The following is a 71,226-nucleotide window of genomic DNA, read 5'->3' on the forward strand; positions in this document are numbered from 1 at the left end:
TACAGCAACTAGACCGGTCAAACCACCCCTAGAAACTGGTCTAACCAGCTAGTCTAGCCTTGTTGGCATTGCTGTCACTTTTGGGCTCCAACAACTATAAAGATCCAAACCAATTGAAAATAATCCACACCCAAAGTTATACACCTTACATCTCACAAAGGACCCACTTACCAGATCAAAGGAGTGTGAAGCGGTGTGACAGGAAAGGAGGAGACGGAAAAAATGATAGTAGAAGGAAAATGATTGTGCCAATTCTCGCTGTTTTTTCCCACGGCATGCTCGGCCTTACCCGCGCTGGGTACCCACTACCCACCTCTAATCACGCCCGTCAATTTTAGCCACGTAGCTCTTTGGTTGGCAAAAGTCCCGCCCCCGCCTAACTTGCCAATTTTGCCATTGCCCACCTCAGCTCCGCCTCGCCCTCGGCCTCAAATGACGCATTCCCTTCCATGCTCACCCCACGAGCCGTCCCCATCCGCTCGGGTCTCCCCTCCCATCTTGCTTTCTCCCCGTCGGCGACGCCTTCTCCTCCCCGTACTCTATGGCGGCGGACCATGGATCCAGGAGGAGGCGGATGCCCTTCCCCGTCCTCGGCCTCTGCTTGCGTAGCGGCGACGCCAGGGGTTTGCATCATCGGCGGCGCGTGGCACTGTGGCTCGGCCAGATGCGCAAGGATGCAAGCCACGAGCTCTCACGATTAGCACTTCCGGCAGCGGCGGACCTGAAGGGCACAGAGACCTCCTTTTCCGCACGTTCCCGCACTGGATGGAGCCGTCATCATCGCCCCTGATGCCAGCGTCGAGGTTGACATGCGAGACGCCCATCGCGTGTTCGTTGAAATGCCCTCAAGGATCTAGGATGTCAAGACAGTAGTGGCGCACTCCTTGCAGCGTGGCTAAAGTATGTGGACGCGCCGCCGGCGGTGGCCTGCCTCAGCTCCTCCTCTACAGGGAGGAGGTTGATGCGGTGGAGACGGCGGTCCACACCACCATGATCAAGCCCACGTAGCCGGCTTCTCTAGCCGATGCATGGCTTTGAGCCTCTGAAGAAGCGACCCACCTCCGCAGTAATGACGATGGGGACGGCCGGTGGTGAGCCTCATGATGGTAGCCGCCTTTCCTTCTCCACTCCTCCTCTTCTGGCCATCCGTCTCTAGCTCAGGTTCTCGCTGGATGAGGCATCACTGCCACATGATTTTTGTGCACGATCAGATTGGTTTGGAGCTCAGTGCTAAGCAATCAAGCTCCCCTTGCCACCGAAGTTTTCTTCTCGGTGATGCCTCGACCCGGCCATGCAACCTGTAATCTCCACTGCTCAATGGTAAGCTCCATAATTCCTTTATTGGTATACTTAGTTTTGTTCCTGTACCACATCCAGTCCAGGTTAATTTGGACGGAATTCATTGTGTTAATTTGGACTGAACCATTATTTTGGCGCATATATATATTTTTCTTTTGTGATGATTAAATTCTGTGTCCCTCATTGTACACCAAGTTGTGCCTTTGTGACTCATATGTTCATATTATTAATATGGTATGACTGATCTTGCAAGAGGTTAAAATGCTCAAATTTGTAGGTTTGGTCTACCCTTCCAAATTTAATTCATTTCATTTCAAAAAATATTGTGCATATCTCTGTTTTTCAGTTTTTGATAACTGACAAATTAGTTGGTTCAGAATTTCTGGCTGTGGCATGATATTTCTCGTCTATATTTCAGTAGACAGGAATAATGTCATGGGTCCACTATTTAAGACCTTTCAAACTTGTTGCTATTAGATGTATTGGTAACCACTGCATTATCTGACTGATACAGCTTGATCAAGCTGTATGTGATGTCCTCATCTGGACTTGTTGACCATTGTAAAGGGGACTCACTACGGGAAAGCTAAAAACTGCCAAGTGTATTTTTTTTGCCTAGTGTTTTTTTGCGAGCACTCGGCAAACAAGCTCTTTGCTGAGTGCCAAGCTAAAAACACTCGGCAAAAAAAACACTCGGCAAATCAGGGCTTCGCCGAGTGTCAAATAAAAAACACTTGGCAAAGCCCCCTCTTTGCCGAGTGTCAAAAAAACACTCGGCAAAGAGGGGGGTTTGCCGAGTGTCAAAAAAAACACTCGGCAAAGAGGGGGTTTGCCTAGTGTTTTTTTGACACTCGGCAAAAAAATATTTTTTTTTCCTCTTTTCACCATGAAATTTTTTCTACTCCCCACATACAACATGTGGTACTCCATGCTAAAATTTGGTATATTTTTGGATTTATTTGCTATATTTATTTAATTAATTGCATTTCAAGGAAATTTTTGGTATAAGTCAAATTTGAACTGCAAGTGATTCAAATTATGGAACAAAATGAGTAGAAAAATGATGTTCATGTTATTCGGCCCAATTTGAGACCTGACCCATGAAATGACAAGAAATTTCGAACATCTTGTTCAGGAAACACGACCACGAACGTGTGGTAGTGGTATTTTTAAATTATAAAAAAAAACAAGCAAAGTCTGAAAATCATGAGATTTGTCATGATGTGATGATATCATAGGTGGAGGCTGTGGAAAAAAATTGAGAATGTTTTGCACATTTCATCACGTACGATGTTTACAAACCGAAGCATTTCAGAAGAAGAATAGTAACGTTGAGAAGGATTGCATAAGATTTGGAGTCAAAATGACGGTCGAGTTTTGATTTGACTACAAAACTTTTTGTATAGTCAATAGAGAATATATATTATTTCATGTAAATTTTTGACAATTTTTTAAAACTGTTAGATATTTTTTAATTTTTTTTTAAAATATCTTTGCCGAGTGTCCTAGGTCAAACACTCGGCAAAAAACCGTTCACCGAGTGTCACCCTAGGACACTCGGCGACCGTTTTTTTTCCAACCGCAAGCCTTATCCTCGCACCGCACCCGCCCCCTCAGATCTCCTCCGCCACTACTCCCTCACCTCTTCCTCTCGCCCCCCCCCCCCCCCCGCCCCCGGCGCCCCCCGCCCCGCCGCCCGGCGCCCAAAGCCCGGTCCCCGGCCCCGCCGCCACCCGGCACTGCCCCCTTCTTCCCCTCCGGATCTGGCCTCTCCTTCCTTCCCCGGCTCCCTCCCCTCCGACCGGATCCGCGCCCCCTTCTTCCCCTCCGGCGCGGATCCGGCGGCCCCCACCTCTCTCCCCTCCGGATCTGGCGCGGTAGCGGGCGGCAGCGGCGGGCGGCGGCGGGCGGCAGTGGCGGGCAGCAGCGGGCAGCAGCGTCGGGCGGCAGCGGCGTGGCAGCCGGTGGCGGTGTGGTGGCTGTGGCCGTGGCCGGCGGCCGACGGCCGGCGGCTGTTTCTGTTTTTTTTTCCAAAAATGTTTGCCGAGTGCTTTTTGACACTCGGCAAATCATTTGCCGAGTGCTCGATGTTCGACACTCAGCAACTCCACCGTTTGCCGTAGGAAAGTTCGCCGAGTGCCGTTCGCCGAGTGTTACACTCGGCGAACTCTTTGCCGAGAGTTTTTCGGCCTTTGCCGAGTGCCTCAGGCACTCGGCAACCTTGCTGTTTCCGGTAGTGACTGATGAATTTAGGAAAGAAGAAGAAAGAACCCGGAGAAAAACTACTGCAAACCGCATGATGCTAGCAAGTGTGAAAAGGTGTCTGACTTCCTCTGCACCCAATCTCTTTAGTTTCTGTGCTATGTTATCAACCAATCTTATTTCTTGATGATTAACACAAATGGATCTTACTCCAAGAACAAAAAACTAGGCTAGCTTCATGAGGGAAACATGTGTTGAAAACTGGGATAAACAGTGCAGTTACGTCCTTTGCTCTGTAGATGCTGCACGTGTGTGTGAATCCTGTTGGACAAATAGTTTTTATTATAGTTGCATGGACACTAATCTTGGCCATTTGTTCTTAGAGACGTACATTTAGTTGTCACTGGTGATTGTCATTGATGTTAGCTCTCTCTGGTTCTCCCAAGATGTATTTCATGAGCTTCCTAAGAGGTGAATATAGAGACCATGCGTAGTCGTGGATTTGTAGCATTTACCGCTTCGAATAATTGTATCCGTTAAAACCTGCAATTCAGCTCAAATGTTCAGGTGTTGATCATAATTTATTAGCTCATATACTGATGATGTGCTAACGCAAGCTTTGGGCTTATGAAGTAAGTATTTAGACAGGGAGCAGGTTGGACATGAAGTACTTGTGATACATTTATATCTGTTACATAAGAATGTTTTTGTTGTTTTTATGGCAGATAGAGGAGATTGGACAGTAAGCACCCCCAAAGATAAATCATTTTGTTCGCCTGAACACCCGTACGAATATTGCCTTGGCTTCAGCTTAACAACGACTGAAAGACAGCTATGGTTTTTGCTGCTGCTCGAGCCCATCGTTCATGTGCTCTAGCTGCATAGGCAAGTTTCCCGTTTGGGTCTCACACACTATGCCATGAAGACATTTCTGTTGTACTTGCTGCAAAACGTGGCGTGTCAAAACTAAGACATCTGCAACTGGGACATGTATTCATTGACATCAAGGATGATGAAACAGAGATTCAAGGACCTGTTTGGCTTGGAGCGGATCAGCATATCTTTTCTACAAATTTCTTGGATTCCCATTGTAAAGCATTCATGAGTTTGTCCTTTTCTTTCGATGAATTGAGCTGTGGAAGGAGCAATACTCACAAGCGAAAAGAATTATAAATGGACTATCTTTTAAATTGGGTCAGGAATGAATATTTTGCTATCCTCAACAAAATTTGTTAGCTTTTCTAATTTACTTATTATCGTGGGTTGGGTGTGTATTATCAACAAATAGCACGCGCGTGCCGCGCGGGCATTGTGACTAGTAACATAAGGATAAAAAGTAAAACAGACTGTTTTTCTTCTATTTTCATGCTGCTACTACTAGCTGATCAAGATATTAGACCAGTCTCAATGCACAGTTTCATTGCACTATTACTAAAACTGCAAACTTGATAATTGTGCCTGCTAGTTTCATGGAGATGAAACTACTTTTTTATTTCATGAAACTACGTCCTCTCTCTCCTCATAAAGATCTTACCAACTCAACAAAATTGCTCACGTGTGGTATAGAAATTAATGCTGATGAAACTCTCCATGAAACTCCTAGACCAGCCTTAAGCCATCAGTCATACCAAGATTCTAACCATGACGCGGTGTGATTCGGATTGTGTCCAAAGGCCATGACTCAGTATGGATGTTGAGTTAGCCATGGCAGCGTGTCAACAGGTTGTTGGGGCGTTGGCGTGCGCGCTGGGCCTGGGTGATGCCAGTCCAATCCCGGGAGTCGACCTGTCAGGCGGCGGCGCCCTACGTCGATGTCTCCCTTCTCCACCACCAGCCGCCGCACGTCCTCGTACCTCTTGTGCATCACGGCGTAGGCCTCGCCGAGCACCACCTCGGCGGCTCGGCTTGAGCCTCAGCCGTTGCAGCCTCGACAATGGGGAGGACACCCTGGAACGGGCCGGCGTTGGCGCCGTGGCTCTCGCGTGGCCGTCGTCGGCGTTCCTGTTGTCCCTTCCCTGGTCTTGGTGGTCTGCCTCGCCCGCGCCGTCACTACGGGAAAGCTACAAATTGCCGAGTGCCCCAGGCACTCGGCGAAACCCTAAAAACACTCGGCAACGTGTTTGCCGAGTGTAACACTCGGCGACGAGCACACGGCAAAGTTTTACTCGGCAAAGTTAACTTTGCCGAGTGTCTTTGGTCGGGCACTCGGCAAAGGGTGTGCCGAGTGGCACAAAACACTCGGCAAACAATATTTCCAGAAAAAATAAAAAAACATACCCCGGCCACCGGGGCAGCTCCAGCTGGCCGCCGCCGCCACGCCCAGGCCATCCACGGCCACGGCCACCACGCCGCCCGCTGCCGCCACGCCCGCTGCCGCCCGCCACCACGCCGCTGCCGCTCGCCGCTGCCGCCCGCTGCCGCCCGCCGCTACCGCCCACCACCACGCGCCAGATCCGGAGGGGAGAGAGGTGGGGGCTGCCGGATCCGCGCCGGAGGGGAAGAAGGGGGCGCGGATCCGACCGGAGGGGAGGGAGCCGGGGAAGGGGAAGAAGGGGGCGGCGGCGGCCAGATCCGAAGGGGGCGGCGGCGGGCGGGGTCGGGCGCCGGGCGGCGGGGCCGGGGGCCGGGCGGCGGGCGGCGGGGCGTCGGGCATCGGGCGGGGGGCGCCGGGCGGCGGGCCGGGGGGCGCCGGGCGGCGGGGCCGGGGGCGGGAGGGGAGGGGGCCGGGGAAGGGAGATGGCGTCCGCCGGAGGAGAGGGAGGGGAGGGGGCCGGGGGAGGGAGATGGCGTGCGGCGGCGGCGGCAGGAGGCGTGGGTCGGGAGGGGGCAGGGTGCGGCAGGAGGCGGCAGGAGGAGAAGATAGGGAGTGGGGGGAGGGCGCCGGGGGAGGTTAATTTGTTTCGTGGGCCGTCTGTTTGCCGAGTGTCCTATGTGGACACTCGGTAAACGGTTTATTTGCCGAGTGTCCACCATAGGACACTCGGCAAATTTTTTTTGAAAAAAATTTAAAAAATATCTAACCGTTTCAAAAAAGTACCAAATTTTCACACGAATCAATATATGTTCTCTATTGCCTATACAAAAATTTTTGTAGTTAAACCAAACTCGACCGTCACTTCGACTCTAAATCTTATCGAATCTTCTCAAAATTACTATTCTTCTTCTGAGATGATTCAGTTTGTAATCATTGTACATGATGAAATGTGCAAAACCTTCTCAATTTTTTTCCATAGCCTCCACGTATTATATCATCACATCATGACAAATCTCATGATTTTCAGACTTTGCTTGTTTTTTTTACAATTTAAAAATACTACTGCCACACGTTCATGGTCGTGTTTCTTGAACAAGATGTTCGAAATTTCTTTTCATTTCATGGGTCAGGTCTCAAATTGGGCCAAATAACATGAATATCATTTTTCTACTCATTTTGTTCCATAATTTGAATCACTTGCAGTTCAAATTTGACTTATACCAAAAATTTCCTTGAAATGCAATTAATTAAATAAATATAGCAAATAAATCCAAAAATATACCAAATTTTAACATGGAGTACCACATGTTGTATGTGGGGAGTAGAAAAAATTTCGTGGTGAAAAGAGGAAAAAAAATTATTTTTTGCCGAGTGTCAAAAAAAACACTCGGCAAACTCCCCTCTTTGCCGAGTGTTTTTTTTGACACTCGGCAAAGACTATTTGACACTCGGCAAAGTCCCGATTTGCTGAGTGTTTTTTTTTCGCCGAGTGTTTTTGGCTTGGCACTCGGCGAAGAGCTTGTTTGCCGAGTGTCCGAAAAAAAACACTCGGCAAAAAGAAAACAGTCGGCAAATTTAAAGTTTCCCGTAGTGCGTCGTGGGCTGTGGGCGCCGACGTCTCGAGCAGGAGCAACCTGGAAGAGCAGGCCACCGGAAATGGACGAAGGAAGGGCAAATCGGACGACAAGGTACCTGGTGGTCATTCGCGCCGGCGTCCGCCCATGGCGGCGAGCCATGTCGCTGGTCGCCTCCGATGGTCCAGGCCAGGTTCCTGAGCCAGCCCGGAGCGGCGAGGCGTGCAGCCTCGCCAGGGAGCACCGCGACGACGACGAGGTCAACTTCCTCGCCCACGGTCCCGGTCAACTTCCTCGCCAGGAGCGCTGATCCACGCCGCCGCGGTGTCCGCGTCGACCTCACGGCTTCCGTCGAGGAGGACCTCCGGGGCTTCAGGCCGCCCCAGCGCGGCGTACACGCGATGGACGACGGTGCGGAGCCCACTGGGGGGTCGGCGAGAGCGCAAGGTAGCGGCAGCGGGCAGCGCTTCGCTGGAGGAAATTAATAGGAGACGCCGGCGCCGCGCACGCGACTCCCACACGCCGCGTTGGGCGAGGTGTGGCGCGGGCTCACGGAGACGCCAAGCCCGTCCTCGTCCACGTATGCGAACGCGGCTCCGCAGCCGCACGAGGGCCCCGTCGCGGAGCAGGTCCATGGCAGCTGCCCGGCCGGTGGGGTTCTGGACGGGTGGCGGTGGTGGTGGCTGGTGGGCAGTTACTGCTCCGCCTGAAAGAGCTCCGCGGGCTCACTGACCTCAAGGCGCTGTTCACCACGCAAACAAGAACCATCTCCGTTTGGGGCGTCTCGCTCGACCCCCGGTCTCCGGCCGACGCCTCGCCTTCGGCAGACGGCGGAGCCACCGCCCGGGCCCGGTTGACGAGCGCGCGGCCGTGGTGCTCCTCAATTTCCTCCGCGTGCGGGGTTCCATCAGCGTCCGCGATGCGCATGCCATGCTAGATGTTGCAGTGCGCGCCGAGTTCAGCAGGGGCCAGGGAGCCAGGGACACGGTGTTGGACGAGGAGGAGCGCATCCAGGTCATGGAGCGCGGCGTGCGCGAGCTCAGTTTGCGTGCGGGTGGACCTCAGCGACACCGGTATGCAATCTGTTGATGATTTGGAACGTAGATCAGAGCTGGCACAGCTGATGTTACCATTGTGCACACAAAAAACACGTATATTTCATCGCTGGCCAAGCCGAATTCCAATCTCCATTCATTTTTGGTCGTCATTGCAACTTTCATCTAATATGCTACTACGAACAAGCACATGTGAAAATCGGTGATACCTGAGCTTCTCATCGTCGCCGGCGAGACGGCTGCTCAGTGGCCCCCGAAGCATCACCGGCCCCCACTCCTCCGCTGCCAGGTCGAACACCGCTATAGCGTCCGGCTCGGCATCGGCGAGCTGAGGTTATTTCCATTGTAGAGACGGCGCGATAAAAAGTAGGCAACTATCCTCCGATAACCACCCTGTCACTGGAGAGCGACGCGACATGCGCCGGAGGACTCGGCGTCACCCTCCACCTTCCGCCGTCGCCGTCGTTGCCGAGCGTGGTGATGTTGCAAACCTGCACGGAGGCGTGGTCGCCTTCCTCGCCGTGCACGGCGCGTATGTACATGTGGGAGTAGAACACCTTCAGCTCCCCGGTGGAGGGGATGTGCCCGAGTAAGAACGGGGAGGTGAGTGCGTCCGCACCGTGCAGGTGCTCGCCGCTGAGAGGCAAGGCGGTGACGACGACTTCGCCGGTGGCGAGGTTCAGCACGGTGCCAGCCGGGCTTCGGGGGAACATGCACCAGAACTGCCGCAGCCACAATTACTTGAGTCCTTTTTTTTCTCGTCTTTTTTCCACAAGGAATGAAGACATACTACTGGGAACATGCAAGTGCTTCAAATCTCTTTGTTTCATATGGGAAATCAGTTCCGACGATGGCCAATCTGCATGTTTTGCAAGTGCATGGGATGCCATTTGCCAGCTACCTGCATCAAGTTGACTACAAATGCACTTTGGTTAGTAAGAATATGAACGCAGACGTCCTCCTTAGTTCTCCTTGTCGTAAACTTTCTAAACATAACAGAACAGAAACATTCCAGCTGAATCCGTCAAACACAGGGTAACAGGCCAACAACACAAGAAAAAAAAACGCTTCTTTCGATCATACTATATCGCCAGCTGACATGCTGAAACCAGAGTAAAAACTGCTGACATGCAGTTTGGTTAGTAAGCGCGATAACTCTGCTTCAGATGGGAAATCATGGTCAGTCTTCATGTTTTCCAAACGTATGGGAAACCGCTTGCCAATGCCAGTTATTGACATCTTGCTTGACTACGGTTGGAGAGCATGCTTGGGTTAGTTCTAATTTTTGCCAAACCAAAATCAGGCATGCCAAGAGAATTTAACTATCAAATATTTCACTAATAAAAATTTGGCATACCAATATTTATAGCAAAAATTGTAACAAGTCACTAGAAACTTCTTAAAGCTTAAAGGTCACAAGGGGAAATTATATTGTTTGTCATATTTTAGCACCAAATCAAGTGGATACCTACATTTCTTACGCTAACTTTGGCGAGTCCTAATTTTGGCAAGCCATGATTTTGACTTGGCAAGAATTGGAACCCAACCAATCAGACTCGCAGTTTGGTCAAAAAGAGTGTAGAATGGCCCCTAAAAAATGTTCAAAGATTATATGTTGAACAAAAAAGAGTGGAAACAGAGTGCCAAACATAAAACTTGCTACAAAACAATGGTGAGAGGTGGGTCCCCTGTTCTGGTGCTTTCAAGAAAGCCGCAGAGAATTGGAAGCGTTACTAAACAAGCAAGATATAATATGAATTAGGAAAACAAATGGAGGGAAACACTCGAAAGGGTGACTACATCAAGAGATCTTTTTGTTTTCTTTTTCAATTTTCTTTTTCAAATTTCAATTATTTTTCAACCGTGATATACACCTTGGAAAAAAAGACCGTATAGTAGGAAGTTTCTACTAGATCCGGTTATCATTTGTCAAAAGTTTCAACAAGAACACTCGCCCTCTTCTTTAGTTGGCTATGCTCTCCCTAGAGCGATTAATTGGACAACACGTGAACATCAGATGGTGCATTATGCCTTGCAAAGTTTTCGCTGTTTAGGAAGAATATATTATGTGTTGACATGATTTATTTTGTGCATGATCTCTTTAAGATGAAGTTAAATTGAAGATATATTCTTTGTTTTCCTTAAAAAAATAGAATGGTGAACTTGGGGGGCTCGCCTGTGTTACGGGCTTAAAAAGAAAGGTCGTCACGGCCCACTTATTTGGATCCGCAATTCGTTTGCCTGAGCAACCCCAGATCCCCATCTGCCGCCGCAGCGGCGGCGGATCCAAACCCCAACCCCGGCGAACCCCTTCCACGGCGGCTCCGGCGCCAGAACCCATCGCAGTTACTCCGGTATGCAGCTAGCACCCTCCGCTAGCTCCTCCTCGAACTGCGATTCGTCTCCCCCTCCCTTGGCGATCTATTTTACACCCTCTCACTTGCCGAACAATTCATGTAGTTTCAGGGTGTACGTGTGGCATCGTCGAAGCCGTTCGCCGTGCCGGAGCGGAGAGGCGCATCTTCCCCGCTGGCTCGACGAATCCGTCTCGGAGTCGCGACCGAGCCATCCGTCTACTTAATCGGACGCGTGCAAGGGAGGGTTCAAGCAGCAGCCCCTGCCTGCATCTCGCACCGCGCCGAATTGCAGCGATGGGACCAGTCCTCCGTCGCCGGAAGAAGACAGCCCTAGCCCTCGACAACGACGGCGTGCTGCCCGCGGACGTGCTGTACGAGGTCCTGCTGCGCCTCCCGGCCGACGAGCTCTGCCGCCTCCGCCTCGTCTGCCGGTCGTGGCGGTCGCTCACCTCCGACCCGGGCTTCGCCAGGGCCCACGCGTCCCGCCACCCCCTCCTTGCCGGCGTCCATATCGCCTGCCGCACCGATGACGAGATACGCGTCGTCGACCTGTTCTCCGGCGACATCGTCAGACGGATCGTACCAACCGTGCATCCCCGCTACGGCATGAACTCGCAGCTCGATCTGGTCTGCGTCTCGGGGAGGCGCACCCATGAACCGAGCTCCGTGCTGAACCTGGCCACCGGCGAGGTCGTCGCCACCTTCCACCCCAAATCGCACTGGATAAACAAGGACATGATGTCCCCGTTCTTGCTCGGGCACATCCCCTCCACGGGAGAGCTCAAGGTGTTCTACACTCATTGGTGTGGCGAGGGAGGAGGCCATGGCGGCCTCGTGCAGACATGCTGCATCAAAACGCTCATCGGCGACGGCGGCAGCCGGAGGTGGAGGGTAACGTCAAGCCCGCTGGCGGTCCTGGGGTCAGATCTGCGGGACAGAGTGGTCATTGGAGGAGTTGCCTACATCTTGTTCAGCCAGAATTTCAACGAAACAAACGACCATAATGAAGACTTAGAGCCAGACGACATGGCCGTGTTCGACATGGCAGCGGAGGAGTGGAGACCGGCGCCGCTTCGGGGGCCACTGAGCAGCTGTCTCGCCGGCGACGATGAGAGGTGCGTGCACCATCAGCATAGGCACGAAATTCTTTTAGCTATGGTGGATGATTGCTTGGTGACTGTCCACAACAATGACTGCTATCAATACTGTTCAATGGATCTCTGGTTCTTGGTGGACATGGACGTGGACAAGGGGCTATGGACCAAGCGATTTTCAATACATTGCACGACCCTTTGCAAGGGGTACAAATGCCATAGTCCATATCCACTGCTACTTTTAGATGATGGGAGGATAGTCATATGGGAGGACGTGATTAAAGTTCTGAGAGTATATGATCCAAGAACAAGCAAGTGGGATGATATTACCACTTTGAATAACTATTTTTCCGTGAACATGTATCGAGGGAACCTTCTGTGTCCAGGTCTTCAGAGGTGAACCTTGAGCCTCCTCCAGCATACAACAGTTTTCTACATGTGCTTTGTAGCAGTGTTTGGGAAGTTGCAAACTTGCAATGGTAACAAAATAAGAATGAAGATTACTGTGAATCGCCTTGGCCTGTGATGAAATCAACATGTTTTAATTCTACACAATGGCAACATCGGCTCTGTCAGCACCGAATATGTGTGTTCCAAAACATCAATGGGCAATGCAAAGGAATACATTTATCTGCTGCCTTTCTATTACAAGCATCAGGTCTTCAATTCAGGATTGAGTTTTTGAGCTTCTTCCTGTAGCACGCACAGCTGCCTCCTCGGCAAGGCGGTGGTGTCAGAATGTATTGACACATGCAGTCATGCACTCTTCATGAGTAGTTATCCTGATAAAAAAATGACATTTTTTATCAGATGTTTGTGTAAACTTTTCCACCTCCAAACTTGGGAGAGGCAAAGCAGAAAAAAAGGAAACAATATTGCCACAAAGGTAACATTTCCCCTCCTCATGAATAGCTTTGGGTTTTTGGTTTTCTTCAAAATTATATATGTTCATGTCTCTTGATTCATCTATGTTGTGTTGGTGCATTTATGCTAATCTTTTTCCTTTAATAGTTGTTGGATCAATCGCAGAATCCCTCTTTGTGTTGGCATTTTTAAAAAAGAAATATTACCGTCTTATGTTTAGTTGTTTACTACGGTTGAACTGCCCTTCAGTTTATTCCTGATAAAGTATATCTGGATATTCAGGAGTAAACATGGTGGCAAGGCCTTGATGTAAACAATTGTCAAAGCAGTGTGGCCAGACCTTGTGATGTACTCCCTCCATCCCAAATTTAAGGTCGTTTTGGCATTTCTAGGTTTATAGATTTAATTTTACTATTCATCTGGATATACACTATGTCTAGATCTAGAAATACTAAAATGACCTCAAATTTGAGATGGAGGTAGTAGATATTTACTTCATTACACGGCTGTAGAGCTTATCCATATGTAGAAGTACTAGCTGGATATTCTATTGTTGCTTTTACGTATAGAATCCTACCCAGGTACTAGCTTGCTAAATGCTTGACTTTTGGGGCTAATGAAATTATGGGCCATTTATTCTGTACTAGTAACGTGCACGTGCGGTATGCACGTGTTTGTAAAATAACTTTTATTGAAATGTGGTGGAATGCAAAACCAAACTTATATTCAAAGGCAATAAGGCACAAATGAAGGGGAAAAAACTTAACATGCTTTACAGAACGGCTTAGGAAGCTAAGCATGTCTAGCAGTTGCAAGGTGCGTAAAAGAAACCAGCAGGGTCTTTAGAGCCATTATATTTGACAATCCTAAATTCAGGCTTCAATCGGAATTCTTGTACTCAACCATCTGAAATTTCATTAATTTTCACCTCTAATTGGTGAATCCAATGGAAAAGATAGAGATTCATGGTCAGCTTGATTTCCAGCAACTCCATTACTACCCACATGATGAATTTGCCAGGATCTTTCTTCATGCTGAAAAGCTGGCACAATTTCTAAGTTTGTTGTTGTCCCCTAGATCTAGCAAGCAAGAACCAACTGTATGAGAAGTTAAGCTTACAGACAAAAAATCATTGCTGGATACCCTGGCTATAAACATGTCATGTAATTTTTGCCGTCATCTTCTTTCTGTTCGCTTATTGATCAATGTAACCTCATCTTCATCCGATTCACTAAAACAATAGTAATTCAACCATTCCTACTGAATAGGAACTATCCCCCTTACTTTCTTTTCTTTTCTTCCATCTGCTGCACTCTTGGTTCTCTAGTACAGCTTTTCTTGGGCGTTTTGGTGCTTCATGAACAGTTCTGTCATCTGAGGTCAAAGTAACCATCCTTTGAACTAGACCTGTCTCTTGAGGAGGAATCCAGTCCTGAACAGCCAACTGTATTATCAGTAACATGATGGAACTCAGCAGAGACATCTTCCCGTTCATTTTTATTGCTTATTCTGCCATTATCTAATGTATATGTGAAGTGCCAACTTCCGCAAACAGCTTCTGCAGCCTTGGCTTCTTCTGCTGAGATTATTATAAGCAATTAGGAATTTAGTACCTCTGCTAGAACTGAAAATTTTAGATTTGCAGACTCTGCATTGAAGAATCATCTCCAAGCTTTTGTAGAAAGAAACTGACCTACTTTATATTATAATATTATGTTTTTTAGGGAAACAGGAGGGGTTGCCCCCTACTGGTTATGTATATATATTATATGTATATATATTAGAAGAAGAAAATTACAATGAGAGCAGGGCTCAAAAAGAGTTCTCAGGAGACAAAAAAGAAACGAAGAAAATATTAAAATGCGTATTTAATTTCTGGGAAGTACTTCTGCTTTGCCCTGTGCAACAGTAAGGCAAATTCCTGCTTGAAAATGTTCTCGCACTTGTCTACTGCATGCTGGTCGCCACTAAAGATCAGGTCATTCCGAGATGTCCAAATACTCCAACTCATGAGGATGATAATTTCCATGAAAAAGGGGTATAGAAGTTGTTATTTTAGTGCTGTTATGATGTCAAATCGGTCACCCTGAATGCCTGTAGTTGCGTTTAACAAAATCCAACATTGATAGGCAAATGGACATTCCAAGAATAGGTGCTCCACTGTTTCCTCTACTGCTGATGTACAAAGGACACAAGTATAATAATCTGGCAGGGCCATGTTTTTTCTTCTGAGGATATTTCTGGTACTTAATCTGTCCTTTACCAAAAGCTAAAAAAAGACTTTGTGCTTATGTTGGCAGGAAGATTTCCAAATCCACTTAAAGGAGGGTTGCACTTCTGTAAGGCCAATGATGTGTTTGTAAGCTTTCCTGGATGTAAACTGACCATTGCCCCAGATATAGGTCCATGTATCTGTTTCCTCAGTTATTGTAGTCTGCTGCATATCTTCCTGCAGGTTTTGGAGCTCCACAAAAGCTTCTGCAGATGACATCAACAGAAGACGATTGCTGATTTTTTTTTGACGGTCAACGGGGGGGAAGCACCCCACCTTATTCATTAATTTTTCATCGGGCCTTTTGGAGGCCAAAACATCATACATGTTTTAGTTCAGCATAAAACAAGAGAGCGGCTGGTACTGATTACATTCCGGGGCTGATTACATTGAACTAAAGATGGAGCACCAAGCGTCTGCAGTTGTTCGCTCGCTGGGCCTGAAACGCTCCCTCCAGAGTCGAACTTCCTCGCGGCATGACGTCCAGAAGCGTTGGCTTGAAGCGGGAGCCCGTTGGAAGACCACATCATTTCTGTGCTTCCATAGAATCCAGCATAGGAGGATCAGAAAAGTGCTGTAGTGCTTCGCCGGCGCCATTGCCGGACATGGTACAGTCCACAAGCTGGACGGAGGAGTCACTGGTATTCACCCCCAAGGAACTCCAGATGCTGGCCGCGAAGGGGCACTGGAAGATGATATGATCGCAGGTTTCCTCCGAGCCGCATAGCTCACACGATGCGTCCATCAGGATCTTCTTCTTCTGTAAGTTGGTGCGATAGTGGATTCGTTCCTGCACTAACAACCAGAGGAAGAACTGTACCCGCGGCGGTGCTCGGTTCATCCAGACGAATTTGACGAAGTGCGGGGCAAGGGATCCAGTAGTTTGCACTAGTTTGCAGTAAACATCTCTCGCTCGGAGGCTTGAAGTATCTCTGATCAGGGGGGAGAACCGTAGGTCTGCTCCGTCTCTGAGCACAACATGTTCCGGTAGTGACGGTAATTCAGAGAGCTCCTCAGTTGCCTGGCGGGACAAGCGCGGGACAAGGTGCACATGCAGACCGTCGTCCATCACTTGTTTGACAGAGAGCTGGGTGTTGGTGGCGTGAGAGAGGAGGAGGGGAGACGATTGCTGATGATCTGTGTAGAGTTGTCCAATTGCTATGTTTATTTGGACTGTAAATCACCTTGGCCAGTGATGACATCAACATATTTTAAGTACACAATGGTGGCATCGGCTGTGGCAGCGTCGAATATGTGTGTTCCAAAACATCAGCAGAAGACGATGCATCAATCCGATACTCTGTCAAATGCACCAGATTGACGGTTGGCAATTACCCCCATTTCATTTTTTTTTAATTTTTTTCTTTTGAAACGAATTACCCCCATTTCATTTGATCAAATGGCCTGCCGATACCCCCACTAGCAGCGAATGTCAAGCAAATGGACTTGTATTCTTGCACATTTGGTTGATCAGGTCCTGTTTATGCAGTTCTCATTAAATAACATTATTCTTTTTTACAAAAAGAATGTGGGACGCGGCACGCCGTTTATTAACCAATAGAACAATACTACTGCAACATTAACCATAAACTAGTGGGACAATAGAGATGCACTATCAAAAGTGCGACCAACGTCTATGAACCGTTGGAACAGAACACTCCTGTGACGTGAGGCATCCTTCTAGAGATGATTTATTTGGAAGGAGGCCAGCAGGTCTGCCCCATCCTGCAGAGCCCCATTTGCTAGTATAGATGTCCAAACCGGCGGTCTGGTCTGGCCAACTTCGTGCCAGGCCATGCCTGGCACTACGCCACCACCGTGCCAGGCCATCCCCGCCCACAGGTTGCACCAACAGCCTAGGCACAGACCCACAGGCCCATTTTGTGCTGGGCCAGCCCGCTTGCCCGGCGAGACTCGTGCCAGCCCAGGCACGGTGGAGAAGTCACCGCCGCTAGGATCTGTGGAGGAGAGGAGAGCCCAAGCACGGTGGAGAAGTCACCGCCACTGGGATCTGTGGAGGAGAGGAGAGGGGGAGCAGTACCGGCGGTTGAGGAGAGGAGAGGGGAGTGGCGCCGACAGTTAAGGAGATGAGAGGGAGGAGCAGCGCCGGTGGTAGAGGAGATGAGAGGGGGAGCGCAGGCGGTCGCGCCGGCCTCCGCCGTGGGGTAGGGCAGGTGGCCACACCGGCCTCCGCCATGGAGCAGGGCAGGTGGGGTGGTGCAGCGGCCATGCCGGTCTCCGCCGTGCCGCTGCTGTTGCCCCCGTGCCTAGTCGCTGCCCTAGGGCGCCGCCGCCGTTGCTTACCAACTCACGCCGTCACGTGTCACCGCTCCTGGAGGAGTCGCCAAAGGGGTCGAGGGGAGGAGGTTGGGGAGGCCACCGGGAGGGATGAGGCCCTCTCGAGGGAGGATGGGGAGCGGCTCCACCCTAGAGGAGGCTGAGAAAATGAGGATAGGAGAACTAGTGGAGAACTGGGCTATGGACTATGGTGGAGAAGTTAAAGGACCTTCTCGGGCTAGCCACCTAAAACCGTGTCGGGTTGGGCTGGCTGTCGTGTTGGGGTTGCGGCCCATGCCCCTCACGAGCTACCCAGTTGGGCTAGCATAGGCAAGAAGGCCGTCGTGCTAGGATGGGCTTGGACCGGGCCAAAATACTGGGCTTCTAGGTGAGCTACCGAGCCGCGGGCTATTTGGACATCTATATTTGCTAGGCATGCCCCGTCGCCCTGCACACAAGATGCTGCTGCTCCAAGTGTGGAACCAAAAATGTGAGGTGACTGAGGAGGGAAAGAATGGAAGGAGGATCTGGAGCTCCTCATCGTCACTGTCCTTGCGGCTGCCAAGCTTCTAGCAGCCCGCTCGAGCGGTGGCGAGGTTGGGATGGGGTCGGGCGTGGCTGGCAACAGCACAGGATGGAGAGCCAATCGTGCTGCCCCTAGGAGCGACGCAGGGGCCGGATAGAACAAGAAAACTAAACTTGAGGAGCGTGCCAATATGGTATATAACTTTTGATACGTATGTAGCAAAAGTTATATATTTAAAAAATTCAAAATGAATAGTAATTTAGGACGAAGGGAGTAGAGTTCAAAGTCAAAAACATGAATCTTGTTCCCTTTCTAGAAAAGTGCATAAACCCAAAAAATAAAAAAATGGAAATCCTCATTCTATGGCCCAAGCATGCAGACGAGAGAAAAAGGCCCAGAAAGAAATACTACCTTTTTTTGAAAGAAAAAGAAATACTGTCAGTACGTAAACATCATTGGGGTTCTGCTGCACTGGATCCCAGCGAGTTTCCTACAAAACCCTCTCATCATGTGTCAGCGTCTCCACGAGCAGACTTGCACACTTTTTTAAAAAAAATTACAGACTTGCACTTTTTTTTTAGTGGGCTTTTCCTTGCAATGTTTTTGTCCTTCCTTTAGAACAACACGAGAAACATCAATGGTGCATTTGTCTTTGCAATGTTTTCAGCTTTATTAGGAAGAAAACCTTATGTGTTACATGGTAAAGAGTTCTCTAATTCAGTCTAACAAATTTAAGGATGGCACTCAATATTAGACTATAAGATTATATGATTTTCAACTAAAAATAGATAGTGCCGAGTTGGATTGTGAAAAAGGTACGAGAGCTATGATCCATTACCACCCCTAGTTACATGTTTTCTTTATCAGACTTGTTGTTACATATCTTTGTTTTAATTGTTTTCCTCGAAAAAGACCAATTTTGTTTAAGAGGGAACGGAAAATGACAGGTCTTGCCCGTGTTGTGTACTTGTGTAAGAAAGTTTGTCACGGTCACGGCGCACCCAATCTGGATCCGCAGTTTCATTGGCTTAAGGCTTGAGCAAACCCGGCGGCGGCGGACCCAAACCCATAACCGCCCACAGCACCACCGCTCCGCCCCTTCTCCTAGCGGCGCTCCACCCCCAACCCGGTGGCCAGCGGCGTGGGATCCTAGCTGGCGCAGCCGTGAGCCTGTGCCTCGCCCCCGCGGGCTAAGCCACAGCCGGAGGAAACGCGGATCGTCCAGTCGACGCAGCGGGCTCCGGCGCCGGAACCTATCACAATTTCCCTGGTGAGCAGCTTGTACCCTCCGCTCCGCCTCTGGTCGTGGGGATCTCCGCCGATTGCTCTCCCCTCCTTCTGCGATCCATCTCGATGCCTCGCTTCGCCGCGTCTACATCCTCCTCTCTCATTTGGTTTCATGGTAAGGCGATCATGTAGAGAACTCACATTCCATGCGTCCCCTTTTATTCCAGTTTAAAGTTGGTCTATGACTAAGGTCCTGTTTGGCACGGCTCCACTCCTAAACTCCAGCAACTCCATCAAAAAATTTAGCCAAACACCCCAACTCCAAAACTCCATGGAGTTGCCAACTCCATGGAGCTGTAGTGCAAATGGAGGTGGAGTTTTGGAGCACCTCTTTTGCTGCTCCAGAAACCTCTCTTTTGAACCTCCTCGTGGAGTTGGTGGGTAATTATCCACCAATGCCACTGGTTACACAAAAAAACGTTTCATTCTATTCTCCCTTCTATTCTCTCGAGCCCCACTCGCCACCAGAGCCCCGCCCGTCGCCGCCCCCGTGGCCGGTCGGCCTCGCCGCCCGCCGCGGACCGCCGCCGCCCTCGTCACCCGTCGCCGCCCGCCGCCCATCGCCGCGCCCGCCGCCTGTCGCCGCCCGCCTCCGGTCATTGCCCGTCACTGCTCGTCGCCGCCCGCCGCCCGTCGCCGCCCACCCCGCCGCCCGACGCCGCCCACCACCTCCCGTCGCCGCACCCGTCGCCCGTCGCCGCTCGCTGCCTATCGTTGGCCGTCGCCGCCTGTCGTCGCCCGCCGCCGCCCGCCGCCCGTTGTCGCTTGTCGCCGCCCCCCGCCCGTCGTCGCCTGTCGCCGCCAAGCACCGCCCCCGTCGCCACCCACCCCGCCGCCCGCCGTCGAGCCCGCCGCCCACCCCGCCGCCCAGTGCCGCCCCCGTCGCCGTGCACCCCGCCGCCCGCCGTCGAGCCCGCCGCCCACCCCGCCGCCCGTCGCCGCCCAGCCCACCACCCACCCCGCCGCCCGTGGAGGGTGTCCCGTGTGCAGCACAGTGCAGTGGAAAAAGGGGAAGAAGAAGATGGGATAGAGAGGATGACAAGTGGGGCCTTAATTGGGGGGCAACAATGGCAATCCACACTGACATCGATCTTTTTTGGAGCTGAGAGTACCCATCTAGCCAAACACCCCATTTTTGTTCTGGAGTTTTGGAGCGGAGCTGGCTCCATGTGGAGTTCATGAGTGGAGCAGCTCCACCCGGAGTTGGAGCCATGCCAAACAGGGCCTAAAGGAGGAGTTTTAGTCCCGGTTGTAACGGCTCCAAAAATATCCCACCAACACTGCCCCTTTTGTCCCGGTTGGGAATTTCAACCGGGACAAACGATTAATTCCCGGTTGGAATTACCAACCGGGATAAAAGGAGGGCCTTTTGCCCCGGTTGAAATTCACAACCAGGACTAAACGGCGTCCTGTAGGCGCCTCCCACATCCTTATCTCGCGCCTCTCTCCTCTTTACCAGAAGCACAACTCCCACCTTATCCTCTCCACTCTCCTCTCCTCTCCACCATCCGAAGCTTCTTCCTCTCCTCCTCTCTCCTCTCCATCCGAATTAGCCGCTCCCCTTCTACTGCTCCTTGCCTTCCCCCTCTGTTCGTCCCTCACTGGTAGTGAGGAGCGGCAGCGGAGTGAGGGCAGGGCGCGGGGCCGGTGCGGGAGGCACGAGGCAGCTGGGCGCAGGACCGGCGGAGCAACGGCAGCGCGGGGCCAGTGTGGGAGGCGCGGGGCAGCCGAGCGTCGGGAGCGGCCTTTTTATTTTTTTTAAACCTCACCAACCGGGACTAAATGGGTGTCTTTAGTCCCAGGTCATTCACCTAGGACTAAAGATGTCACACCCGATTTTAAGGATAAAACTAAGTGCATTGAATACATATGTGCCAAGATCAAGTTACACATGTGTACGACATAAGTGAATAACAAAAATAGTGCCATAACGAATAAAGAGAATATTAACCATTATTACATGACGGAAAGTCTCAAATAAACCATAAGGTCTAATAATTACGCAGCAGAACTTCAAAAGTAGTGATGACTCCACAAGCAGCTGACTGAAGAAACGTACGTCTAAAACTCCTCAAAGTCTTGCAGATACTCCTCCAGATTCACTTGGTCTGAACAACGGTTTTGCAAGGGTGAGTGCACTTATGGTTGGTACTCAACAAGTCGTAGGGAACAGTGTAGTGTAAGGCTAACCAAGGTATGGCTAAGGTTTTTACTGCATCAGCTTTTATTTAGTTGGTCAAATTTTATTAGCAATTAATTAAGTGTAAATTCATACCACCCACAATTAAGCAAGAAACATTAATAAAGTATAATAGCATAACCATGAATAAGTGACAGCAATTTAAGTCCATCTTTCGATAATTTTATTATGTGAGGGTTTAGAACGCTCTTAACTGTGAGCACGGATGATCGATCAGTTTTACACTTTACAGAGGTTGCACATTTTTACCCACCAGTCGTGTAAAAGTTCAAAAGAACTTTGGGCCCAACCATTCGGTGTTTGCAAGGTACCATACCACACTTTCGAGGTGTGATTGCATACGGACGCTACGAGACCTTTACAAAATTTCCCCAGTTAGGATAGCTCGCTAAGGTTGCTAAGGTTTCATGATCAATGCAATGCATAACCTTCCCTAGTGGGTATAGTGTCTTAGCTAAACCCACTTCCCAAAAGGACCAATGTTATACACCAACTACTGTCTCCCCCTCTTGCCCCTTTCAAGTAAAGTTATCACTAACCAAAGTTCCTAATTATTTAGCCAAGATCAAAGTCATGATAAATCTGGTGGTTGTACTTTTTTCTAGGTGATCGCTTCATGTTCCAATTAAACTTTATGATCTTGTATTAGTGAAAGGTATAGCATGAATAAAACAAGATTAATATTGATTCATACTAAAACCACCATAACCATATTGAGCAATAAGCATGAGCTACCCAGCATAAAAGTAAACCCGATTGGTCAAGGTACATGGTATAAGACTAGGAGAATCTTAATTGGGACCCATCATGATTATACTATGAAGTGCATAGCGAAAGTTGTATTGAACATGAAACTAAATGTGTAATGGGACTTAAAGTTGTGATCAAAGATACGACTTGCCTTCTTGCACTTGCTCCTGCTACTCGTACTCTTCAAAAGCTTGCTCCTCGTACCCCTCAAACTTCTGTCCTTCTACACGTGTCACACAAGCACATACAAGCACACAAAAGTATAAACTTAGAAAACAGTACACCAATCATCATAAACAGAAGAAAACAAGCTTACAAGACTCTTCTATATGTTGAGACGAACATGGGGATATAAAGAACACTAAAAACGAAGCTAGGATGCAAAAGATACGCCTAAAACAAGCTATGGGAGCCTATCTGCGAGGAAACTAAACTTTTAGAGGCTTAGCTGCAAAAAACCGAGGACCCAAACAGAAATACGCATGTAAACCGAAGGTTTAACGCGTAAAAGAGCAGCTATGGACTGCGGGTGCTATTTTGCAGAAGCTCAGGGTCTAAGACAGAAGAAATAGGACCAAAATCTAAATATTTTTGAACTGCGGAAGGACTCATGCGTAAAAAGGGAAACTGCAGGAGCTCATATGCAAAAGCGACGAGGCTGACCAATATATGGCCAGTTTGATTCAATTTGAGCCGTCGGAAGCCGTCGGATCAGCATCCGACGGTTGGCGACCGGAAAAGCGCATCTGGCGCGGGTTTTGGATGCGAGCTTGGCCAGGTGGTAGAGGCGATCGCAGCGAGCACGTTTCGGGTGTCACTGGCATGGGCTTCGCGGTGGAGGCGGTGCGCGAAGCACGGCAAGGCAGTGGCACTCCGCCGAACACAGCCGACGTGGGGAAAAAAAAACACGGGCAAGGGCAGGAGCTCCCAAGGGCGGCCTTGTGAACCTGGTGCGGAGCTCCGGGCGAAGTGGAAGGAGACGGAGGGCGACGGCGGCAGAGCCCGGTGCGGCAGCGCAAGGAGCTCGGCGGCAGCACACTGGAGATGCGAAAGCTAGGGTTTGGTGGTTCAGGGGCTGAGCATGGTGGCGGTTTTTATATGAGCCTTGGCGTGCGGGCCGAGTCCAAGGCGAAGACGGGGCCGCGTGCAGAGCAAGGCGTGGCCAGCTCGGACTTGAGTCCCAGTTCGAGTCCGGCGCGGAGGGGAACGGGAGAGCGGACGGAATGGATGATGGGCGGGGCCCGCATGTCGGCGACTGGAGGGGGTTCTGTGGTGCGGGAGAGGGCAGGCGGCTCGCTGGGCCGACGCAGGGAGATGGGCTGCTGGCATCAGGCCAGAAAGGAGAGGAGGGCACGGCTTGGGAGCTGTGGGCGACAATGGGCTGGGCTGCGGGCGACTGAGCTTGGCCACAAGAAGAAAATGGCGACGGGCTGAAAGAAGCTGGCGCCTGCTGAAGAACTGGGCTGAAAAGGGGAGGAGGAAAAACGGCGCCCGCAGCTTGCTGCTGTTTCTAATCTGAAACAGAAACGCCACAAGCAGTGCAGCGCCAACAGAGCAGACTCTGAAACTGAAACTTGACAGGAACTGAAACTAGATAGAAAGAAAACTAACAGCTAAAACAAGACACAAAATTGAAACCAAGCAAACAAGATAAAAACTATGCAACACCATGGATGCACAAATAAAATCCTATATTTTATTAATTTATCTAGAAAATGCTTAAATGCCTAGAAAAATGCAAAACAACCTTATATGCCTTAAATGAGCAAAATTGTTTATAGCAAATTTTAGTAAAATGCAAAGTTGAAAATTTTGGATGTTACGAAAGATCCCTTTTCATCTCGATTGCTTTATCCTAGATGGATTTTTGGAAGATTTGGTCCTACCAACTTGGCCAATTTTCTACCCGTGGCCGTCCAAGTGCCGCGCCGTGCTGGAGAAACGCATCGTGCCTACCGCCTCCGGCATCGGCGTTCTGCCCCTGGACGCGGTGTACGAGATCCTGCTGCGCCTCCCGGCCGACGAGCTCTGCCGCCTCCGCCTCGTCTGCCGGTCGTGGCAGTCGCTCACCTCCGACCCGGGCTTCACCAGGGCCCACGCGTCCCGCCACCCCCTCCTTGCCGGCGTCCATATCGCCTGCCGCACCGGTGACGAGATACGCGTCGTCGACCTGTTCTCCGGCGACATCGTCAGACGGATCGTACCAACCGTGCAGCCCCGCTACGGCATGAACTCGCAGCTCGATCTGGTCTGCATCTCGGCGATGAGCACCCATCAACCGAACTCCGTGCTGAATCTGGCCACTGGCGAGGTCGTCGCCACCTTCCTTCCCAACGCGAGCGGCAGGGACAACGACATCATCTCCCCGTTCTTGCTGGGGCACATCCCCTCCACGGGAGAATTCAAGGTGTTCTACTACTCGCATCTGCTTGGCGAGGATGGCGCCCACGGCATGGTGCAGACATGCTGCGTTGCAACGCTCGTCGGCGGCCGCGGTGGCCGGAGGTGGAGGGCGACGCCAAGCCCGCCGGCAGTCTTGGGATCATGTCTCCGGGACAGTGTAGTCGTTGGAGGAGTTGCCTACATCCTGTTTAGCCCGTTGTACAACCAAAGAAATAACCATGCCAACTTGGAGCCAGACGCCATGGCCTTGTTCGACATGGCTGTGGAGGAGTGGAGACCGGCGCCGCTTCGGGGGCCACTGAGCAGCCGTCTCGCCGGTGATGAGAGGCTCGTGTGCCATCAGCACAGGAACGATGTCCGGTTAGCCATAGTGGATGGTTGCTTGGTGACCCTCCGCCATCACAACCGCTGTCGAGATTGTTCAATGGATCTCTGGTTCTTGGTGGACATGGACGTGGACAAGGGGCTATGGACCAAGCGATTTTCAATACATTGCACGACCCGTTGCAAGCAGTATGCATGCAATAGTCCATATCCACTGCTACTTTTAGATGATGGGAGGATAGTCATGTGGGAGGACGTGATTCAAGTTCGGAGAGTATAAGATCCAAGAACAAGCAAGTGGGCTGATATTGCCACTTTGAAAAACTATTTTTCCGTGAACATGTATCGAGGGAACCTTCTGTGTCCAGGTCTTCAGAGGTGAGCTTTGAGCTTCTTCCTCCAGCATAAAACAGCTTTCTACATGTGCTTTGTAGCATAGTGTGTGTAGATGAAAGTTGCAATGGTAACAAAGTATGAATGAAGATTACTGTAAATCCTCTTTGCCAGTGATGAAATCTACATGTTTTAAGTACATAATGGTGGCATCGGCTCTGTCAGCGCCGAATATGCATGTTCCAAAACGTCAACTGAAGATGCATATCTCCTGAAAAATGACTACATTTATCTGCAGCCTTCCTACATCAAGCATCATAGGTCTTCAGGATTGAGTTTTTTAGCTTCTTCCTGTAGCACACAGCTGCTTCCCGCAAGGGAAACGGTGGTGCCAAAACATATTGAACTATGCACTCTTCGTGAGTAGTTATCCTGATTAAAAACGGCGTATTTTTTATCAGGTGTTTGTGTAAACTTTCCACCCTCCAAACATGGGAGATGCAAAGCAGAAAACAACAGTGAGCAAGTAATGTTGCCAGAAAGGTAATAGACCTTAGAAGGAGCAATTGGAAAAAGAAAAAGAAAATGTGATGTAGTGACATCAATGTGTCCTGTGATCGTTTCAGCTCAAAAAGAATAAAAGCCAGGAATATCTTTTATCCTGTATCCAGTGCACCAGATTGACAATTATTTCCCGATTTCATCAAAATGGCCTGCTGATACCCCTCTAGCAATCAAATGGCAAGCAGACGAGTTTCCATACTTCAATTTTTTGTTGATCAGGTCCTGTCTATGCTATTTCCAATGAACAACACCTTTTAAAAAGGGGACACATACGCCATTTACTAACCGATTAGAACAAAATTACTGCAACATTAACCATAAACTAGTGGGACAATAATTTATATTGGGACCGCTAATTTGATAAAGCAACACGTTGTACTTATCAAACATGAATTTTGTTCTTGTTCTAAGGTCCTCTTTGGCACGGCTTATTTCGGCTTTGGCTTCATCTATTTCACGCAAATAGAGATACTGTAGCATGAAGCCGTTTTGTAAGCCGGGACTAAAATGAACTAGAAGCCGGGTGAAGCCAGTTTTTTTAACTTCACCGGCTTTGATTTCACCGGTGAAGCTGTTTTGGGACGAGCCGTGCCAAAGGGAGCCTAAATGTGCATAAACATGAGAAATAAAAAACAAAGCAGAAATGAAAAGAACATTCAATATAATGGCCCAAGTATGCACACGAGAGAAAAGGCCCAAACCCAATAACTTTTCCCCTAGCTTGACTCCTTGAGCGAGCAGGCGTCTCGTCAGTCGTCACCCACACCGCGGCGGCGGCCGAGACCCCAACCGGCTGAATCCCTAGCTCGGCACCACCGCTCCGCCGCTACTCCGCGGCGCGCCACCGGCGACACTGGTAAGAAGCTAGTGCTCTTCGCGGATCCTCTAACTACTGAAGTATCTCCTCCATTCCTCTTCTCCCTGACCCATCTACCCCGACGGTTGGTACCAGGGATGTCGTTGTCGAAGCCGTGCGCCGCGCCGCCGGACAGGCGCGTCGTGCCCGCTGTTGCCGCCTCCAACACCGGAGTGCTGCACCCCGACGCGGTGTACGAGATCCTGCTGCGCCTCCCGGCCAAGGAGCTCTGCCGCCTCCGCGCCGTCTGCCGGGGGTGGCGGTCCCTCCTCTCCGATCCGCACCTCATCGCCGCCCACTCGGCCCGCCACCCTGGGCCGCTCATTGTCGCTGGCTACAACCCAAGATATCGGGACGATGGCGTCCTGTTTGACATTGTGGACCTCTCCGGGCACCGTGCACGCTGACAGGATATGGGGAGGCTTTCTTCCCTCTCCATCGAGCGCGGCCGCCGCTGCCATCAAACGTCAACACCTCACACAGCGGCTTAGGGTTGTGGCCGGTACAGGGAAATACCGGCATTCCAAGAAGCACACGAAGCACCTTGTACTCCCCGGTTGCGGCAACCTTCCCGCACACGAGTACATGACGGAGGCCGAATATTGTTCAATGTCCACCTCGTGCGCCGCGTGTTCTTCGGCCAATCCTTCAGGCAAGGCGGATACGGCTCCGGTTGCCGGGTTGAGCAGTCGGCAGCGCTTGCCCATGTCACTCAAGATGCAGACGAGGCCGTCCTGGGACTGGGAAGATATCAGTTGAGTTGCATTCCTTGGCCCGTCGCCGGTGACATGGACTTGCTTGACGATGCCACCACGGAGGTTCATGATGTAGAGACGGACGTCATTGCGACGGCCTACCTGTCTGGGTTCGCCGACGACGATGAGCGGCCCAGGGTGGCGGGCTCCGTGGGCGGCGATGAATTGCGGATTGGAGAGGAGGGAGCTAGCGGCATGCCCGCGAGACGGCGCGGAGGCGCCAGAGGTCCTTGGCCGGGAGTCGTAGCATGATCTGGTACGATGCGTCGAAGGGTAAGGGCGGGACGACGCTCCCTGTGTCCGGCCTGGAAAACTTGCTCGGAGCCGGTGCCATCGCCGACGCGGCGGATGGCTGATCTGCAACAGCAACAAAAAGAGTCTGCAATTCTTGATGTGGTAAGGACTGAGGACGGCGTCAGACGGTGAGAGGGTTTTTGTGAGATCGGGCGCGGTGGAGTCGTCGGAACAGGGTATGATCGCTGCCCCCGCTGGGGGCGGCGAGCGATTTCGTGCTCCGGTGTGTGACTAGGGCTACCACTACCAGCAGTTCTTTTTTTTTTTGAAACCTTTAGCGGTAGGAGCACTACCATATCATATAAGAAGAAGAGAAACAACAAATGTTACGAGGGCGATATTACATAATAAAGTAAGATCCCCTCTCTCATTCCTGTCATGCTAAACATAGGCTAAACTAATACAACATCGGTGCACCGCACGCATTCTGTCACTACCCGAAAGATGCAATTCACCGAGTATTTTCTATTTGCCGAGTGTTTTTTTTCGGGCACTCGGCAAACAAGCTCTTTGCCGAGTGTCTGCCTAAAAACACTCGGCAAAGAGGAGATTCGCCGAGTGTCAAAAACAAAACACTCGGCAAAGAGGAGGATTTGTCGAGTGTAAAAAAAAACACTCGGCAAAGAGGGAGTTTTCCGAGTGTTTTTTGACACTCAGCAAAATAATAAGTTTTTTTCTCTTTTCATCTTGAAAATTTTTCTACTCCCCACATACATGTGGTACTCGATGTTAAAATTTGGTATATATTTTGGATTTGTTTGCTATATTTAATTAATTAATTGCATTTCAAGGAAATTTTTGGCATAAGTCAAATTTGAACTCCAAGTGATTCAAATTATAGAATAAAATGAGTAGAAAAATGATATTCATGATATTTAGCCCAGTTTGAGGCCTTACCCATGAAATCAAAAAAAATTTCGAACATCTTGTTTAAGAAACACGACCACGAACATGTTTGGCCGAATGATTTTTAAATTGTAAAAAAAGCAAGCGAAGTCTGAAAATCATGAGATTTGTCATGATGTGATGATATCATATGTGGAGGTTGTGGTAAAAAATTGAGAAGGTTTCGCATATTTCGTCACATACAATGTTTACAAATCAAAGCCTATCAGAAGAAGAATAGTAGCGTTGAGAAGGATTCGATCAGATTTGGAGTCAAAGTGACGGTCGAGCAATAGAGAACATATATTATTTCATGTGAAATTTTGGTAATTTTTTGGAACCGTTTGATAATTTTAATGTATTAAGTGCAATTATAGAATTTTAATTGATATAAATTGAATTGGAGCTAACTACATAAAATCATGGAATAATATGAGTGGAACAATCAAATACATATTGTTGAGTGAATTTGATGAGGTATTGTTGAGTTTATCAAAACAAATATAGAAAAAACATTGTAGAAAAGAAGGGAAAAAATAAAAAATAAAAAAATCTTTGCCGAGTCCGATTCTTTGCCGAGTGCTACTAGAAACACTCAGCAACCCAAAAAAAAGAAAAAAAAACCCACCCCACCTTCTCACACACTCGGCCCACCCGGCCATAACACCCCGGCGCCCCCCACCCGCATCCACGCGCCGCACCCCACCCGCACCCACGCGCCGCAGCTCCCCTTCCCCTCCTCGCGCCGCACCCCACGCGCCGCCCCTTTCCCCTTCCCCATTCGAACAATTCCTCCTGGCAGGCAGCATCTCTCTCCTCTGGCCCTCCCTCTCCCGGTCGGGCGGTGCCCCTTCCCCTCCCTCTCCGGTGGGCGGCGCCCCCTCCTGGCCTCTCACCGTTGGCCGGGGCAATCTCCTCCCTCCCTTCCTCCGCCGCCGGGCAGATTCGGGCGGTCGGGACGGCCTCCTCCCTCCCTCCGCCGCCGGCCAGATCCGGGTGGCTCGAGGGGAGGAGGCTCCGGAGGCGGTCAAATCCGGGCAGCGACCACAGATCGAGGGGAGGGGGCCTGGCGGCGGCGCACCCCTGCCCCTCCCCCCCTCTTCGGCAGATCCGACGGCGCCGGCCCTCCCCTCGCCAGATCTAGCGACGCTAGGGCCCTCTCCAGATCCGCGGTGGCGTGGGGCTATTGGGGTGTGCTGGTGGTGGTCGGTGGTGGTGGCGGCATGGGTGGTGGTGCTAGCGGAGCCGGCGGTGGTGGTGGCCGGTGGTGGTGCCAGCGGCGGAGCAGGATGTGGTGGTGGCGGAGTAGAATGTTTTTTTTATTTTTTTCAAAAAATTGGTTGCCGAGTGTTTTCTGGGCACTCGGCAAAGACTTTGCCAAGTGCCCGACGCAAAACACTCGGCAAACCAGTGTTTGCCGTAAGATTTTTTGCCGTGTGCCGTTTACCGAGTGTTACACTCGGCAAACGGTTCGGTTCGCCAAGTGTTTTTTTGTCCTTCGCCGAGTGCTCCCGGCACTCGGCAATTTTCATGTGTCCCGTAGTGTGTCGAAGAGCAATCTCTTCCTTGATCAAACTGAAAACCCGTTGTGGCGTAGAGTGGACCCCCTGAAAAATACGTCGATTTTTCTCATTCCACAAGTTCCAGCAGGTGTAAATCAAAGCTGCAGCTACAGCCCTCCTCTTCTCCTTTGGTGGTGCGTATATCGACAATCGCCACCATTCTTGAAGATCAGTCGTTGTTGGGAGAGGAACCAAGTGTTGTGTCTAGGAATGTACCAGCTGCCATATATACTTGAAGTGCAAAGGGGCACAGTATACATAGGTGTTTGGCCGTTTCTTCCTCCTGCTGACAGAGTGCACATATGGGGTTGCAAGGCCAATTTCTAAGCAGCAGCTTATCAGCCGTCAGTATTTTGCTTTGCAGCAATAGCCAACAGAAGAAACGGTGTTTGCCCTCCACTTGTGCTTTCCATATGGCCTGAGCGTCGAATGTGCAATAAGCTCCTTTAAACTGAATTGCATAAGCTGATTTTGCCGTGTATTCTCCATGGGCAGTCCATCTCCATACTATCTCATCTTGGGAGTCAGAAAGATTTACTTGTTGGATGAGATCCCACAGGATTACAAACTCAGTCATCTCCGTGGCAGTGTTCATCCTCCATAAGCCTCGAGTCCAGTTATTGTTTGTTAGCTCCTCACCACCGTGTTATGTTTCCTCCACGCTAGTTTATACAATTGAGGTGCAATATCTCTCGGTGCTCTGCCATCTAACCAACTTGAGTTCCAAAATTCAGCTTTATGTCCATTTCCCACAGTGACAGAGGTGCTGGCCCTGAATAGCTGCTGGTCAAGGTCATTTACAGGGGCTTCAGTACCAATCCATGGCCAATCAGGATCTTTCCACTGGTACCAAATCCATCTGAGTCTTAAGGCCCTGCTAAAACGTTCAAGATCAATGGTCCCCAAACCTCCTATCTTTTTAGGCTTTAGTGCATTAACCCATTTCACCAGGCAATGTCCCCCATTAGCTTCCATTGCCCCCTTCCACAGAAAGTTTTTTCTTATCTTGTCAATCCTCTTAATGGCCCATTTCTTGAGCTGGAAGACAGACAGAAAATATACAGGAATTGCTGAGAGCACCGAGTTCACCAAAACTAATCTTCCAGCTTTGTTCAAAAGCCTCCCCTTCCATGCAGGCAATCTAGCAGACACCTTGTCAATTAAGGGCTGAATATCTATTCTTCTTAGAGCTTTAGTGTGCAAAGGCAATCCCAAATATGTGCAAGGAAAGGACTTTATTGGGCATTGGAAAGCTTCCATGATTTCTGCCAAGTCTAGGTGATCACAATGAATAGGATATACTGCACATTTTTCTCTATTTGTTATCAGACCAGAGACCCAACCAAACTCCTCCAGGATGTAGCTTAGCACCTGAACCTCCTCTTTGATTGGGTTTAGGAAAATTGCCACGTCATCTGCATACATGCTCATTCTAGCTCTAACCGATCTATGTTGTATCGGCGAGAGCATTCCTTCGGTAGTTGCCACACTGATCATTTTGTGCAGAGGTTCCATGGCAATGATGAACAACAGTGGGCTAAGTGGATCACCCTGTCTGAGACCAGTATGGTGCCTGAACCATCGGCCCCTGGAACCATTCAGCAACACTGATGTTGATGCAGAACTCAGAAGGGTGGAGATCCAACCTCTCCATCTTGGACCAAACCCCATGTTCTGGAGTAATTCCAAAAGGTAGTCCCATCTGACACTGTCAAATGCTTTCCTGATATCAAGCTTCAAAAAAAGTGTTGCTTTCTTTGTTCTGTGCATTGCCTGGACCATATTCTGTGTGAAGATGAAGTTGTCTTGGATGCTTCTTTTTTAGATGAATGCACTCTGTGCTCTTGAAACTAACACATTCATGTGGGGAGCTAATCTATTGGCCAAGAGCTTAGAAATGATCTTAGCCACACTATGTGTTAGGCTGATTGGCCTGTATTGACTGAGGCTCTTTGCACCTGAAATTTTAGGAATGAGCACCATATGGGCTTTATTGAGCTGATCAAAGTGTTTTCCACGTTGTTGGTAGAAGTGGTTCAGAGCAGCCATGAAATCTTGTCTGATAACTGACCATGCTGTCTTGAAAAAAAAACCCAATGTATCCATCTGGCCCAGGAGCTTTCTCTGATGCCATTTGATCTATGACCTGCCATATCTCTTCTTCGGAGAACTCTTCTTCCAGGCTGCTTTGTTGTTGCTGCTGTAGGACAGGCAGTTGTAGTGTACTCCAGTCAAAAGTGTGCAATCTCTGATTTGGAGGTCCAAAAAGGCTGCTGAAGTACTGAAATATATGGTAGTCCTCTTTCTCTTCATGCATATGCAAGATCCTTCCTTCCAGCTGTAGTTGCTGAATGTAGTTTTTTCTTCGTCTTCCATTAATGTGTATATGGAATAGCTTTGCTTGGGTTTCAGCAGCTTTCAAGTGGGTTAACCTGGACTGTTGCTTGGCTCTCAATTTCTCTATAGCTGTCATACCCAGGATTCTAGTTTTGAGGTCCTTTTTTAGTTGAAGATCCATCTGACTTAGTGGCCTGTAATCTTGGACAACGTCTAGTATTGCAACTAGCTGCTTGACTGCACATAGCAATAATTTGTTTCTCCCAATCTTTGATCTGGCCCATTTCTTAAGGCTCTTTCCTGCCCTTTGCAATTTTGTGTGCAGTCTTAGGAAGGGGTTCTGCACCTGAAGTTGCTTCTCCCAGGACTCCCTGACCACATCAAGGTATCCCTGCAGCTTAGGCCAACAACTCTCAAATCTTAACCCTGTGTACCGAGGTCCTGTTGAATTCCCGACAATAAGGAGAGGACAGTGATCTGACATAGAGGACTCGGCTTGCAGACTGCAGTTTGGCAACATCGAATCCCATTCAATAGTACAAAATGCTCTGTCAATCCTAGTATGTGTGGTGTCATTTGATCATGTAAATTTTCTACCCCTTAACTACAGTTCCTTCAGTTCCAGATCATCAACTAAATTTTTGAAAGCCCCCATTAGTCTTCTATTTAGGTTACTGTTACTCTTGTCTGCTGATGACAGGATCATGTTGAAGTCTCCAATGACTAACCAATTATCTGACACACTCTGCTTAGCTTGTCTTAGTTCATGAAGAAACAACAACTTTTCAGCTTCTCCTTGAGGGCCATAAACAACTGTGATCCACCATTCTGTTCTGGATGTTGTAGCTTCAATTTGAGCTGAGACAGAGTAGTTCAGAACCATTGTTTGCTTGATTTTGTAATAATACTGATGAACTACTAGGAGGATGCCTCCCCTGGTTTGTTGTGCTGGCAGACTAACAAAATGTTCAGTAAATTGCTGCCCCAATGTCTCATCCACAATTTGGGTATCCATATTTGCCATTTTTGTTTCCTGGATGGCTGCAATTGTGCACTGACTCTCAGAAATAAGATCCCTAACAACCTGTCTTCTAGCTGGATTGTTTAGCCCTATGACGTTCCAGTCCAGTATCAGACATCTTTGGTTATTCATACTTGAACCAGTGATCACACATAAACACATTCATACTTGATTCACTGTTGCAACTGAACATGGAGGGCGCCCTTTTAGCATCAGGGAAGAGGGGACACAGGAGGAACATACTAGCTGCTAAGACCCAGGGGAAAAGCAGACAGCCCATCACACATACGACACAAACTGTCCCACACACACTGTGTGGTTTCAGACAACAAATGGCACCACTCCTTACAACAAACACAGCAAACACAGGACACATAACTAAATAGCAAGCCCCTACACAGGACACGACCACACACACCCCAACCTTACACTTCTGCATCGATGGCAACAGCACTCAATTCATCAGCTTCCATTCCTGTGCCTAGGCCGAAGGTCTCTCTGTATTCCTGCACCACCTTCTGCTCCATTGGTGTAGCGAACTGCTCTCTGAACTTTCCAACTGTAATTGGATCTGGCATTTTCTTCTGCTGCAGAAAACCACTTTTTTTTGATGAGCAAAGCGGTGGCATGCTCTTCCATAGTCATTGCTGAGGGGCCCTTGCTGGCGATTCTAGCACTCTTTCTTGAAACAGGCGTTGCAATTTGCCCAGCTGGAACCACTGGCTGTTTTTGCTTGGGTGCCTTCACTGGCTCTTGCATTAGAGGACCCTGCACCTCCTTGGAAAACAGCAACTTCCTCTGAACATTATCAGGCTTAAGCTGGCTACTAATCTTGTCACCTGCTGCACTGCTGTCCTCATTTATCAGAGTATCAATTGCTTCCCCCATCAGCACACTGTCTTGGAGCGAAGACAGACCTGTAGCTGGTGCGGGCAGCGGTGTTGCCGGCGCCACTGTAGCCTGTCCGACACCCTCTCCCCATTACTGTCTTCACTAGGAAGCAGGGAATCCTGCCCAAGATCCTCCTTTTCCTTGGTCATCAAAGCTTTTGTCTTCACCTCCATGGCGCTCATTGCCTCAACTACCATTGGGTCAATGAAGTGCTCGTGAACAGAGACCCTATGGACACGTGGGCACTCCACCTCTCCTGCAACCCTGTGCTCAACTTGGTTTGCACTGTGCACGCATGCCTGTTGCACCTGCTGCCTCCCCATAGCCTGCATCTTGCTCTGTACCTCAGCTTCCTCACGCATTGGGTCCACCTCCGTCTTCTGCAGCGCAATTTCATTGAGAAGGAAACTGTCCTCTGCAGCACTGAAAGGGAACCAGCCCACCTTCTGGATTGGGTCTTCAGCCGGCCACACGCACTGGCCACGCGGTGGGGAAGGTGGGAGTACGTGATCCATCTGACAGTCGTCGGCGGCGAGCCGACGGCCACCGTACCCACTGGACGAGCTTCCTCGACGGCCGCCACCGCTACCATAGCTCGGCTGCACATCTCGCCAAGTGGCCGGTGGCCGCTGACTGAAATGCGAACCACCAGCAGTTCGTGCAGAGCAAATTTAACCTACGGGCTTAATTCCATCCTATGCACAGAACGGCCCCAACTAAATAGTCGGCCCAAATAAACGGCATTGGTCTGATGAGATGGACCACACGAGTCACATTTTCTGACCTGAATTTTCTATACTCCTATTTGTTTTGTTTTATTCGTTCATAGTTTGTACATGCCCGGATATATCAGGGTTGAACTATAGCGTTATCATAAAGCAAAAATAAAACTATTCTTGGTATAAAAGAAAACAACGCCCATCTCATCGTTTTCTATTTGCGCTGTTGTTGATGCAGAATGAGTGCTCTGTATTGCTAAAACCACGCTGGTTAACCCTACTAGGAACATCAAACTGCAAGATGATTTTATTGATTGGCAAGGTCATACAAGCTATAGTACTTGTACATTGTTGCACATACGACAGAAGATGAGCACATACATGATCATTTGGGAGGACAATATTTCTTAAATTACCGACGCATGCATCTTTACTGACTGGCCTTGCACACACACCAGGTGGATCAGCTAGTCCGACGTTCTGATGGGTATCGGACTGGGTGCTTGCTTGGGCTTGGCGACGGTCACCAGCAGCGCTCCAAACGTGAGCTCGGCCTCCATCGTCGTGGGATTCTCGTAGCCGGAGGGAAGCAGCAGGCGGACGTCCAGCGAGCTCGCCGGGGACAGGGAGGTCGGGTTGCCGGGTTTCCCCTTGTACCTGATCAGGAGCACATTGCCATTGGTCGCAACCTCAAGTTCATCCTTGCTCGTCGCCTCCTCCACTTTGAACCACAGGTTGATGTGGTCTGCTTCTTCTGTGATCTTCCAGTTATTCTTTGGCTCCGTGGGGAACTTGGGGTGCACCAGAGCTGTGACGTATCACACCAGCAGAGTTCGTCATGGATACATGATTTTTGCGATATATGCACCTAGATATACATTATGTTTATCGAAAAGCCAAAACAACCTGCAATTTTGGAACAGAGCTAGCATTCTAGAATTCCGAAATCAAATTCGCTTTAGAAATTCAAGCAATGAACTATAGTACAATATTAGTTGCAGCCTACCAAAAGGCGGGACGTTGTAGGTGTTTGCATGGCACACGGAGAGAGGCGACGATATCTTGCTGCTCCGAGCCCAAGGGAAGGCCACAGCCGTCGCCGTCGCCTGTTTGCGGGGTTGCAGGGGCATGCCGGAGATTCTTCCCGAAGGCGCCGCCGGCCGGCTCAAAAGGGTGTAGGGACTCACCATTGACATCATCTCTGCTTGATAGAATGACAGTGTGTTTAATTATCTCCTACTTATGGATGGTATATCTCGTTTTTATTGTTGCTGCTGCTTTGCTACATAGCTTGCTGCCGTGCATCATGGATGTGGCTTATATAGCTAGGGGTGTGGGTTGAAGACATCTGCTGCTGGTTAGCCTTTGCTTCGCCTAACAGTTCGGAATATTTAAAGCACTGGAGAACAAAGAGCACCTTTAATTTGTAAAAGTGGGGCAATGCCGGAGAAATAAACGATGCTGAACTTGCTTGGGCCGGCTGGCATTTTCTTTTGCTGTAGATGTGTGTGCTTTGCTGAACAGAGATATATCCCCGCGGCGTACTCGAGTCAATCCCATGTGGCATGGCATCACAAGGATCAGAATTCCATGCAAGAAAAGTATCTTTATTTTATTGACGTGAAGCAAAATGTATCCTAAATCATGACTCTGACTGATGATCCGATTCAAGCATTGTTCCTGCAAAAATTGTGCTTAACAAAATTAGATCGATAATGTATATGTTTTGGTGAAGTTTCCAAACATTAGTATTGTTATAATATTGTAACTTTGTTGCAATCATGGCCCCAACATGATACAACTAACTTCAATAATCACATATTTCCGTATTTCGATGGCTTTTTAGTTGATCTATATGTGAACTTATCAAAGACCATCCTATTTGGATTTCGGACAAAGGACATGGCTTTTGGAAGATTTGCGGCGTGTGCTGAAAATTACTGCTGGTCGTTCATCAGCCCAAGCCCAAATTTGGCTGGCCTCGACCCTAAATCTTGTAGCGTTTCGTAGCAGCGCACTTGGCAGACTAATATTAACACAAGGACTTGATAGGAAGAGCTCCAAGCTCTAAAGCACATCTACTCCGATCCACCGACATTGATACGGCTAATGCAGAGCCACCAAACAATATCAGTGCAGTCCATCTAAATAGCTAGGCTAGATGGCTAATTATCCTTGTTAATTGGAAAATATGTAAGCCACAGTGCTAAATCAAGTCATATATCTTAGTGATTGTTCATCACTAATCCTATTAATTTGGTATAATGTGATACATGCTTCTTATTTGTAAGAGTAAAATCAACCATAGTGGTTGAGCTATTTCTTGCAGATGTGTCATGGTAATGCTCGGGAAGTGGGTGGTTGATTATCCTTGCCGAGCGATACTGGTTGAGCTACTTCCTGCAGATACATCGCAATAATGAAAACAACTGCTAGATATGGATATTGCATGAATAGTTACATGCAGTCTGTCCAATATTTCTATTAACTCTAACAGTGTCAAGGGTAGCCTTGTTAACGCAAGAATTTTCAAACAGCCCCCATTAATGTAGCACAAATATGTCATCATTTAATCAACAACAATCTGCTTTATGCTCTAGCTTTTTGGAATGCTGCCCGAGCCTTGCATGAGAGCCTCCAGCTGATACCACTTTATTCCCACCTGCCGGAGCAAGCAAAGGCAAAAGTCCCTCCTCTATCTCCTACGATCATCATTCCCATTAACTACTCCTATGTAGCAAGGCCTCTGCTTCACGGCCGCATTATATAAATTCCTAAACTGTGCCACCCGATCGAGCTACATCAAAGAGTGGATCGATCGAGCAACAATTAATTGATGCATTCATCAGCCATCGGCTGCCATCATGCTCTCGCCGCCGCGGGCCGATCGGCGCCGCCGCATACCTCCCTTGGTGCTCGTAGACATGCCTCAGCCTCTCTCCCCATGTCCACGAAGATAGGCAGCAGCAGCAACAACAGCAGCCGGCGTAGGCTGCTTGTCTCACGTGCAGCTATTAACATTCCCCCAGACGGTAATAAGCTCTGCAGTATCTCCTCAATCACCATAACAAGATCTCTATAGTAGCTCCATATGCGGAGTTATGAATTAATTCTTAACTGGATTAATTTTCTGTTGATGATGATGAAGCTTTGGTGAACCCCAAAAGAATTGAGCACGAGCAATGGGGGATAGGAAAGGGAGACAAGGACGAGAAGGTCATCCTCTGGTTTGTGATATCAGGTGTGGAAGAATCAGAGGTCCAAGACGAAGTCGAGGTTAATCTTCCTGACGGCAGTAATGTGCTCACGATCAAGAGAAAGAAGAAGAATGCGAACGAAGATGAGCTGCTTGACGTGCGCCTACTTTTGACAGCAGACTACAACACCAAGGGGATCACGGTGAAGGAGGGGATGAAGAAGGAAGGCAAGGTGCGCCTCGAGGTGACATTCCTCCAAAACACCTCTTCAATCCGTAACATCGATATAAAGTAGTTCGTCTTGGACAATATGTATATGTATATACAATCTCATCCTGTTGGCGTGCTCACAGTCCCCTTAGGCCAGTTTCAATGGGGAGTTCCATTACATTAAATTCAATACTATATCAGCAAAATTGCTGACTTGGCAAGGTAATTAATAGATGGAGTTTCATCAGATGAGAGAGAAATTTCATCCCCATAACACTCATCTGGCACAGTTACCTTGACACAAAGGAATCGAAGCCATCTATACATTAAATGCTCTCTACGCACGCAGCCCTCGCATGAAACATACATCTGGAATTTATCAAATAATTTATAATAGACAGCTGGAAAGTAAATAATATTTGTTGTAGTTCCATTGAACACAAGTATTAGTCCATTTTAGCACTGTCCTTGCTAAGCAAACCATTTTTAGCATTAGCCATCAATAACTAAAATTTTATATAGCCCTTTGTCAAAACAACACAAAGGAGAAACCTCAATCAGACACGATGATAATAAAATTCATCACTAAAGTGAGGTCAGAGATGTGGCTCATCCAGGCGCATCTCAAATATTTGACTCATCAGAGACAGGGGCATTTGAGAACACAGAGAAACAAAACTAATCAGTGGATACTTTGGTCAGAACCACACCTTGATACTGGATTCACATCAGGTCTTCCAAGCAAAGAAAGCACGTAGAAGACACGGCCAACTATAGCTGTAGTTTTAAAAAAAAAGATGAACCTCCCAAAGCTCATAACATGACAATGCACAACTACTAAGACAAACACTAAAGATGCCAGAAAATCTTGAATCTTCACAGGACGAAACAATAGATTCCACTGATTCGGGGTCCAAGTGATCTGAATCAAAGCAGTAGATACAGCAGCATATCATAGTGAAATGTTCTGCCTGCAAAAAGAAAATGCTCATATATCAGATTCTGATTTTTAACTGAACCTGAGATGAATTCGTGCATGTTAGGCTATAAAGGAGGACAAAAGATGCAGGCTATAAATATCAAGGAACGAAGAACTACTAGCCTACTACTCTATTTCTAGTCATACCCTATTACTAGTATTGCATCAAGAGTTGTCAGATTCACAGAATAAGATTCAGAAAAAAAAAACCCATCAAAACCCCAGGTGACACTATGACAAACGAAAAACCTCATGAAGTTTGCAAGAACAAAAGGCTCATATATCAGATTCTGATCTGAACCGAACCTGAGGTGAATTCGTGCGTGTTAGGCTAAGTAGGATAAAAAGTGCAGACTATATTTCTCAAGTAGTCAAGCACTACTTCCCTACTGCTCATCTCTGGTCATACCCTATTTCTAGTCATCAAGAGTTGTCTGATTCACAGAATAAAACACAGAAAAAAAAACTAAAGAAAAACCCAAGTGACACTGTACTGTCACAAACCAAAACCTACTGAAGTTTCCAATAATGTAGCCACAAAGAGATCTTCCCACCAACATGATATATTAAACAAAATAAATACAATACCATCCTCATTTACTGGCACTGGATGGCAGGCTCAATAGGTTTCCTGTGTACAAACCAACTGCAACACAACATCCCATTTCTGCTATATCTGTGAAAGTGTTGGTCCTTGGATTGTAAGTTCTAATCAATCCCTTATCTCCTAAGTAAATAAGCACTATCCTCCCATCATCTAACACCAACAAGGGGCCTACTTGATACTTAGCACGTGGGACACTGGTTGGTATGCTATGTTGCTTGACCCATAAGCCCCTTTGAAAATCCACAAGGAACCACAGGTCTACCGAAGCACATTTGCGATGAACCACGACTAAGCAGCCACTCAGGGTAGCCATGGATAAGTCAAACGAATAGGAGTTATTATCCATAAGGCCGCTTAGGGGTCCTCGGAGAGCCTGCCTCCAGTCTTCTGTCTCTAGATCGAACGAAGTTACGCAGTCAGGCACATATGAGAGGAAGTACACAACCCCGCCAACGACCACACTTCCAGAGGTCCAGTTGAACAATATCCGAAGGGCCCTTCTTTCCCCTCCACCGAGAATTGCTGCTGCCATCAAGTGTGAACACCTCGTACAGCTGCAAAGGGGCGTAATCAGATGGGTTGTCAAGTACACGAAGCACCTTGTACTCGCCTGTCGAGGCAACCTTCCCGAACGCAATGAAGGTCAGGTAATAGTGTTGCTCATGCGAAGCATGCTCTTTCGCCAATCCTTTAGGCAAGGCACATACAGATCCAGTGGCCGGGTTAAGCAACTCGTAGCTCGCTTTGAACCCTCTCCCCGTGCAAATGAGGTCGAGTTGGATATACATCACCCACTCCCCTGCCAGTTGCCCCTCCTGCGTCATCCCCACCCGCTTCACGACATGCCCGGAGAGGTCCATGATGTCGCAAAGGACGCCTCTGTTCGGATAATCTGAGTGGTACCGAGACGCGTCGTAGCCGGTGACGACGAGCGGCCCCGGGTGGCGGGCGGCGTGTGCGGTGATGAAGTGAGGGCCGGAGAGGAGGGAGCGCCACCGCCGGCAGACGGCGCGGAAGCGGCAGAGGTCCCTGGCCGGGAGGCGCAGCAGGATCTCGTACATCGCGTCGAGGGGCAAGCGCAGGACGCCGGCCCCTGCGTCCGGCGCGGAGTGCGGGTTCGGAGGCGGCGCCATAACCGGCACCGCGAGTGGTTGATCTGCGACGAATCCAACAACGCGGTGAGAAATCAACACATCTATCAATCCAAGCACACCGGCAGAAGCAGGAGAGTAGGTTTGTGCAGTCGGAGGTGGGAGAGGAGAGCATAACAGGCAGCAAGCGCCTTGGAATCCGGGGCTACGTCGATCTCCGCCGCCGCCAATCAGGAGAGGAAACGTGGTCTTCCCAGTGGTACCTCCGCCGCCGCCGCCGCCTGTGCGAGTGAGTGCTGACTGCTGAAGAAGCGAACGGCAGCGGCAGCAAGAGACAATGGGCCGTGGCGAGCGTTTTGGGCTTCTTTCACCAACTGGTTCATTTGGGTCTGATGAAAATCGAAATCCAAACACGATGGAGGCTTCAGGCCTTCATGTCATATTTGCATATCAATGTCAGGTATATTTAATGTGTATCCGTCAAAAAATATTCAATGCGCATGTATTTTATAAAATTCTCGAGAATTCAAATATATTGTATTATACAGTTCAAACATGTTGATTCAACACACGTAAAATTTGCATATAAACAAATTGTTAAGGATGCAAAAAATTGAAATTTTGAGGTTTTTTTTTTGAGCTATCGAGTTCATCAAGTGGTAAAGAAAAAGCATAGGCCAGGTTTGTTGTGTGATTGTACATTATTGAAAAAAATGTGCAATTCCACTAGTTTAGCCTAGATTTAGAATTTCGAGGACGAACTCTACATAATCGTCTTACATTCTTACCCAACCCAAACAGATTCCAAATGTAAAATCACTTTATTCAGTCAAAAAATGTAAAATCACTTTAGCCTTATAAAGTCTTTCTTATAGAAAATTATCCGTCACAACTTAGAATGAAGTTTTTTTCTGTTTCAGCGTCCATTTTTCATCTCCGTTTGCACCTTGTGTTTCATACGACAATAGGAACAAGACCTAATTCCCAAATACTATGTCTTTTAAAAAAAATACAAACATGTTGTAGGCATGTGTCTCCAAGCAAGTTACATATATGCTCCTAAAATATTGACATCATTGGAAGACGCACATTAAAAAAAACTATGCAAGCTAGCAGTTGAGAACTCACAGAGCACTACCTGAACGCAGAGAGCACTAAAGAACGTCATTTTTCGCCAGATGGTACAAAATACACAGAAGATAGAAATCAATGGATTGGGTGGCAAAAATTGAATCTTCGTGTACCTTGCATGTACCGATTTTTCAAAAACAAAAAGGAGAAATAAAATACATTATTATCTCGAATACATCAACAAATTTATTGTTCAAAACAAAAACCAAAAGGTTGTAGCAATTCGCTCTCCTCCGGCTACTACTTCGCTAACCCCAGCTGTCTCCCCTTGTACAATCCAGCCAATCAGGAGAGGAAACGTGGTCTTCCCATGGGTACCTCCGCCGCCGCCAGTTGGGGATTTCGGAACGCCGCCGCCGCCGCCTGTGCGAGTGAGTGCTGACTGCTGAAGAAGCGAACGGCAGCGGCAGCAAGAGACAATGGGCCGTGGCGAGCGTTTTGGGCTTCTTTCACCAACTGGTTCATTTGCGTCTGATGAAAATCGAAATCCAAACACGATGGAGGCTTCAGGCCTTCATGTCATATTTGCATATCAATGTCAGGTATATTTAATGTCATATTTGCATATCAATGTCATTATGCGTTGCACAACAAAGGGATTACTGGAATAGTAGTAATATTTTCAGTAGTGCAATGATGTCTAAAAACTTTCGATGTGGTAAATTAAATCCTACTCTTTGGGTGGCAAAAATTGAATCTTCGTGTACCTTGCATGTACCGATTTTTCAAAAACAAAAAGGAGAAATAAAATACATTATTATCTCGAATACATCAACAAATTTACTGTTCAGAACAAAAACCAAAATGTTGTAGCAATTTGCTCTCCTCCGGCTACTACTTCGCTAACCCCAGCTGTCTCCCCTTGTACAATCCAACCATACTACAAGATTTCCCCATGTCCACCACCTCCATGCACTTGCGCGTCTTTGGGTCATACACCCTCACCGCGCCATTCGGAACTCCCACCCAGAAGGCGATCCGGCCGTCATCGAGCACCATCAACGGCTGCGCAAAGATCTCTTTGCGGTGGTGCGTGATCGGTATCAATGGCGCCGGTTGGTCCTTCTTGGGCTCTTCCCATCCTTGCAGAATCGATCCCAGGTGCAGGGACTGTATCCTCAACCACGTCCCCTTCTCCAGGTCCGTCAGCACCCACATGTCGATGCAGCAAGAGAGGTAGTCATGGTGCACGAAGACGAGGCAGCCGTTGAGCTCGACCAGGCTCAGGTTGGAGCGGCAGCAGTTGCGGCTCTCGGAGGGGAGCGGGCCTTGGAGGAGGCTCGGCCTCCACTCCTCCTTCGCCAGGTCGAACGAGGCGATGCCGTCGAAGTCGCCACCGAAGGCCGTGCGAGAGGTCGTCAAGAAGTGGGCGAACCCTTGGGTGACCGCCCGGTGCCGGGAGACCGTCGTGTTGACGAGCACCGGAGGGCTCGGTGCCGACCTCCAGCGGCTGCCGAGGCTGAGGATCTCGCATGATTGGTAAGGTTGTTGACCATGGCCGCCGGCGGTGTCGATGCGGAGAACTTTGTATCCTCCGGTCGCGGGGACCTGCCCAAACACGTACGCCGGCCGCGAGTTCGGGCCACCGTTCGTCGGCGTGCCTGTGGGGATGTCGGTCACGGCGCCGGTGGCCGGGTTGAGCACGCCGATGGACGCGGCGGTGCTGCTGGTTGGCGCGAGGAAGATCAGGCCACCGGTGGTCGCGATGTTGCCGGTAGTCCTCTGCTTGTCCACTTGGGTGACGATGGCGCCGGAGGCCACGTCCACGAGCTTGACGTCCACGCGGGAGGTGTCGGCGCGGTTGTAGACGGCGGTGACGAGGAGAGAGTCCCCCTTGGAGCGTCCGGCGGCGTCCGCGGCAGCAGCTAGGTGCGGTGCTGGCGCCATCGCGATTGCCGGCCGAGTGGAGAGAGAGGTCGGCGCACCGGGACAAGAACTCGCTCGAGGGCTGGCAATACCTTGGATTGACGAGGTGTTTAGATTGCGTGCGGTTTCGATGGGTTTTAAGGACGGGGTGCGTGGCTGGAGTGGGACTCGGAGTCGGCTGTTTTGTTACTTTGTCCGAATCGGCGCCTGACTTCGGCCACGTTCGGTTGGTTAGGAATCAATCCCAGCCGGAGGATTCCTTCGCTAATTTAGATAACGATGGAACTGTTCCTGGCGTGGAACGGCCCGGAACGGGCTAACCGAACGGGGCTAATCCGGGTTGTTTCCTCACAAAAGAAAAGACAGGATTGTCTTTACGAATCTATCAAGGCTTTGGACTAGGCGTAGCAAGCAGATCGAGTCCCCTCCGGTCCGCAACCAAGCCGAACCCTCGTTCCGCCGCCGCCGTCGCACGCCGGCCCCCCGATCAAGTGGAGCTTGGTCGCCGCTCGCCGGGTTCTGAGTTCTCACCAAGCACTGCCATGTCGCCGACGCCGGCTCGCCCTCCGCCAGCGCTGCCGGACGACGTCGTCGAAGAGGTCCTCGCCCGCTTCCCGCCGGACGACCCCGCACTCCTCGTCCGCACCGCCCTCGTGTGCAAGGACTGGTGCCGCCTCCTCTCCGGCCCTGGCTTCCGCCGCCGGTTCCGCCGGTTCCACCGCACGCCGCCTCTGCTCTTCTACATCTACCACTGCGCCACGTTGATCTACTACAAGCCCACGTCCTCGTTCCGCCCGCTCCACCCCGCCAGCCCGGACTGGAACATCCTCAACGCCCGCCACGGCCGCTTCCTGGTCCTGAACGTGACCTCTCCCGCACCGTCCATGGAGGCGGAGTTCATCGTGTGGGACCCCACCACGGATGAGCAGCACAGGCTGCCCATGCCGCCGTTCGAGTACACGTCCTGGAACGCGGCGCTGCTCTGCGCGGCGGCGGGCTGCGACCACTCCGACTGCCCCTGGGGTCCATTCCTCGTGGTCTTCGTGTTCGCGCGAAGCTCCGAGGAGGGGATGATGTCTGCCTGCGTCTACTCATCGGAGCTAGGAGCTTGGAGGGAGCCGATCTCCGTTCACCACGACGGTCCGTGCGACATGCGCGTGCGGTGGCCCAATGCGCTTGTGAGGAACGCGATCTACTTCGGCTGTCACATCAAGACCGGTGTTCTTGAGTATGATTTGGGCAAGCAGGAACTATCGATGGTCGGCCTACCGCCTTTGACCTACTGGACACATTTTGTGCTCATGACAGCTGAGGACGGTGGGCTGGGATTCGCAAGCGTGCAGGGCTCCAAGCTCTGTCTCTGGTCAAGAGTAGCTGGTGGTCCTGGCGGATCTGCCACGTGGGTACAGCAAAGAGCCATCGAGCTCGATAATGTGCTCCCCGTTCGTGACCCCTCGATGTCACCTAATGTCTACACAGTCGCCGTTGCTGGTGAATTAGGTGTTGTTTTCATCTGGGCGGATGGGGAGTTATTCACTATTGATCTAAGGTCCGGCCAGATTGAGAAGGTGGGGAATGGCATCTCTGGCTCGGGCTTTGTTCCCTACACGAACTTCTACACTCCTGGTACTGAGACCTCACACCATCCTTTCTATCCTTAATCCTGTTATTTGTTAGTTGTTACTTGGTTGTGGTGTGCCAAATATTAGAATGAGTAATATCTCTTTTAGCAACATGAAAAATAAGGCCTGTGATAAGTGTTCTCAAGAACACTAAGTTTCTGCAAGCAAAATGCGCAATGTCATATACAAAACTACTATCGCTTCTTCTTCTTCTTTTGTTATTAAACATTCTTAAACTTAGGTATATATGCCTAGGAATTTATTCAACTATTAATTACCTGCCAGTGTCATATGATGCAGTTGTGGCAACTTATGCGCGAAGTTAGGCTTGTCACAGAATGTCTCCCGCTGAGTATATATAGGATTCCCTGTGGTTTATTTGGATAAACTGCTTGTAGCTGATTGAAATTTGTGTATTTCTGCAGCATTGGGAGTAACCTTTACTGGTGAGGAGGCAAAAGCAGATGCCTCAAGTGCTTCCAAAATTTAAGGTGCTCCTGTGTGAGCTTCTTGGTCAAGGGGAATTTAGTAGTAGTCGATGAGCTACATTTTTTATGACAATTCCTTAACATAGTTCGTTGGGGTTGTTTCTTCATTTTGAAGGGGCTGTTTCTCTTATATTTGTTAGCTTGACCATCGGGTCCTGTTCTATCAGGCCTGTCTCTACCCCTGCATTGTCCAGTTCTATGGATGTATACTACAGTACTTCAGCTTGCAATTTTTTATGAACATTGCCATCCAAAAATGCCATTGCCATAACAGTATGGCCATATGAAAAAAGTTTTCCTGAACACGCCATATGAAATTGAAACACGGCAATTTAATTTGCTCTGTGTTTCCCCTACATAATTTTTGTGTAGTTCAGTATCTTTTGCCTTGAAATTGGTTGGGTGACCAATGATTTATATTAACGTAACATCTCCTCTTTGTTCAATCTGGTGGTGGACGTCCAAAATCAGACACCTATACATACATAATATAAATCTCGAAACCACAGCATACCATGGATCTAAGGCCTTGTCCTTAGGCAAACTACAAGGATGAAAATATTGGCATTACCAAATGAGTATAGAAGGAACATAAGTTTTTACTACAACACTCAACTACCATCTTGATTTCAGCTATAGTTGTATGATTAATCTGCTAGGCATATACTGGAACAAGGTGGCAACAAACCATGCAGTTCGTGCTGATTCTTCTTCTTCAGAGATGGAAGGCTGATATCTCTGCCATATACAATATGGTGTTCATGAGTTCATCCATCCTGCTCGCTGATGTATTGACAGTTGTAGTTAGCCCACCTCAGATTTCGCATCCTCTGGTTCTCCAGTAACACCAGGATCACCGACCATGCATTCATGTACACATGACGAAAGAGTGGCCAATGTTCAGTTTAGATTCTTCAGAGTTCAGAGCTTATTCTTGAATAAATAATACTTCAGGTAATACCTGAATAGTATGCCTTGCTTGCGCCTCGACAAAGTTGTATTTTCTTTTTCTGGTGGTTTGCCATACCTGATCCAGTGAGAGTGCTCTCAGAAGGGAAGAGAGTGCATGACAGGTTTTAGTTGTGCTCAACCAAGAACCAGAAATCGCACATGTCGTGCTCACGCATGTCTGGGCTGTTTCCCAATCCGACTCTTATTTGGACCTGTACTGTTGTTTCATGGTGAACCATAGCTGTTGACTGAACTACTGAACAGATGCTTCCCTTGAACGACAGCAAGTAGCTGAACAGACATATGAAAGCAGATATTCAGATGCTGCTGGGCTCATGCCAATCATGTGGTTTGACTAATGCCCAGGTTGAAACATTGACATTTTAAATCAGCTAACTACAGGAGTATTCTTTATTTATTTCCTTAGTAAAAAAAAATTGTGGCGCAAAATCTGGCCTACCAGGTGTGTCCGGTTCGGTTCACCAGAAGTGCACAAGGGACACTGGTTGGTACAATTCCTGCCTGGTGAATACTACAAAGTGTTGTGTCTTGAAATTGCTAAAAGGTTTCGTCTACGGTCTATGGATCTCATGTCGCCATGTACCATTAGATGGGAACGTTCAGTATTTCTGGCTCCCTTCGTTCATGGCCCTGCAGTGCTTGAGACGAAGTCTGCATCTTCTGAAGAAGAAGACGACACTGAAACTCTGAAGAAGATTGATGAACAGAATCCCCGAAAAGTCTCAGCTCTGCCCCCTCCTCCATCTGTGTGGCTGCTTCCCTGGCCCCACCTGCCAGAGCCGCCCCTCCCCCTCGGCCTGGTTGAACCGGACCCGATTTCTCCTCCCACTCCGCACTTCGCTCCTGCTTTGGTGCTTCCCCTATCCCCATTCCCCAACCCAACCCAACCCTAGCTCCGCCGCCGGCCGGGGTCCAACCAAGCAGCACGGCGCCGCCGCCGCGCTCCCGGCTGCACTGGTGGGCGGCGTGAGGAGTGGATCGCAAACCCCCGTTGAGCCCCTCGATTCACCTCCCCAGACCCACCAAACCGTCGCCCCGCCGCCGGCCGCGATTCAACCAAGTGAGGCAATCGCCATGGAGCCGCAGCCGCGCCAACCGCCGGCGCTGCCAGAGGAGCTCGTCGAAGAGATCCTCCCTCGCTTCCCGCCCGAGGACCCCGCGAGGCTCGTCCGCGCCGCGCTCGTCTGCAGGACCTGGTGCCGCGTCGTCGCTGGCCCGGGCTTCCGCCGCCGGTTTCGCCAGTTCCACCGCACGCCCCCAATGCTGGGCTTCCTCTGCAATTTCGGGGATGAGAATTCGGACCACTTCGACAGAGAATTCGCTCGCTTCGTCCTGACCTCCTCATTCCGCCCGCCCCGTGCCGAATGCCACAACTGGCACGTCTTGGCCTCCCGCCACGGCCGCGTCCTCCTCTACAGCTGGAAATGTGAGGGCCTTTCTGATAATGCATTTGCTATATGGGATCCGATCACGGATGAGCGTGTAGAACTGCCCATTGTTCAAGAGTACCTGAACTGTCTTATCTGGAGCGCAGCTGTGCTTTGTGCCGGTGATGAGAAATGGGACTACCTCGACTGCTGCCACGGACCTTTTCGAGTTGTCATTGTTGCAACCAGACTTGAGCAGTTTAATGCCTATGTTTACTCATCGGAGGCAGGTTCCTGGAGCCAACAAACATCTCAGTTGCCGCCACCCAGTGACGGTTTGCATTTGGCGGTGCCCAATGCCGTGGCGGAGAATGCACTCTACTTCGCGATTGGGTATGGCAGCGACCTCCTCATGTATGATTTGGCCACACAGGAAATTTCTGCGATCAACCCACATGTATCCTTGGATGGGCAACGCTTTGCGCTCCTAACTATGGACACTGGCTGGCTGGGTTTCGCCATAGAAAAGGATTTCAAACTTTACTTGTGGTCGAGGGAAGTTGGCCCTGAAGGAGATGCTGGGTGGACACAAAGCAGAGTCATGGACCTCAAGAAGTTGCTACTAATTGGTCCACGCTCATACTAAAATTGAGCTTATGTGCTTGGCTATGCAAATGGCATTGGTGTCTTTTTTGTACTGACACATGATGGACTATTCACCATTGATTTAAAGTCCAGCCAGGTCAAGAAGGTCAAGAAGTCAGGCAAGGTCAGTGGCAGCCCCATCATTTTTCCCTACATGAGCTTCTACAGCCCAGGTTCTAGCTTCATGAGTCATATGTACCTTTAACCTATTGCAGTTATGCTTATTCATGATCAAGAGCAATTGAGTTGTGAAAGTAGAATATCACAATCTCATGGGTTACCATGACCTACATATTGACCATTATTCGAATTGGTTAGACAATCCTAAAATTATTCATCTGTTTGTCTCAACTGTTATTGACCATGATCTTGATCTTACTGAATTTAGGATAGGCCAGTGGTACACTCAGGAGAGATTTCCCTCCTTCTGTCCATATGCCAGCCTCATGATTGTCTTTAATCTTTTACATTACTTAGCTATGATCTGGCACTGTCAGTTGTCACTTGACAACACAAAAATATGAATGAAAATATTTATTACAGAAATTCTCTTAACGATCTAAAGTGTGGCTGTTAGCTGGTAGCACCATTGATAGTAAATTAATGCTGCTTGCCTGTTTGGTTAGCCAGCATATGGTTTTGTGTCTTGTGAAAAGCAAATGTTGACTGATGCCGATTTGTTTCTCAACCAGCTCAAGTTATTTTCAAAACTTTTTTATTTATGCAGCATTGATAGGTGATGGACCAAGAGTGGGTGTGTGAAGTGCTTGGCAATCATAATATGCTCAGTTGTGGGGTTTTGTTTATCAAGGGTAAACCGAATCGTTGCAGTGGTGAATAATGTAAGATTTATGGTGGGCAATTGTTGAGCGTTAGCCGTTAGGAGATTAGTGGTGGTCTTAGTATGTTGGCCTTCAGGGGCTATGCATTTTCGTGAAGGGATCGCATAACTTACATTTGTTCGTTTTATGATAACTGTCAAGTTCCTTCAGGTTTGTCTGCCCTAGTCCATGTGTACTCCTGAACCTGTAGCATGTAATGGAATCCTGCAATGAATATGTCCATGTGTACTCTTGATCTTGGTATCTTATCTGAATTTAGGCCAGTGGTAAACTCAGGAGAGATTTCCCCCCTTCTGCAGTCCATATATCAGCCTCAGGATTGTCTTTAATATTTTACATTACTGAACTAATGATCTGTCAGTGTCACTTGACAACATAGAATATGAATGATAATAGTTATCAGAGTAATTTCTCTTAATGATCAAGTGTGGTTGTTACGTGGTGGCGCTAGGGATATTAAATTGATGCTGCTTGCATATTTGGCTATCCAGATACTTTCGGTTGTGTCTGGTTAAAATCAAATGTTCGGTTGTTCACTGATGTCAATTTGTTTCTTAAATAGCTCAAGTTATTCTCAAAACTTGTGTATTTATGCAGCATGTGTGTTGGTTGGATTGTATTGATTGATTATCGTTTGAAAGGGGTCACTGTCTCGCCTTATATTGCTGGGAGCAGGGTTACAGGTTGGTTGTTGTACAAGAGTACTAGTCGTATTCGACTAGAGAATTCTACTCTAATACGACTAGAGAATTCTACTCTAATAGCTACGAGTAGTTTCCTAATCCTCGGCTAGTCCTTGTCCTCCACGTAGATCATGCCATCCTGCACCATAGTCTCCGTGTCTGATACATCTTGATGTACAACTTCGTATTGTAGCACTGTCCAAGCCTCCCGGTGGGCCCATAGATGTATGGCCAACGGTACCTTTGATGTCATTTGGCAAGAGATTAAGATTACCTCTTGGACTGCTGCAAAGAGTTGCACTCATTCTCTATATCTTATGAAAATAACTGAGGTGCTTACTAAGAAGCGCTATTTCATGGAAGTTAAGCATTAGTGGTATGTTTCTTTGAGAATTGATCTAGAAAATCCCTTGAGCTTCTCTTGCAAGTCCAAGCTAAGACCATCCACTCAATCTAGCCCATCTCCTATGCCTTCACCACCGACAATGCATCTTGCACTCATGCCCTAGATGACATAGGACGATGTAGAGGTGGTAAAGGCATAGGAGATGGAATAGATTGAGTGGATGGTCTTGGCTTGGGATTGTGAGAGAAGCTAAGGGGATTTTCTAGATCAATTCTCAAAGGAACATATCCCTCGTGCTTAACTTTCGTGAAATAGTGCTTCTTAGTACTTGATCATTTTCATAAGATATGGAGCATGGGTGCAACTCTTTGCAGCAGTCCAAGAGGTAATATTAATGTCTTGCTAGATGACATCAAAGATACTAAAGACCATGCTTTTGCCACTCTCATGAGAGAGGAATGGAGGGGGTTCGAGAGGAGGATTTGGACACATTGGTGTGGTTACCTCCTTGTGGTGATGGAAGAAGTTGAGTTAATGGTAGTAGGGAAGAATGTAGACAGCTCCAAAGTAATCATTTATGGTCGCACTGAGATAATGTGTGTGTTTACATTTGTCAAGCAAAGGCTTATAGTAATTGGAAGCTTCTTTAACTCCCAATCCTTCTCAGTGAACCCAAGTATCTTATAAAATCTAATGTTTGCTTATAGTAAGTGTGAAGCTTCTTTAACTCCCAATCCTTCTCAGTGAACCCAAGTATCTTAGAAAATCTAATGTAGCTGCAACGATATCTTTCTCCTTCGATCAAGAAGTGAAACCTCTCCTCTTTCTAACATTTCCTTCTTCAACCCAATGACTTGTGGAGAATTGGGTAATGACTTCATCGTGCCAGTCATGCTTGAAAGTCATAATAGAACAAAATCCTACGACACTTGGCTGGTGAGCCTCGAAGGAGACTTACCAACTGAGATAGCGCGAGTGCAGCGTGCATATCTGCATTTTCAAAAAAAAAAAATCAGGTGAGTTCCAATGGCAGTGACGGTCAACATCGAAGTTTAGGGGAACAAATATGGTGACAAAAAAGGTGCAGCTGTTGGTGAGCATCTGCAACGCATCAGCCGAGAAATGGTTCTCGTCGTAGAGGACATGTTAGCAGTGGCGGACCCAGAATTTCTTTGGAGCCTGGGCGAACATAGCAACTGAAATCATGAACAGAAGAGCACTTATTTCTGATAGAAACAACCAGGTGCAACTATGGTCAAAGCAATGGACATAGAATGCATATGGGTTTTTTCATCTATAGAATCGTGTTTTGTAGGCCATTAAATTCACCTATCATATTCAGAGCTCCAAATAATGTTCCTTCAATGCATCAGATGTAGTCATGACAAGGGCAGGATGAACTGGTTACAGACCTTATGATTGTTGCCATTTGCTCTTTACTGATATATATCATGTGATTCATCAAGAAACACGAAGAATGTATTTGTATATCACCAATCTCTTCATAGTTACTTCAGTTATTTCTTCTGTACAACATCTTGCAAGATCCTTGTAAACCTTATGCGAAGTCATCATGCAATTTAGCCCACCGTGGTCACAAGCATCCCTCACTTATTCTTCGTTGTTTACCTTTGAGATAATCTATCGACTCAAGAAGATTACCTTTGTTCAAAGAGGCAGAAGACTCCCACGGAAAACCATGCATGCCTTGCTTTAATAGTATCTTAAACACCATAGAGTGAAACCAAATTCGTTTGGTACAATTCTTCTGAACGTGGCTAGCAGACAAGCACGGGCGGCAAAGAGGCTGCAACGCTTCGAACATATGCACAAGCGCTCAAGCGCGTCGACGCCACCGCACTGCTGGCCGCAGCTATCACGCGCGCGGAGCGCCCGATGGCCCCGCCGTAGGCCACAAAAGCAGGTGGATTTCTCAAACAAGAATTGGGAAGCACGTGCTGTGAATATGGTGTTCTCTGGTGGCTCTATGCGAGTATACGTACCAGGGTATTTCTCCTGTATAGAGTGGCGTGCTCAGGCGAGGAGCCCGGGCAAGTGCCCACGCTCGCCGGGCCTTGGGTCCGCCCTGATGTTCCCTGAGAGATGCATTTACATTCAGTCTGACAAATATAAGAAACTCAAAAAAGACAGGAGTTCCGAAGTATCTGAATCTAGAGGAATTCATTTTACTCATATAGAAGTGCCTATCCTTTTGACCTTTTTCTCAACTTAAGTTTAATTTGCTCAAGCACTTTACCTCATTTGCATGATCATGCACGTGCACCAAGGCAACACCATGCATCCACACAACTCAATTGCCTCAAACTTTTGAAGATCCATGTTGAAATAAGAAGGTCTTCCATAGCTTCAGTCAAGGTTGGATCTTAAACATCATGCGATCAACTAATCATGCGTTCAGCGTAAAGTAAAGTGCAAAATGACATTTTAAATAAAGGAAAGTGTCCAAATTATATTACTCCCCTCAAATATAGCTAAAGTTTAGATAACCCCTAAATTATTTTTGTTTCAATTTACCCTCTAAACTATGCTATTTGGTTCAACTTACCCCTAAACTATATATGCTATTTGGTTTAACTTACCACATCATGCAATTTGTCCTTTTTATTTCTCTTTACACAAGTTGAATTTTAATTTGAGATTTTGCAGGGTGGTAGTGGATATTAGAATCTATGTTTAAAAAATATAGAGTAAATTGGTTGTATCACTTTAGTCCAACAAGTAGTAAAACGTGCAAATGGGTACACTAACCTGTCAAATGTGTGCATATATAGTCACATATACACCTCGTGGATGTATTTTGCCACCGTGGCACATGAAGTGGACGGCTTATGCATTTAACCCCCTATCTATGTTCTCCCTTCTCATCTATGTTCTAATTATGCCCACAACATATTATTTATTTGATATCATTGAAAAGATTAAAAAAATTTGGGAGACCAAGCATACGTTTTTCTAATCCAAGTCACGTGTTAATCCAACTTTGATATAGTACGAAGCCTCACGTAATTTTTATAATTCCTCTCACTTTGCATGATTAACTATTGCAATAAGATCAAACGTAGTATTAGTAGTATATTAATAGTACTTACTATTTTTTATCCTTTTCTAATGCCGATGGTATTGTTTTGTAGTGTACAGTAGATATCAAAATTAAAATCTTTTCCTTCCGACATAAGAGCTGACAATGTATATTAGACATAGCGGCTCCAGAGTTATCTTGTCATCAAATTTTGATTAAAAAAACCGTGCACTTGATCACATATCATCGAAGTTATTTCAATCTTTTATGTTATTTTAAAAATAGTGGCATGCATGGTTAGGACTCTTAGATGCCAAAGAGGACAAAGATGCGGGTTATATACATAAAATTATCAGCGTCATGTGCCATGTTGGCAAAATACATCTATGTGGCATACCCGTGACCGTATATACACACAATTAACAACTTCCTGTATCTATTTGCATGTTTTGCTGCTTGTTGGACCAAAGTGATACAGCCATACAAGTTGTTGTACGGTGGGTGCAATTTACTCAAAAATATATTATGGATTTTCCATCATTATTTTTCATATAATTTTGTATCTCAAAGGATACGTTTATTATTAAATGTTCTACCTTATCAAAATAGTGATAAAAATATCATGATGTATTTTCCTAACATGTGTTGTAATGTCTTCTATCATCTTTCAAAATTTAAACTTAAGACTATACTTGTGCATGGAGAAACAAAAATAATAAATTGTATTAGGGGTAAACTAAACCAGATGGCATAGTTTAAGGGGTCAACTGAACCGAGAAATAGTTTTGGGGTTTATCCAGACTTTGCCTAAATTTGAGGGGAGTAATTTGGACTTTTTCCTTAAATAAATAATGGTCACAACTATGAGTAATAAAACATTATAAAAAATAAGATCTAAACAACTTTAGCTAGAGCATCAATAGTTTGATTATATGTTTATAAATTTTTGGTAGCAGTTTTGTATTTTTATGTAAATTAATTAGTTATGACTTTGTAACGATGAAACAACATTCACTACGGGAAAGCTTAACGTCGCCGAGTGTAATTACTTCGCCGAGTGCTTTTTTTTCGGGCACTCGGCGAAGTACCGTTTTGCCGAGTGTAACATCAAAAACACACGGCAAAAATAAAACACTCGGCGAAAGACCGGTTTGCCGAGTGCCACCCAAAAAACACTCGGCAAACACCCAACAGGCACTCGGCAAACTTTGACACTCGGCAAACTGACGCCCACGTGACTTCCCCGTGCTGCCGGCGGTGCCACTCCGTGACGGACGTTAGTCTTTGCCGAGTGTCATGATGGGGCACTCGGCAAAGGCACTAGTTTGCCAAGTGTTATGATGGGACACTCGGCAAACTATAGTCTTTGCCGAGTGTCTTTTGACACACTCGGCAAAAATAATTTTTTTCCCCTCCTCCACCCCCCAAACTTTTTACACTCCACATGTATGGCATTTGGCACTGCATGGTAGAAGATGGACTATTTTTTGTTTTGTTTGCTATATTTAATCAATTAATTTCATTTAGAGTAATTTTTTGATTTAAGTCAAATTTGAACTGCAGGTGGTTGGAATAATGGAATAATATGAGTGGAAAAATCATATTCATGTTAGTGAGTCTAAATTGAGGTCTCACCCAGAAAATGAAAAGAAATTTCGAACATTTTGCTAAGGAAACACGACTACGAACGTGTGGCCAAATGATTGTTTAATTCTCAAAAATACAAACGAAGTTTGAAAATCATGAGATTTTGCAAGATTCTATGATTTCATATGCAGAGGCTGTGGTAAAAAATTGACAAGGTTTCACACAAGTTTTGACATATGATGTTTAGAATTCGAAGCATCTCCAGAGAAGATTTGTAGAAGTTCAAAGGATCCGGTAAGATTTTGAGATGAATCGATAAATGTAATTCTCATTGAGTCCAAATTTTTTTTATAGGCTATAGAGAACATAGATAGGTTCATGTCAAATTTTGGGAAATTTTCAGATCCGTTTGGTAATTTTTATTCATCAATTGCACGTATATGAATTTAATAGATATAAATTTAATATGAGCTATAAATCCATGAAATAATGGTACAATATTACTTAAAAAATGGAATACGCAATGTTTAGTGAATTTGACTAGGTTTACACAAAGTTTACATACTTTTAATTACTAAAAGTGTTGTTGCACATGCAATATAGGTAGGTGTTTGCCGAGTGCTAAGTAGGGCACTCGGCAAAGGCATGGTTTGCCGAGTGTCATAAATAGGGCACTCGGCAAAGTCACCCCAGGTCCACGTCACAGTGTCAGTACGAAATTCGGGGAAAAAATACACTTCTGCCGAGTGCCCCGGATCTAGCACTCGGCAAAGGGTATGCCCCACGCCGCCGCCTGCCCCACGCCGCCGCCCGCGCCGCCCGCCCCACGCCGCCGCCGCCGCTCGACGCCGCCACCCGCGCCGCCCGCCCCACGCCGCCGCCGCGCGCCGCCCGCCCCGCCCGCCCCATGCCGCCGCCGCGCGCCGCCCGCCCCGCCGCCGCGCGCGCCGCCCCGACGCCGCCCGCGCCGCCCCGGCCCGACGCCGCTCCGGCCGCCCCCGGCCCGCGCCGCCCGCGGCCGGCCCCGGCCGCCCGACGCCGCTCCGGCCGTCCCCGGCCCGCGCCGCCCGCGGCCTGCCCTGGCCGCCCCCGGCCCGCGCCGCCCGCGGCCTGCCCCGGCCGCCCGACGCCGCCCCGGCCGCCCCTGGCCCGCGCCGCCCGCGGCCGGCCCCGGCCGCCCAACGCCGGCCCCGGGCGTCCCGCTGCCGGCCTGCCCCGCACACGCCCGCCGCCGGCCCCGGCCGCCCTTGGGCGCCCCGCGCCGGCCGGCCCCGACCCCCGGCCCCGACCCTCGGCCGCCCCGCGCCGTCGCCGCCAGGCCGCGCCCCCGCCGCCGCCCCGCGCCCGCTCCTCCGTCACCCCTCCGGTAAGTTTATGTTGCCGCTACACATCGTAAATTAGAGTATGCATGAAAATTGGAAATTAGAAATTAAATGTTGAAAATACTAGAGAGGTAGCATTTATTTTATAAATTAGAGGTATGGATTTAGAAAATTCGAGAAGAAGGAATAGTAGAAATTACAAAAGGTTGAAAAGAATAGAGGTGTGGTTGTGGTTGTTGGCCATCGTGCCAACTCTTTGGTGAGATTGTGGTTGTCGGCCATCGTGCCGTTTATTATGTTGCAGGTTTTGGAAACCTCCCCGTGCAGGGGAGATGCTGCCGGAATTTTGACTTAAACAGTGCTTTGTTTCTTTTGTTGCAGGAGAGGCTTACAAGGACCGTCCTCGACTCGTCACTTTGCAGGATAGCAAGGTGAGGCATGCTACACCTCTCTTTCCGTATAATGTTCGTATATCTCGTAACCTAGTTAGGCGTCTCCCGTTCGAAAGAGATACAGATGGAAATATGCAGATCTTTGCATATCTATAATCGTATCTGTTTCGAATTGTCCACGTTTTTTGGACAACCTGAGGATGTGTAGGTGGGTTTAGTATCCATGGTCTACTCCGACCCGAGATAAAATTTCGGCAGCACCTCCCTGTTGTTCTCTAGATACACAATCTCCTATCAAGGACGTGTATTTGGAGAACAGCGGGGAGGTGCTGCCGAAATTTTATCTCGGGTCGGAGTAGACCATGGATACTAAACCCACCTACACATCCTCGGGTGGGATTAGGACCTATCTTTACCTAGTAGACAATATAGGAGCGTGTATATGCAATGTGAATTTTGTATTACTTATTTAAATGGTAGAGGATGGAGGATCGTCAGTGGATGTACACGGGTCGCACTAGTCAGAATACGTTGACCAATGAATGGCTTGACAAGACGAATGCTTTCTTGGAACGGGCGTTTGCAAGTGTCAATGGAGCTCGATCGACTTGGTGTCCGTGCAGCAAATGTGGAAACATGCGTCGGCAAACCAAGCTGGAGATGGGCAAACATCTGGTGAAGAACGGATTTACGTCAGACTACACCAGGTGGATCTACCATGGTGAATCTAACCGTGGGAGAGAGGAGGTCTTGAGACAACGAATCGAGGAATTTGATGATGATGCCGGGGTGGGAGACATGTTAAATGACTTTCATGAAGCACACTTCGAAGAGGCACGTAGGGAGGAGGAGCCAGAGGCTACCGCTAAGGCTTATTACGAAATGTTGTCTGTGGCACAGCAACCCCTTCACGGCCATACCAAGGTTTCTCAGCTAGATGCCATTGCACGCCTAATGGAAGTAGACAACGAGAGGGAGTTTTGTGATAGATTTAACCGAAGCGATCGGAATGGAAGTAGACAACGAGAGGGTTGCTGCAGAGGACGGTGAAGACGAGGTTCAAAATGTGAAGGACTTAGAATTACTTCAACGATTACAGTTAGATAATGACAGTGATGATGACATTCCTTCTTCGGAGCACGAGCTTGACTATATCGACACGCGTGATAGTGATGATGAGACTTATGATCCAGCTAATCCCGATCATGATGATTATTTCTAATACATGTATGATTCGTAATAATTTAGCTATAATTTAATTATAATTTGCATATATTTGTAATTATGTTTTGTTTGCCTATGCTGACTCGTGTACTCTTTTTAATTGCAGGTCATTAAGCAATGGTGGGTGGTATCAGGAAGCTCACGTCGATTTGCGAGAGACTGGCCGCGGCAGGGACTGGTTCAGGGTCAGGGTCACGTTCAGGGAGCGGTCGAGGGAGGCGTCGAGGCAGGCCTCGATGTAGGGTTGAGGAGGAGGAGGAGGAGGAGGAGCAGGAGGTGGTCCAGAGGCCTCGAGGGAAGGGTAAAGCGGCGAGGCCCCCGTCGCCTGAACCTGAGGTGGAGGAGGAGGAGGAGGAGGAGGAGGAGGAGGAGGAGGAGGAGGTACCTTCCGCACACTCCTCTGGGGACGAGGAGGCGGAGGAGGAGGAGCAGCAGGAGCAGGAGGGGGACGGGGAGGCAGGGGATACCCAGGCCAAGATATGGTTGCGAGGTCCCTCATCCCTCCCGAAGCGGCCGATACCTGAGCATTTACGCCCGCTCATTAAACCGGTTGGGACCAAGTAAGTAACTTTAAATATTCTTAAAATTGTTCTTATGTTGTAAGTTACAAAAACTAATAATTCATATTAATTACTTGTGCAGGAGTTGGGTTAAGCTCAACGGGGGTGACCACAACCGTAAGGCCAACGGGATCCTTGGCCTTTTGTGCAGGGTTCACTTCCCTGGCTTGGTGGTGTACGCCGGACAGCTGCAGCCGGCCTACACGTGGGACCACTACGTCGCCGCCCCCGACGTCCCTGATCGTCAACAGAGAAGATTCCCCAACATAGCGGAGCGGGTCAAGGCCGAGCTGTGGGTAAGTACTCCTCGTACTAAATTGCTCAATACATCAGCTACTTTCGACATTCTTGAAATAATAACTGTTTACGCGTGTATATGCAGGACTTCTATAGATGCCAGGAGGGGTTCGAGGCTAAGGCGAAGGCCGTCTGTGATGTAGCCGCCAAGAAGCTCGTGAGGGACATGCATTACGAGGCGCGCATCCAGGCCATCATAGAATTCAACGCTCAATACAATCGTACGAAGGTTAGAAAAGAGGAGGCAAGAACAATGAACATGACTAAGGATCAATTCATGAGGGTAAGTAAAGAACGTTGATGCTTACTATTTATGATTAATTAGGCTCATTTTCTTTTTCATACGTCACACGCTTGATGATGTAGGTGCCTCCGTGGTGGTGTCGTGCGCATATGCCGTGCTGGGAGAGGATGGTCGACGTGTGGTTGGAGCCCGGGTGGTTGGAGACCCACCTTTCTTGCCGGCAGCGGCATTTGCAGATGCCGACTGTATCACACCATCAAGGCAGCCTAAGCCTTGATGAATATAGAGGAAAATGGGTACGGAACTTCAATTCTTTATTGTAACGTTCAGTTCTACGTAATTTTTAATGATTTTGTATTTTGCCGCAGTCGGCGTCACATGATGGCCGACCTTGCTCCCAGCTCAAGGCATGGGTCCTCTCCAAAAAGGGCAAGGCGACGGCCGATATAGATTTCAACCCAGACGACCCGTCCGAGGCGTACAACCACCCTAGCATATACAGCCGCGTCAGCGAGTATACAAAGGTGGCTAGGGAGGTTCACGGGCCAGACTTCGATCCGAGCTCCGAGGACATTGATGGAGAAATCGTGATGAGGGTGGGAGGAGGCAAGAAGCATGGCCGATATTGGATTGGCAACGGCGTCATCGACATGGCCTCTACTCCCACTCTCTCCCAGATCCGAGCTAGGAGCACGGACTTGAGCCCGGCGGTACGCCCACGACCCACCGCTGCACAGTTCCAGATGGAGGCTCTACAGGTTCTTTCTCTTCCATTCATCGTTCGTTTGTTGTTATACTTTAGCTTTGCATTATAACATTGCAATGAAATATTGTAGGCCCAGGTGGAAGAATCAAGGAAGGCACAAGAGGAGATTAAGTCGCAGATGGAGGCGCAGATGGAGGAAATGCGGCGGAGGATGGAGGAGGAAAACCGGATTAGGATGGAGCAGATGTTCCAGTACATGCAGAACTTTGCTACGAGCATGGGACAGTCTTTGCCTCCACCACCGCCGATGATGTTCCCTCCGCCTCAGCCACCCACGACTACTCCTGTGAGTCACTTGACACATTGTGCTTAAGTTTCAATAGTTTAAATTTGACAACTTTAGATGTTACCTCAGAATGTCCTATCCTATGTGCAGAATCAATCGGCGGCTTCGAATAATGAAGATCAAGATTTGTCGCAGTGGTCTCCTTGGCCTCCACGAAAGTAGACTTGATTGTGAACAATGTGGAAACTAAATTGTGAGAAGAACTTGGTTTTATGGATTATTTCATGCTTATGTTGAACTATGCCTGTGGTGTTTATGAATTATGCCTGTGGTTGTGAATTATCCATGTGGTTGTTTATTACAAATGCCTGTGATATGTGTATTGTGAATTGAGAGGGGTCCGTTATACGTGGCAAAATATCGAAAAAAGGGCGGTTCTGGTCACTTTGCCGAGTGTAACACTCGGCAAAGAGGGTCCTTTGCCGAGTGCATTGACCATAGCACTCGGCAAAGGGGCATTTCCCAGGTGTAGGAAAGGTCCTTTGCCGAGTGCTATGGTCAAGGCACTCGGCAAAGGGGGCGGGTTTGCCGAGTGCTAATGTTAGGGCACTCGGCAAAGAGTGCCCTTTTGCCGAGTGCCCGGGAGCCGGCACTCGGCAAAGGGACCGTGTTTGCCGAGTGCCAGGCGCGTGACACTCGGCAAACTCCCGGTCTTTGCCGAGTGTTGGCACTCGGCAAAGACCCGGTGTTTGCCGAGTGCCTCCCGTTTGGCACTCGGCAAACCCGCTGTTACCCGACACCATCAGTCCGCAATTCGCCGAGTACATCTTTTCGCCGAGTGTTTTTTGGCCATCGGTGACAAGTTTGCCGAGTGTCCGAGTTTTGACACTCGGCGAACTATGCTTTGCCGACACAACATTTGCCGTGTGCTCTTTGCCGAGTGTTTTTATGCCAGGCACTCGGCAAAGGTTCTGTTTCCCGTAGTGATTTTCATTATTGTTTTAGAATATATATGTAGGCAAAGCCACATTTGGAACTAGTTAGAGGCCAAAACTTCCCAGCTTCCATAGTTTGGTGGTCAAATATACCCACTTTTCAAGTTCAATGACCCATGTCGAAAATAGACTTCTTCCTATTTTTTCCCTTTTTTTATTTCGAAAAGAATTTCTTTTCCTTGCTGCAGCTCAAGGCCTCAAAGCTATAGATTGATGAGGCTCCACCGCTCCAGAGCTCAACTTATGGTTTAGAATTCTTGAATATGGTTAAATGCTCTGCTATCAACGATGTGTGTTGTCATAGAAAGAACATGGAAAAGATTGTCTAAATACTGTATTTTATTTTGAGTAAAATGCACTGGCGGTGCGGGCGCGGGGCGGAGGATGGCCGGCGGCGGTGGGGGCGGCGTAGGAGGGAGATGGCAGCGCGGGCGCGGGCGCGGCACAGGCGAATGGATAAGAATGAGAGAGGAAGGGAAGGGAACGGGAAAGAATAGGAAAGAGAAGAGGAAAGTGTATTTGCCAAATAGGAAACATCACGGCACTCGGCAAACCCATCTTTGCCGAGTGGGTCAAACCCTAGACACTCGGCAAATATATTAATTATTTTTTCATTTCCTTGTTTTTCATAACGTGTTTTTTCCGATGTACTTTGAAAGTATCTTCTCAAATTAACTCGACAATATATATATGATTTTCCTACAAATATTATTCCATTATTTTATGCAGTTACAACTAAAATTAATTTATATCAATTAAAATTCTATAATTGCACTTAATAAATTAAAATTATGAGCTGGATCCAAAAAAATTACCAAAATTTCACATGAAACAATCTATGTTCACTATTGCCTATACAAAAAATTTTGAAGTCAAACCCTAATTTGACCATCACTTTGACTCCAAATCTTTCCGATTCTTTCTCAACGCTACAATTCTTCTTATGAGATGCTTCGATTTGTAAACATCGTACTTGACAAATTGTGCAAAACCTTCTCAATTTTTTACCACAGCCTCCATGTATGATATCATCACATCATGACAAATCTCATGATTTACAGACTTCGTTTGCTTTTTTTAGAATTTAAAAATCAATCGGGCACACGTTCGTGGTCGTGTTTTCTGAACAAGATGTTCGAAATTTCTTTTCATTTCCCGAGTAAGTCCTAACACTGGACTCAATAACATGAATATGATTTTTCTACTCATTTTATTCTATTATTTGAATCACTTGCAGTTCAAATTTGACTTATACCAAAAAATTTCTAGAAATACAATTACTTAATTAAATATAGCAAACGAATCCAGAAATATACCAAATTTTATCATGGAATACCACATGTTGTATGTTGAGAGTAGAAAAAGTTTCAAGGTCAGAAGAAAAAAAAATGAAACTATTTGCCAAGTGCCACAGAGGGGGGTTTGCCGAGTGTCAAAAAAACACTCGGCAAAGAGGGGGGTTTGCCTAGTATTTTTTTTGACACTCGGCAAAAAAATAATTTTTTTTTCTCTTTTCATCATGAAATTTTTTCTACTCCCCACATACAACATGTGGTACTCCATGTTAAAATTTTGTATATTTTTGAATTTATTTGCTATATTTATTTAATTAATTGCATTTCAAGGGAATTTTTGGTATAAGTCAAATTTGAACTGCAAGTGATTCAAATTATGGAATAAAATGAGTAGAAAAATGATATTCATGTTATTTGGACCAATTTGAGACCTGACCCATGAAATGAAAAGAAATTTCGAACATCTTGTTCAAGAAACACGACCATGAACGTGTGGCAGTAGTATTTTTAAATTGTAAAAAAAACAATCAAAGTCTGAAAATTATGAGATTTGCCATGATGTGATGATATAATACGTGGAGGCTGTGGAAAAAAATTGAGAAGGTTTTGCACATTTCATCATGTACGATGATTACAAACCGAAGCATCTCAGAAGAAGAATAGTAACTTTGAGAAGGATTCGATAAAATTTAGAGTCGAAGTGACGGTCGAGTTCGGTTTGACTACAAAACTTTTTGTATAGTCAGTAGAGAACCTATATTGGTTCGTGTGAAAATTTGGTATTTTTTTTGAAACTGTTGGATATTTTTTAAATTTTTTTCAAAAAAAGTTTGCCGAGTGTCCTACGTTTGACACTCGGCAAAGAAACTCTTTACCGAGTGTCCACATAGGACACTCGGCAAAGTCTGACCGCCCCCACCACTCAAACAGCCCCCCGGCCTCGCCCCCCCCCCGCAACCCCTCGCCCAATCTCCTCCAGCGCCCCCCACCCCCGGCCCCCTCCCTCCAGCGCCCCCCCTCCCGGCCCCCTCCCCTGCCGCCGCCGCTGCCGCCGCCTCCGCCGCCGCCGCCGCCCTCCCTCCCTCTCCCTCTCCTACCGACACCCCCCTCCCCCACCTTCCTCTCCCGCCGCCGCCGCCGCCGCCGCCCTCCCTCCCTCTCCCTCTCCCTCTCCTACCGGCGCCCCTCCTCCTCCTCTCCCCTCCTCCCTCCCTCGCGTGGCCGCCCTGCCCCTCTCCCCAGATCCGGCCGGATCCGGCGGGGAATCCGCCCCTCCTCGCCGGATCCGGCGGGGACTCGCGTCGGGAGCCCCGGATCCGGCGGGGACTCGCGTCGGGGGCCCCGGATCCGGCGGGCGTGGATGGTGTTGGCGGCGTGGATGGTGGCGGCGGGCGTGGATGGTGGCCGGCGGCGGCGGTGGCGGCGGCGTGGATGGTGGCGGCGACGGCGGTGTGGATGGTGGTGACGTGCTGGTGGTGCGGCCGCCGCCTCCCCCGGTTCCGGCGCCGCCGCCTCGCTCCTCCAGATCCGCCGGCGCGGGCAGCGCCCCTCCCCTCCCTCTCCGGCGTGGGCGGCGCCCCTCCCCTCCCTCTCCGGCGGGGGCGGCGCCTCTCCCCTCCCTCTCCTCCGGCCCTTCCCCTCCCGGCTGGCGGTGGTGGTGCTGCTGGCGGCCGGTGGCTGGGTGTGGATGGTGGCGGCGGCGGCCAGTGGCGGTGCTGGCGGTGGTGGCTGGCGGCGGCGGCCGGCGGCCGGAACAGGTTTTTTTTTATTTTTTTCAACAATTTTATGCCGAGTGTTTTCTAGCCACTCGGCAAAGTCTTTGCCGAGTGCGCGACAGAAAACAATCGGCAAATCCTTGTTTGCCGTCACAAAGTTTGCCGTGTGCCATTTGCCGAGTGTTACACTCGGCAAACAGCTCGCCGAGTGTATTTCACCCTTCGCCGAGTGCCCCTGGCACTCGGCGAATTTCTTGTTTCCCGTAGTGCTACTGTATAAACTTACACTCTAAATACATACATCATGAAGTCCTTAGCTATGGTCTGTCAGACACTTAATAACATGGAAATATAGTTGGTTATCTGTGTTGCATGAAGTTAGATAATGTTTTTCTTCAGTCTGGTGTCCAACTTTACTTAATGATCAATTGTGTCTGTTAACTGCTGGTGCTGCGGATGGTAAGTTAGTGTTGTTTGCCTGTTTGGTTAGCTATTATCAGCAACTTGTTGATCCCTTGTTGGTTAAACGTAAAAGTTCAATGAGAGCGAATAAATTCCTCAATCAGCTTATGTTATTTTGCAAATTTGTAAATTTCTGCAGCACTGAGCCTATCCTCTATGGGTGATATGAGGGACCAAGCAGATGCTTCAATTGCTTTCATTAGCAGAGAACTCACCTTCCATGCACCCCTTTTATCCCGGGACAAAAGGTTCACCAACTGGGACTAAAGCTCGGTCACTGGCGGGGGGCTCACCAACCGGGACCTTTTATCCCGGTTGCAAAGGCTAGTGGAAAAAAAAGTCCTGAGAGGTCTTTTATCCCGGTTTGTAATACCAACCGGGATAAAAGGGGGTTTGTAATACCAACCGGGATAAAAGGGGGTCTTTTATCCCGGTTGGTATTTCAAACCGGGATAAAAGGGTCCCTCACGGGGTGGCTGAAATCCCTCGAACCCTTTTATCCTGGTTTGTAATACCAACTGGGATAAAAGGGGTCTTTTATCCCGGTTGGTATTACAAACCGGGATAAAAGGGTCCCCACGAGTTAATACAAAAGGATTGCATCCCCTATATAGTCAGATGTGCTGTGTAGGTGGGATGGCATGGAAGCTACGTGCGAGGCTAGAGGTTGTGGGTTCAAATCTTACGCACGCGCATATTTTGCATGAAAATTTGCGTGACTTGTGACTTGCGGCGTGCGTGGGGACCTTTTTTATCCTAGGATTTCTTTTTTTTCTTTTGCAGCACCTGGCATGGGGATCTTTTTATCCCAGTTGGTAATACTAACGGGGATAAAAGGAGGTCTTTAGTCCCAGTTGAGTGACCCGGGATAAAAGACCCCCCTTGTCTCGATTGGTTTACCCCGGATGAATTTTCGGAAGATTTGCACCCTACCAACCGAGACTAATACCAAGTTCTCTATCAGTGTTTATAAACTTAACATGCTCATGTGAAGGCTTCTTGGACAAGGGGGGAAATTTAGTAGTAGTAATGGCGAATAGTATCAGCTTTATTGTTTATGCTGGTATTACTGTGGTGGCCTTCATGGTTTCTGCATTTTGTTTGAGGGTCTGTTTCTCTTAATTTTGTTTGCTTGATCGTTGCTGTGAACTGTGAAGTCCATAACTGGTTTTAGTAGTGGTAATTTGTTTCATCTTCTAACCCCGTTTAACTTTTTACTTAGTTGTGATTTGCCAATATTCAGGTTTTCTACATTTTATTTGAGGGTCTGTTTCTCTTAATTTGGTTCGCTTGTTCGTTAATTGATGTGAACTGTTAAGTTCATAATTTAATCTTAGCAGTGGTAATTTATTTCATCTTCTAACCCCCGTATAACTTTTTACAGTTGTGATTTGCCAATATACTATTTCAGATAGTAGTAACGGATGAATGCATTGAAGAACAATGAGTTTATGAATGTGGTGTATTACAATATGATATAAACCTATGTAACAAATACTTTTACTTTTCTAGCGATGTACCATTCTAAGAATTAGGTAGATGCAGTTGTGAATTTATTTTTTTGTTGCACATGTTATGGACATTTAAATTTAGGATGGGTTAAGTGTCAGGGAGGTTCCTGGAATCCATTCAAGGGGCAAAAAGAAAATGTCTCCAGCAGGAGAGAAACCACTTTTAAGTTCAGTCACAAGCATAGTGCCTGTCGTTAACCTTGTACATTCATTAGCATATGGATGATTATCTGTGTTGGACAAAGGCCGATGTTTTTTGTCCTTTTTTTGCAGTGAGGGGGTTTCTCAAGTGTGTCTGTTAACTCGTGGAGCTGGGGATAATAAGTTAGTGTTGTACTGTTGTTTAGCTGTTTGATACACATGAGACATCTCAGCTATCATCTTGAGTTCATCATGTCAACGATAGTAGTATGATTTATTCTACAAGAATTATGTCGGGGGACGGTGAGTCTGGCTATGCATGGTGAAGCTTCTTCCTCAGTGTTGGAGGCTGACAGCTTAGCAGCAGGGCACGGGGTTTCAGCACACCAAGATCCTCAACCATCCGTGTCTACCCGTCCGAGTTGGGGTCAAGTGCCCTGGTAGGGAATACACTCCACTTCATGTTTCAGATTGGACACCAGAATCCTGAAGCTATGATTTGGCCATGGGGCAAATGTCTGCCATTCATCTACCACCTACTAGAAGCTGATGTGTTCATATATGACTAAGAAATACAGCGAGCTGGGATTCGCCACGGTAAGCGAGTTCAAACGGTTGCTTAATTTGGTCAATGGATGCTGGTCGTGACAAATAAAGTTGTGGGATGTGTTCAAACTTCGAAGTGCGCTCAAGACGCTTCTGCCCATCAATGGCCGCTTAGACTTACCTGATGTGGCGGTTAGATTTGTGGATGGCACATAAATCATTTTCTTATTCACCAAAGTCGTACTTCACTGTTGATCTAGATACAATACAGATGGGTTTGGAAGGTAGGTCAGGTGAAGGCAGTGGCTTCTATGTAAATTCCCCCCTCACGAGCTTGATTTCAGTTTGTAAAATGAAAAATTTTACCATCCTATATGTCCTCAACAATGAGTCTTTGATAGGACATCTATAAAATTCCTATCTTTTTTTATGGGCCATCCTTGAAATAGGCGCGCGCATACGAATTTATTCATGTAATATCCATGTTTAAGATGGACCAGAAGAGAAAAGTCATTACCAACATGAGCTTCTACACTGTTGATATAGCTCTGCGTGGCTATCTCTAACCTTGTACATTCGGGAGATGTGGTTGTTCATTATCACCTGATAACATAGAAATATTGATGATACCTTGTTAATCAAGGAGATATATCTCTGTGGAGTTCAAGTCCTTTTGTCTTGATGATTTTATGCAAGTGTGGTCAATAGCGTGGAGCTGTTTGATTCATCAAGCAGCTGATGTTGCTTTGAAAAATTGTGTATTTATGCAGTTTTGGGAGCAGCCTCGACGTGTGATGCAATGAATGGGTGCCTCGAACGGTTGATAAACTTGGTGCTTGTGTGCAGGCTTCTCAGTCAGTGGGAAATTGTGTAGTGGCACTGGAAATTAAAATAGCATGGCCTTCTTTGTTTGACAGCCCTTTAGCATCCCTGAGAGTAATGTTCGACTTAGTATGTTGACTTCTTTGCTCAAGGGATCCTACCTCATTAACTCTTTTTAGGTTGATAATCGGTATCAAGTTTTACTATGTTTGTCTAAAAGCTGGTAAACCCTGCTTGACCCTATTCCATTTTTACTCCAAAACTTGAAATGAAAATCTAGAATGGATAAGGTTCCCTCCGAGGGGTGGAAAGTGGTACCCAGATATCCGAATTATTCGATATTTGTATTCGCCAAAACATAAATATGGATATCCATACCCACATCCGATTTTATTAATGTGGTAGCTAAACTGAATGTATTCGAATTCATTTTTCATGATTCAAATTCGTATTCAAAATAAATGTGGAAATGGATGGAATATATGATCTTATCCATTTTGTATAGAATAAACACCTCTTTAAACCATAATATAAATATATTATTTTCATTTCATTTGAAACTGATATATTTAGTGATGTTAATTACTTGTAAATGTTTTATTTAATTAACTTTATTAATTAAAATATTTATATGCCTTTAATTATTTATTATTGTAAAATATTTTACATGCTTTTATTTATTTGAAATGTTTTTGTAAAGTATTTTTCATGAGTGATCTTTGTAGATATGTGTTATATTAGATCCATTGTCACACTTGGTTTTGAAAAAAAGAAGTGGTACCTATATGTAAGCTAGGATCAAATTTCATATGTATAGTGACATCATCAGTGAATAACTGTAACAATATCCCATAAAGAAATATAAATAATGACTTACAAGCTTAATATTGGAAACGAAAAGACAATCGACAGGGGGTTACGTACGTCTAGCATCATCTTCAGTAACTTCATACACCTTCTTCTTCTAAGCAGCAGTCAGCAAGGATGAGTACACTTATGGTTGGTACTCAACAAGGCTACAAGAAATAACCAGAATAATAATTTAAGTCCATCATTAAGTTTATTAATCATGTGAGGGTCCAGACCGCTGTTCACCGTGAGCATGGCTGATATATCAGTTTTACACTCTGCAGAGGTTGCACACTTTCACCACAAGTTGCGTAAAAGTTCAGAATAATTTTGGACCCAACCATACTGTGCAAAAGTTGGCACTTATCACACTATCAAGGTGTGACTGCATGGGACGCTACGAGACCTTTACAAAGATTCCCTGGTAAGTAGTAACCCGCTAAGGTTTCAGGTCGAAATAAAAGCATAAACCCCTCTCAAGGCTGTGAAGCTACCATAGTGCAGATCAGCCTGAGGGCCGGGCTATACCCCATTAACACCTCCCCTCTTGTCCTTTCGGTAAGATTACCCCATACTAGAGTCTCAAATTAATTAGCCAAGACCAGAGCCATGTAGTTCTTATGGTTGCACCATTTTTCTGGGTGGTCGCTCCATGTTCCAATTAATGCATGGTATTCTTGTAAATAAGCATAGACAGAAGGATGGTTAGGGACACTTTCCTTTCTCCAAAGAAAAGTTGCTCTTACTGCTCTTCAACTCTCGCTCTTTTGAAACTCTCAATCTTCAAAGCTTTCGACGAGCAATCCTTCTACTCAAAGCAATCATCAGTACTAGCATACGAAGCAAACAAACAAGTACAACTAATAACAATACACCAATCAAAGAAGAGCTTTAAAAGAACATACGAAGGATAGGGCTCGATTCTAAGATCACGAAGACGCTTGAAACACTAAGAATGATACTAGCATTGAAAACACACATATATCAGGGAAACTTTGATCGTAAAGGAAAAGACAAGAGCTATATGCTGCATTTAACTTTAATTAGAAAACATATGTAAAGGATACTTTTAGAAAATACCCTAAGTTAGAATTAATTTAAATTATATTTGTATCTGAAAAGCTAATGTAAAACCTAGTCAACTTTTATTTATAAATATTCATGTATAAATTAGACTATTTAAACATTTAACTTTGGAAAATAAACTATATAAACTATATGTAATAACACGTAATCAATATCTTTATATGTCGCATTGAACTAGACAAGTTATAATTAGGAACTCATTATGTTCAGATTAATCATATTAACAAATATTTAGAAAAACTGATGTGTAAATCTAATTAGCTTTTAATTAGAAAAGTTGAGTGAATAAGTATTATTTAGAATTAATACCATACTTATTCTCAAAAACACGAAAACATGGCGAAACAACGTTGCTAGACTATAGCTGACGATTTTAGAGGATTAACGCAACATGAACCGATTAAAATGAAGCTTTGGTTGAGAAGGTACACTATCAAAAGATTTAGGTTTATAAAGAAAAGAACTATGTGCTTCATACATTTTAAATTTAGAAATTAATGTGATTAATGACTATTTGAGTACCTTTTCTTAATAAAGTTTCATTAGGGTTTACATATCGATATTTCATAGTTAATATTAATTTGACTAATCCTATTTAACTGAGTTTTCTAAATAAAATCTGATTTGATTTATACCTCACTTTTGTAAATAAATTAATACCTATTAAGCTTGTTTTCTAATAAAATCTAATTAGAGCCAGACTTCTGTTTCATAATAAATGTTCAATTGATTAATGTTTATTGAATTTGATTTCTAAATATAAGTTACATAGGTTATAACTCGAGTTTTCATAATTAAATGTTAATTTGGCCAATTATAGATATAACTGTGTTTTCAAATTATAATTTGGTTAGTTCAACACGAATCATCAATTTTTGGGCTTAGATGTTCCCACGTATGTTATTTTTCCAAATTAAATGTTCAAAGTGGTATAAACTATACATGAACATTTGTATTTAAAATTTGACTAAGCTTTACTTCGTGTTTTCAAAATATAAATATAATGTGAGTTAATTCTAACATTGGATATTTTATGTTGAGATGAAACTAACGCAGCAAGAGCGAGCATAAACGGATACAAAACGCGAGATCTATGGTCATCTAAAAGATTCTAGGGATCTATTCGTGATTAACTGTATACTCCA

At 47.4% G+C, this 71,226-nt stretch overlaps 5 protein-coding genes and 1 long non-coding RNA gene across 6 annotated transcripts; 3 read left to right on the plus strand and 3 right to left on the minus strand.

Annotated features, from left to right (window-relative positions):
* Nucleotides 1-35,240: 35,240 nt before the first annotated feature.
* LOC117845260 (uncharacterized) lies at nucleotides 35,241-36,260 on the minus strand. The gene is made up of 2 exons (XM_034726230.2): nucleotides 35,962-36,260; nucleotides 35,241-35,763 (listed from the first exon to the last, which is right to left on the minus strand). The coding sequence occupies exons 1-2, from the start codon at nucleotides 36,152-36,154 to the stop codon at nucleotides 35,423-35,425; spliced, it is 534 nt and encodes a 177-aa protein (XP_034582121.1). The 5' UTR covers nucleotides 36,155-36,260; the 3' UTR covers nucleotides 35,241-35,422.
* Nucleotides 36,261-37,571: 1,311 nt separating this feature from the next.
* On the plus strand, nucleotides 37,572-38,609 carry LOC117842883 (uncharacterized). The gene is made up of 2 exons (XR_011897539.1): nucleotides 37,572-37,987; nucleotides 38,104-38,609. It is a non-coding gene; the product is annotated as an uncharacterized lncRNA (long non-coding RNA).
* A 1,755-nt stretch (nucleotides 38,610-40,364) lies between these two features.
* LOC140221801 (F-box protein At4g19940-like) lies at nucleotides 40,365-41,081 on the minus strand. The gene has a single exon (XM_072291776.1). It carries the CDS (start codon nucleotides 41,079-41,081, stop codon nucleotides 40,365-40,367), a length of 717 nt encoding a protein of 238 aa, XP_072147877.1.
* Nucleotides 41,082-42,810: 1,729 nt separating this feature from the next.
* On the minus strand, nucleotides 42,811-44,404 carry LOC140222037 (uncharacterized). The gene has a single exon (XM_072292062.1). The coding sequence runs from the start codon at nucleotides 44,055-44,057 to the stop codon at nucleotides 43,005-43,007; it is 1,053 nt and encodes a 350-aa protein (XP_072148163.1). The 5' UTR covers nucleotides 44,058-44,404; the 3' UTR covers nucleotides 42,811-43,004.
* A 174-nt stretch (nucleotides 44,405-44,578) lies between these two features.
* Nucleotides 44,579-45,745, plus strand: LOC117844020 (uncharacterized). Its single transcript, XM_034724804.2, has one exon. It carries the CDS (start codon nucleotides 44,579-44,581, stop codon nucleotides 45,695-45,697), a length of 1,119 nt encoding a protein of 372 aa, XP_034580695.2. The 3' UTR covers nucleotides 45,698-45,745.
* A 2,209-nt stretch (nucleotides 45,746-47,954) lies between these two features.
* LOC117843182 (uncharacterized) lies at nucleotides 47,955-50,207 on the plus strand. The gene is made up of 2 exons (XM_072291930.1): nucleotides 47,955-49,254; nucleotides 49,858-50,207. Exon 1 carries the CDS (start codon nucleotides 48,193-48,195, stop codon nucleotides 49,129-49,131), a length of 939 nt encoding a protein of 312 aa, XP_072148031.1. The 5' UTR covers nucleotides 47,955-48,192; the 3' UTR covers nucleotides 49,132-49,254; nucleotides 49,858-50,207.
* Nucleotides 50,208-71,226: the final 21,019 nt, after the last annotated feature.

This window comes from Setaria viridis, chromosome 2 (genome assembly GCF_005286985.2).
Source record: "Setaria viridis chromosome 2, Setaria_viridis_v4.0, whole genome shotgun sequence".
In the NCBI taxonomy this organism is placed as follows: domain Eukaryota; kingdom Viridiplantae; phylum Streptophyta; class Magnoliopsida; order Poales; family Poaceae; genus Setaria; species Setaria viridis.

Coding starts and splice junctions, on each gene's coding strand:
- LOC117845260 (XM_034726230.2), bottom strand. CDS start 36,154: ATGATGTCAATGGTGAGTCCCTACACCCTTTTGAGCCGGCCGGCGGCG. Junction 35,764..35,961: donor CTACAACGTCCCGCCTTTTG/GTAGGCTGCAAC, acceptor GATACGTCACAG/CTCTGGTGCACCCCAAGTTC.
- LOC140221801 (XM_072291776.1), bottom strand. CDS start 41,081: ATGGCGCCGCCTCCGAACCCGCACTCCGCGCCGGACGCAGGGGCCGGC.
- LOC140222037 (XM_072292062.1), bottom strand. CDS start 44,057: ATGGCGCCAGCACCGCACCTAGCTGCTGCCGCGGACGCCGCCGGACGC.
- LOC117844020 (XM_034724804.2), top strand. CDS start 44,579: ATGTCGCCGACGCCGGCTCGCCCTCCGCCAGCGCTGCCGGACGACGTC.
- LOC117843182 (XM_072291930.1), top strand. CDS start 48,193: ATGGAGCCGCAGCCGCGCCAACCGCCGGCGCTGCCAGAGGAGCTCGTC.